The sequence below is a fragment of the Lactuca saligna genome, chromosome 3, assembly GCF_052625555.1.
Source record: "Lactuca saligna cultivar CGN05327 chromosome 3, ASM5262555v1, whole genome shotgun sequence".
Taxonomy (NCBI): Eukaryota; Viridiplantae; Streptophyta; class Magnoliopsida; order Asterales; family Asteraceae; genus Lactuca; species Lactuca saligna.
Window position 1 is genome coordinate 21,839,824 of NC_136419.1, and position 72,089 is coordinate 21,911,912.

Genomic DNA, 72,089 nt, shown 5'->3' on the forward strand with positions numbered 1-72,089 from the left:
GGAGGAGGACAAAGCTAGCTATGTATCTGGTGGTTCGATCAGGTGGATCTCGGGTAGAAATCACACATCTGGATGACGACGACAGTGCAAACTTGGATTCCGGCGAGGTGGACATCGGCAACAGCGGCGATGGCGGCTAAAGGTTCCTGCCACCGGTGGAATAAGAGAGAGAATTGATGGGTTGATTTTTTGAGAACTGTGAAAGAAAGAATCAGATCTAGCTTTTAGATCTAGTTTGCAAGATCTGATAAATTATTTGTGAAACTAAACTGATATGTGTTGTTATTTACAATAATGCCAGTATTTTATTTTAAAAAGCTACAATTAGAAGTTTTTAGGGTTTTTATTCTTTTGTGATTCTCATTTAAACATTTACCTATATATATATATATATATATATATATATATATATATATATATATATATATATATATATATATATATATATATATATATATATATATATATATATATATAACATCATATTATATATTTCTTCCGACCATATTGATATCTATGTTTTCTTTTTGTTTGTCTAAAAAAATAGTAGTCTATTTCTAAATAAACATATATTTCTATTTCTCAAAATAATAGTGTATTTAATATATTTTATTAAAATACCCTTCATTATTAGTTAAACTATAATATAATTAAATGCAACTACAATGGAATTAAAACAAGCAAATGGTATTACTGTGATTTGATTTAATAAAGTTAGTGGTAACTAATGTTTTCTTAATCAATTGTTTATTAAGTACAAGAATTTGTCTAGGTGATTATTTTCAATGCTACTTTAGTGTTAAATAAGTATCTAAGAGATGTATCTTGAGTTTTATAAGAAAACTCTTATGATTTAAGTGGGAATATTGGGGAATTGAAGGAGAACTCCACATTAAGAGCCAATAGTTGTTTGTTTTTTTTAGAAAAACGTCTTTAAAAGAACTAACCATCTTGGTTTACAACAACAAAACAACTTGCATCTATTTTAATTCCCAAATAAAGTCTTCCAATTTTTTGTTTTTTGTTTTTTTGGGTAATGATCTAATTCTTTTTAATTCAAATAATTAAATTTCTAAACATTACAATGATCATTTGGAAAACACATATTCAAAGGTAACTTTGAGATTGAAATTAGTGATTAGCGAGTTGATTTACGTTTCTTATGTTATATAAGGGATATAAATCCTAAAGGAATGAGATAAAAGTGGACAAGTGATAAATTTTAATGGATGTTGAAAGTATGTTATAAACTTATAATAAAAAATTAGAGTAACGACTAAGCAGGAGTTAAGATGTTGCGATGTAAGGATGTCATGTTAAAGAAGATGAGTTTTGAAAAACCATGCGTATATGATGGCTTATTAGTAGTATATTGTTAATTGAAGTTGTCATTTGTAAAAACTATTGCATTGGGGTCTTTATGTAGGGGTGAACGTGATGCAGTTTGGTGCGGTTTATGGTTGATTCAGTTTTGTGTTTTTGTGCGATTTGTTGTTTTAACTGCGATTCGGTTTATATAAACCTCAATAGCTAGGGTGAAGTTTTTACATTGGAGCGGTTTTAAAACCGCAACGCCGGTGAATTCTATCCATATTTCTTTGGGATTAAAATAAGACGAACACAAATGTAAAGCGACTTTGTGGCTAGTTAGTGACTAAAATGGTAGAAAATATCAAAATTGTAGATAAAACATATTTAAGAAGACTTAAAATAATATTTCTTTGGAAAAATATGCATATCGTAAGTCTTGGAACTAAATCGTCATCTATGTTTGGAACTTAGGTTGAAAGTGAAATCTCGTTTCTTGACTTATGTTAGTTAACTGTATTTGAAAAAAAAAACATGAAAATAATAATATATTTTATAAATATTAAATAGGTAATATACATTATATAGATATTTAAAAGATCACACAGTGCGGTTTTTACGAATGGTGCGGTGCGGTTTTTTTCAATGCTTCATCTAACGGAAAACTACACCACACTGCAAATACTTGGTTTTTACAAAATAAAAACCACACCATTGGTTATTTGTTTGGTTTGGTTTTTTAATGTCGATTTTTCATCTTGCAATTCGGTTTTTTCTCACCCTAGCCTTATGTGCCATATGGTGGAATATGATGACTTGAAATGTAAAATGATTGATTAAATTAAACATATTGATTAGTTAACTCTACGCTAACCACATCTTCTGGTTTCTTTTCTCTAAAAAATGTCTAACAATAAGAACAACTATAATAGATTTAGATACGTTATATCTTATTACAATCACTTGTTGTAAAACTGAAAATTACATAGCCGAAAGGACCACTCATCTCCAATAGTATCAACATTCAAACAAAGTCACCACCAATAGTTAAGGTCTAGCTTCTACATGATGTCTAGGGTTTTGATCTCACTAAAGAAAAAACTTCTATTAGAACCCTAGAATCCTAGATACACATAGTGACAACTAACCTCATAAGGGCTAAATAAATTGTGCATCTTTTGAAGATGATGATGTTATGGTTTCATTTTATATGATACTTCTAATCAATGTCATATTTCCAATTGTTAGCCACTTCTATAGTTTTGTTCATTTTATACGACACTTCTAAGCAATGTCATACTTCCATATCTCTTATACTAACATGGTTTTTACATTCATTTTTCTTTAATGGAATCAATTTAATAGATAATTCAATATATAAATCCAAGATTGACTTTTCTAGTTAAACACCCAATTCTCATCAATGGTTAAGATATAACAACTACAGTTGCAATGACATATTCTTGGTTAATACTAGTTCTAATATTTATAGTGTATTATAACTGTCATATAATTTAACACTTGCTCACTTTCAACATCATCAAGTGTTTGTAGTTATATTATCACAAAAGACAACAATTTACGCTCTAATCATCTTGTTTTAGCATAATAAGTTGTTAATCTTACTCATCCTTCATATTCTAACTCCAATTTCATCATGCAAGCTTAATTACACCAACTGATAGTTATGAACAAACCTTAATTCACACAATTTCAGAAATTTAAGGGTATAAGATGATGATTACCTTGATTTTTCAACCTTGGATGTTGTTAATCTTCAAAAAAAAAAAAACATTTAAAATCATTAATTTGGAGTTAACACAAACATATTAATCACAAATTTACAAGACTTGTGTCTTGGGAATGATCTGGGATTAAATTGACACTAATCTTGGTTAAAACATCATTATATGCCAATTAATGACACATCAACGTTTCTACACGATCCAAGAATCATATTATGCACCTTTATGTTGTCCTCATAAATAACACAAGACAAAGTTCAAAAAATTTCTTATACTAGGTCAGAGTGGGAATTGGTATGGGATTTACTTGGTCTATGTATTAGTGTTGAGAACCCTATTTCAAGCAATTTTTCATACCTATAGGTCTCATATTACTTAGGTAGTGTTTGTTTTTTGTTTGCAGATCAGCGAGACGTCTTCTGTCTGCGCCGCACAGACCACGCGCAGACATTAGTCTTCGCAGACTGTTTGTTTTTTTGAAGACTGAAGACCTAAAAATGTCTGCGCGCCCTCTTCTTGGCGCAGATGTGGACCAGAGTCTTCTAACATCTTCAAACATCTTCTAGCTTAAAAAAACATATATATCTTTATTTTTTTTAAGTTTTTTTTTAATTTATATTTTTTCCAACTTTATTAATGATAAACAATATGAAAAAAAAAATTACAAAACTTAAAAAAAAACATTTGACGATACAAACATGATATTTTTAACAAATTTATAAATAAAAATTTATTATAATAATAGTCGTTGAATTTGTTTATATAAATATGAAAAAAAAAATCATAATATATTCTTATATTTTTTTGCCAAAATTTTGTAAAACTTTATTTAATAGAGTATCATCAATTTCTCGAGAAAATATTTATCGTACGTTTTTAATAGATTTATTTGAAAAAATCGAAGTTTATTTCCATCTATTTATGTATCAAATTCTTTGATCACTAATTATAATGTTTAGTTATAACTTTGCAATCAAAGTTGTTGGTTTTTATCAAATATGTATATGAATTAATACCATTTTTATTTTTATTTTTTATATAATAATACATAAAAGTTGATCTAGATTCGTTATATATTTATAATAAAGTCGTAAAAATATATAAAAAAATTCGCCTTGAAGTTTTAAAAAACCAGTTTATTTAGATTTCAGTTTATTTTAATAGCCCGCAAATGTTAAAAAAACAAACAGTCTTCTTTTTTCAGACTGCAGACGTTTGGTCCACCTCTTCTACTGCAGAGGTCTACAGATGTGGTCCGCAGACTGCAGACATTTTGCCTCAGAAAAAACAAACAGCACCTTATTGTACTTCCATTATAATTCTACGGCATAAAATGCATGTAAAAGTCTTTAGAACAACATTCAAGATGTTTTTCCATAAAGTATACATTATGTTAAACACAACAACAACCTAGTTTTGGATTTCATCTCATCTTTGTTCAAACATATATCATTTTGTACCATTGTGTTTCTAATATATATTAAAATGTGTTCAAATATAGTTTTTACAATAATTTGACATATAGACATGCTTAATACCATTTGCCACTTTTTCCATGTTCTTATTTTCCGATAGAATTTCAAATGATCAGATATCTTCAAAAGATAACTTTCATTTTTCTAAAACAAATGGAACGTTGAATATTTATGAAAAATTCAACTAGAACATAATGCACATACTTTAATAACCAAACCAAATGCAAAATATAAAATACAAATTGAGGAAAAAACTATTAGCTGAGATCAAATTCAAAACTAAAAACATTTCAGCCACAAATTTTAGTTGCAGGAGGACATGTAGGATCCATCAAATCATCTTATTAAGAATGTCCGAAAATGAATGCATCTTACTGTAATACAAATTAAGGAAAAAAAAACTAACCAGAATCAAAGTAAAAGCTAAAAGTATTTCAACTGCTTTCGATATTCACATTTCGCAGTGTCACAAGACATGTGACATCTATCAAATCACATGACAAATGGCATCAATCAACGCACCTTATTAGGATGTCCAATGACCCTACGTCACATTTATTCAGCATAACGTTATCATCTTCAATGTCATCTATGTGTTTTACTACTACCTCCTCGCTCATAAAATACATGTCACTTACCACCGTCTGGGCAACCATCTTTAACTGGCGAACCGTGGCGTCATGTGGAACGTAGACAATCTTGCCTTCGGAATTATTCTTCATAGACCACATACCCTCTCTATTCTTTTTCGATGGAATTGTTGGAAAATTAACTTTATTAATTTCCAAAAATGGATTTTCTCCATTTTTGAGCACAAATTTAATACTCTAAATATAATCAAAACGAGTTATTGATTATATATTTGTGTTCTCCTCTGTGATATCTAGGTTTCGATATATCACACGTACAAAACGGATTAAAATGAATGAGAAATTACTTGTCAAAGTAAGGCAAATGAAGAGAAGATAAAGGGGTCAAGTGGGTTTTTAAAACTCATCCCATATTGGTGGAAGAAGGAAAAGAAAATTGGTTTACAACTACAAAGACTAGCTATCTTTGTAAGACTAATTAGAACCAAGTCTCTCTCTTGTGCGCGCACGCCCCTGGGGGGTGCAAATGCGAGCCAAATTGGCTTCGGGCCACTGAACTTGTGTGCGAGCGCGCGTCCTGCGGACACGAATGCACCACGGGTCGACCAGAAAAGTTCAAGGACTTTTTTTCTTTTGGTTAACTGTTACAAAAACGAATTAAGAGATATTACTTTTTTTCTTTTGGTTAACTGTTACAAAAACGAATTAAGAGATATTAATTATAGATTTTGGTTTTGATTCTTTGATTAATTTTTTTTCTTTTGGTTAACTGTTACAAAAACGAATTAAGAGATATTAATTATAGATTTTGGTTTTGATTCTTTGATTAATTTTCTTATTTAATTGCGACAGTTACGATTCCGCTTTAATAACATCGGTTACATTTGGTAGTATATACAATCCCTATGTGACTAGTTAAACACACCGAATGAAACAAAATCAGTCTCTTCATCTCTTACGCTTCTGCTTCATCTTTTCTCTCTTGCTGCAACCAAGGTATAATCCGGGCCAAGTGAAGGTTTGGGCAATCTAGAAGAATTGCTTTCCACTATTGTATCTTGGGAAACAAACACCCATATAGGGCGAATTTGTTTTAAGGAAACTGTGTTAAACATAGGCCTCAGTCAAAAATTTTATGCTTTTGTTCTTTCGTACAATTTTGGGTTATATTTTCCTAACAGTATTAAAACAAGTTGTTTTTGCGAAACGAACTAGAAAAAAAATTAATTTCTTTCTAATTCGTCTGTAAGTGTTTATAAAAACGAATTTTTTTCCTCTACATAACAATTGCAGAATCTGTTTTCAAAAATCGTTATCTAAGACATTTTTTGCTTCTCCTGTTTTCTGTTTAACTTGATTGCATCCATAATTTGTTACTGTTTTCATAAATTGTTGTCTAAAACAATTTTCAGATTCTTTCTTTTGTTTCATAGTTTTCAGAACCTACTTTCTGGAAACAAACAATATTTAACAGCTTTGTGGTTACTGAATTTTATATTTGCTTCCTTTTGTAGCATGACTACTGGTGAAGGCTCCCAACCACCACAGCCTAATGGAACTCCTAATGTTCAAGGAGTTCCACTGATGACCATGTCGGTCAATCATGCTGAGAAACCTGAGAAGTTCTCTGGACTGAACTTTAAGAGGTGACAGCAAAAGATGCTCTTCTATCTTACCACATTGAATCTTGCTAGATTCTTAACTGGAGAGGCTCCTCGGATGCCCAAAGGAGAAGGAGATGTACAAGCTTTAACTGATATTGATGTTTGGAAACATTCTGATTTCTTGTGTAGGAATTATGTTCTTAATGGTCTTGTTGATTCACTTTATAATGTGTATTGTGTAACAAAGACAACCAAAGAACTATGGGACTCATTGGACAAAAATTATAAAACTGAAGATGCCAGGACAAAGAAATTTGTGGTTGCCCGATTTCTTGACTATAAAATGGTGGATGGCAAAACTATTATGTCCCAAGTCCAAGAACTACAAGTCCTCCTACATGACATACATGCTGAGGGTATGGGGTTGAATGAGCCATTTTCTGTTGCTTCCATGATTAAGAAGCTACCTCCTAGTTGGGTTGATTTCAAGAATTACTTGAAACATAAGAGAAAGGAAATGTCCATTGAGGACCTTATTGTTCACCTTCTAATAGAGCATGGTCAAACTTCTGGGAAGAATAAATCTGGAAAGGGAAAATTCCAAAAGAAAGGCAAGGGTTCAAACTTGGGAGCCAAAGGTGGAACTTTTAAGAAAAAGTTTCAAGGAAACTGCCATAACTGTGACCAACGTGGTCATCGGGCTGCAAATTGCAAGCTTCCTAAGAAGGCTAAGGAGGCAAATGTTGTGGAGAAGATAACCAAAGATGTGTCTGACATCGATCTTGCAGTGGTTATTTCTGAAGTTAATCTTGTGGAGTCCAATCCAAGGGAGTAGTGGATTGATACGGGAGATACCCATCATGTTTGCTCAAATAGAGAATGGCTCAGAAACTTCAAGGTTGTGGATAATGGTGACAAGATGTTCATGGGAAACTCGGCCACTTCTGATATCCAAGGTGTTGGAAAGATTGTGTTGAAGATGACATCGGAAAGAGAGCTGACGTTGAATGATGTGTTGTATGAACCCGAAATTCGTAAGAATCTTGTGTCGGGTTGGTTGTTGAACAAGCATGGTTTTCGCTTGGTGTTTGAGTCAGATAAATTTGTGTTAAGCAAAAATGGTGTGTATGTGGGTAAGGGGTATGCTGATACGGGTATGTTCAAACTTTGTGTAATGGCTCTTAAGCCAAGTGACAATGATAATGAAATGAATAACTCTTCTACTTACTTGCTTGAGTCTTCAAATATATGGCATGCTAGATTAGGACATGTTAATTTTGATACTCTTTGTCGTTTAATTAAACTCAATCACATACCACACTTTCACATTGACTCAAAATACAAATGCAACACTTGTGTTGAATCGAAATTAACACGACAATCTTTCAAGTCCATTCAAAGGACAACCGAACCACTTGGATTAATTCACACCGATGTGTGTGACATGAAATCAATTCCATCTAAAGGTGGAAATAAGTACTTTATTACTTTTATTGATGATTGCACTAAATTATGCTATGTCTATTTACTTAAAAGTAAAGATGAGGCTATAGAGAAGTTTAAAGTGTATAAAAGTGAAGTTGAGAATCAACTTAATAAGAAAATTAAAGTACTAAGAAGTGACCGTGGAGGTGAATATGTATCACCGTTGCAGGAATTCTGTGCAACTCATGGTATCATACATGAGCTTACTGCACCTTATTCACCACAACAAAATGGTATGGCAGACAGGAAAAATCGGATCTTAAAGGAAATGATGAATGCCATTTGTTAAGTTCTGGGCTGCCACCCTCAATGTGTGGGAAGCTATACTTTCAGCTAACTACCTTTTAAAAAAGGTCCCACGAAAGAAATCGGATAAAACACCATACGATTTATGGTCAGGTATAAAACCATCCTACAAATACCTTCAAGTGTGGGGGTGCCTTGCAAAGGTCGTGGTACCTGCACCCAAGGTGGTTACGATAGGACCCAAGACTGTTGATTGCATATTTATTGGATATGCACAAAACAGTAGTGCGTATCGATTTCTTGTACATGACTCAAAAATTGCAGAAATTCCCAAAGGCACAATAATGGAGCCAAGAAATGCATTGTTCTTTGAGAATGTGTTTCCATGTCTTCATAAGGTTGAGACAAATGCTTCAAAGTTAGTTGAGCAAAATGAATCCTCTTATGAAGAAGAAATAGAGGAAGAAACAGAGCCCCGTAGAAGTAAAAGGGCACGAGTGGAGAAGTCATTTGGAGATGATTTCTACACTTACATGGTTGAAAGAGAGCCTCAAACTTTCAAAGAGTCATTCACCTCCTCAGAAGGACCTCAATGGAAAGAGACAATTAAAAGCGAAATGGATTGAATCTTGCAAAACCAAACATGGGAGCTAGTGGATTTACCTTAAGGTTGCAAACCACTAGGCTATAAATGGATTTTCAAGAAGAAAATGAAAGAGGATGGAACCATTGACAAGTACAAGGCAAGACTAGTAATTAAAGGCTATAGACAGAAAAATGGCCTTGATTATTTTGATACGTACTCTCCTGTCACACGTATTACATCCATTAGACTGGTACTTGCAATCGCTTCTATAAGAAATCTTGAAGTACATCAAATGGATGTTAAAACAGCTTTTTTAAATGGGGATTTAGAAGAAGAAATCTACATGGAACAACCAGAAGGGTATGTTGCACCAGGAAAAGAATCAAAGGTTTGCAAACTAGTGAAGTCATTATATGGGTTGAAACAAACCCCAAAACAATGGCATCAAAAGTTTGACCATGTGATGTTGGAAAATGGATACAAGATTAATGAATGTGACAAGTGTGTTTATGTTAAAAACACAAGTGAGGGTTATGTTATCTTGTGCCTTTATGTTGTTGACATGCTTATTGTTGGTAGCAACGATAAAATGGTTCAATCAACAAAGAACATGCTAAAGGCAAGATTCGACATGAAAGATATGGGTCTGGCAGATGTCATCCTTGGTGTGAAAATCACAAGGACTGAAAATGGACTTACTTTGAATCAAACCCATTATGTGGATAAAATTCTTGAGAAGTTCAACTCTGGTGATACTACTGCAGCTACGACACCAATTGATACAAGTCATCATCTAAGTAAAAATAGAGGTGAAGGGCTTGCACAAGTCGAATATGCAAGAATCATTGGTAGTTTGATGTACCTTATGAGTTGTACCAGACCCGACTTAGCTTTTGCAATAAGTAGACTAAGTAGATATACCAGTAATCCAAGTGTTGAACACTAGAAGAGTATTAAAAGAGTATTACAATACTTAAGGTACACTCGCAATTATGGGCTGCACTATACAAGATATCCCGAGGTCATAGAAGGGTATAGTGATGCAAATTGGATATCTGACATTAAAGACTCCAAGTCAACCAACGGGTTTTTGTTCACACTTGGAGGTAGAGCTATATCATGGAAATCTTCAAAACAAACAGTTATAGCTAGATCCACCATGGAATCTGAATTTATAGCACTTGATAAAAGTGGTGAAGAAGATAAATGGCTACGACAATTTTTGGAAGATATACCAGGTTGGCCTAAACCAGTTTCTGCAATCAATCCATTGCGATAGTCAATCGGCAATTGGACGAGCGCAAAGTGCTATGTATAATGGTAAGTCTCGACACATTCGTCGAAGACACAACACCATTCGACAACTACTCTCAATAGGAGTTATCTCAATTGACTACATAAGGTCCAAGGATAACATTGTAGATCCACTAACTAAAGGGTTAAACAGGGAGTTAGTTGCAAAATCGTCAAAAGGAATGGGATTAAAACCCATGAACGAATAAGTTATTGCGAAGGAAAACCCAACCTAGTTGACTGGACATCCCAAGATCTATGTTCAATGGGACAACCTACTTGCATATAACATATGTGGAGATCCCAAGATCTCATTCACTTGTTCAATTCACCACCAAAGCCAAACTCAAACTCAAGTGTCTGGTCTGACATAGAATTGGAACCTCTCGTCTCAATAAAGCACTCAATTCATGACCCATGACTCGCAACCCACGCGTACACCACTTCTCCGATTCCCTTTGGTTGCGATAACCACAACTCAACTCAGAACATAACCATTCCCGAAAATATGGAGACCCCAATCTCGCCCCTGGTTCGACCACCAGGATCCTATAGACTTGAATGATGAGGCTACTCAAGCCTAGGAACTCCCTTGAGTCATGCCATGACTAGTGAATACTATGGCTTCCTGTAGATTCGCAACGCTTCTCGCTCGCTGTTTGGTGAATACTAGGGCTCCCGAAAGTATATTGTATTTAGGGGCCTATTTTTATTTTTCGTACAGAGCCTTCAAAATCGACAGACCGGCACTGGATTCTTCATCTATCGGGATGTTGGTTTGTCGTCGCGACGAAAAGTTTTATCGGTCCACCTTTATATCCAGTCATTTTGCCCAAAAAAGTAGCCAACCAAATGGCATGGCAAGCCATCGGTTTAGCTGCCATTCTCCATACATTCCTAAATAAAATGGAATATCTTTTTGTTGTGTTTGCTTCAACCTTTTCATTGTCTGATGAAGTGTCGATCCTCAACTTCGCTATTTTCTTTTTTAGCCAACATAACCTTTGACCCCATATTTTATCTCTTCAAAACGTCTTTTGTATTTTGCCTCATAGGAGTTTTCTTTTTTATTAGTATTATTTGCTTTGTAGTCCGGCCTTAGCAAAGTGTCAAGTTTCTCCACAGTTAAAGAATTAAAGTACTTATCTGTTGAAACTGATTATTGTTTGTCATCTCGAAGAGGTGAGTCACTTTAAACTTTCTTGGTCCATATATCAATTGGAGTTTTTAAAGCTAGTATATTTGTAACAACTTGATTTCACGAATAAGGTATGTTGAAGTTTAGTAGGATTTTTTGGTGTGTGTAAAGGACCATTTCATTGCTACTTTAGTATTAAATAAGTATCTAAGGGATGTATGTTAAGGTTTTATAGGAAAACTCATGAAAAATACATAGAAAGTTGAAGCATTTTGTATTGCACATGGCTCTACAATAAAATTGAACCTTACCTTACATCAAATAAAGAAAAATACGATCGATTAGACCCCGATCGGTGAATGATCAACTTACCATCCTTCCTTTCGGATGAATTCAAAAATACTATGATGGCTCCATAGCTTTATATATTTAATTTATTATATTTTTTTTGTTTGTGATTCAACAATCCCAAAATTGTTTTTTTATTTAAATGTCTAGTGCGAGGTTCGGTAAAATAAAAACTACAATTTTTAAGGAAAATTTGTGTCAGATATTTTTATTGGAGATTTTTTAATTTCATTAAGAACATGTAGGCGAAAACTTTACTGAAAACGAAGGTTCGAGTCAAAAGATATGGATTTTTAGGTGACATGGGATCCAAAGTGTATGCTGAACCGGATTTGGATCGCTAAACTAAGTTTTGGGCCGGTCCAGGCATGAATTTTAGCCGGCTTTGATGTAAGTTAGCATTTTTGGCTTGATATTTTCACCGTTTTCAACCTTAAAACTCCATAACTTTGTCTCTAACTTTCCTCTATAAATCCTAATCGTTTGTTGTAAGAAAACCTCGCATTTGGGAAGTATTAATTGAAGATTTTGAGGTAAAAAAAAACCTTAAATTTTGGGTGTTTAGTGTTTTTTAATGTTACGCTTGATTTTGGTGGTGTCTAGCTCCGGATCCTAATATAAGAAAGTTATTGGAATGTTTGTTTAACCTATTTTGAAGGTCTCTTAACATGATTATGTCTTCATATATGGAAGTATTTTGATTAGTATGGTCTAAACTACATGTGTTCTTGAAGATGAAACTGTAGCCCATATTTGTGCAGGACTTGCTACAAATTTATGGAAGTATATCTAACATATTAAAATGTATTTCTTAAGGAATACATGATTAAGTGTTTTTTTTTTTCCAAAATATTTATTTTCTCACAATTTTGGAAAGTTAAACATGTTCAAAAATAGCTTGGGAAGCTAATTCATGTCAGATGATAGTCTTTGATTGTTTATACTATAAAAATATGAATTAAAACTGTTATTTGATGAAAAATATGGTTTTTTGAGAATGACTTCTAAAAAAAAGTCAATAAGGTCAATACCATAATTCTTTAACAACATATCGCCATAAGATTCAAACGATAACAACTCATATTTATGTCTATATGATGTAATTTTTTTGTTTATTATATATTTAAATTAAATAAGGTTCCTAACTTAAAATGATTAGAATAATTTTGTTTTAAAAGGAAGAGCCGAAGAGGTATATGATATGAGATAATAAAACTAATGGTACTATGTTTATGATGGGCCGGTTTTTAAAATCCGTGATAGACCACGTCGGAACACAAAATGCTCGGCACATATGGATGAGACTTTGTCCATTCGCCCATTTGGTGGCACCGTGAGCCCGCTGCGAAAAAACATCCAGTGGAGTTGCCATAAAGGATGCTTTAGAATATTTCAGATCGATCTTAAAATTTTATTATTTTTCTTATTCTTTTCCGATCTTATTCATTTTAATATTTATCTTTGAAGATATGAATAGTATTTTTTTATATTTGGGGAATACTATTCATATTCATAAAAATATAGTTGAATTTTCGTTGCAAATTTTAGTCTTTTTCTTTTTTATTTTATATATTTATAGTTTATTTTAATCTATTAATTATAATTTAAATATAATATTTAATATTTTTAATATCATGTTATGTAGTAATTTATATTAGTTAATCAAAAATATAAAGTTTAATATTTATTTATCGAATTCTATAAAAAATTAAATATATTCGAAACACTTGAAATACGGTAACATAATTTATACAATATAGTAATTGAATATGATCGTGATCTTGATATATTTATTATAAATACAATCTTATTTATTTAATAATTATTTATAATAAATTAATAATTAATTTAAATTTATTATATATAAATATTTTATTTATGATAATATAATTTGTAATAATATTGTAATGAAAAAAATATAATATATATTCGTTAAAATCTAATTAGTAGGGAGTTGTATTTGGTAATATATATAAATTATAAAAATAGAATATTTTATAAATATATTTTTTTAAGGTAAAAAAATATGATAGAAAATGAAGTATGTTTAAATGAAACACTATTTACACTGTTTACTCTATTTTCTACTAGAGAAAAAAATAAAAATGGAATTGGAGATGATCTTAAATGGCATTAATGTAAACCAACACTTTCAAATTATAAATCTTAAAATGTATATTAAAAGTATCATCTTCCAAAATCCAAACGAACCCTTTCCAATTTCCATTCCTGTTTCATTTGTCTTTTTTTTAAAATACCCCACATTACAGTGTACGGTTTTCTTATTTTTCCAATATCTCACAAATGAGATGAGACAAACTTTAAATTAAATTAATTTAGGTGTAACAAAGGTTTAGCGACCGAATTAAACATGTATGAATGTCTGTTACTGCTTGGTGGTATTTGTCTTGATACATACTATGCTACATCATTGTGCTAATGTAATTACCATATTGTCCTTGGATCTACTGCAGCGTTGCTTTCCAAAAGCTGCCGGCCACATAATATTCTTGGTGTTTCTATTCGTCTTTTGTAGGTGTGCGATATATTATTCATCTTATAAAAAGTGAATCACATGTATGTCTCATGATCCACAACATAGCATTCACAGAAGAAATTAAGAACGAGATGGAGGGGATAGTGCACAAGACGATAAGTGTGAATGGGCTCGACATGCACATAGCAGAGAAGGGTAAAGGTCCAATAGTCTTGTTCGTCCATGGCTTTCCTGAGCTTTGGTACTCCTGGCGTCACCAGATTGTGTATTTGGCTGATCATGGTTACCGAGCTGTGGCACCAGACCTTCGTGGCTATGGCGACACAACAGGTGCACCAGTGAATGACCCCACCAAGTTCACCATCTATCATCTGGTAGGTGACTTGGTTGGGCTTATTGATGCCATCGCCATTGAAGGTGAAAAGGTGTTTGTTGTTGGTCATGATTGGGGTGCCGTTGTTACTTGGCACTTATGCATGTTTAGGCCTGATAAAGTCAAAGCATTGGTGAACCTTAGCGTGCCCTTTCTTCCCTGGAACCCAATGGGAGACATGGTCAAGATGATGATAGCCGCATATGGGGAGGATCATTACATGGTCAGGTTTCAGGTACTTCAATTCCTACACCCCATCTTAATTTTGTCTACCAGTTTCTTATATATGACTTTACTTCCTTACATATATGCTGTGTGTATAACTGTATATATATATATAGGTACCTGGAGAAATTGAAGCTGAGTTAGCTGTAATGGATACTAAAACTGTTGTGAAAAAGTTGTTGACATTTCGAGAACCAGGACCACTTTATATTCCTAAAGGTAAAGGATTTAAACATTCCCCTATCGATGCCCCAGTTACCTTGCCACCTTGGTTGTCAGAAGAAGATGTTGAATACTTTGCTAGCAAACTCGAGAAGACGGGTTTTACTGGTGGAGTTAACTACTATCGAGTCCTTCGTTTGTAAGTTCCCCTTCACTACATGCCCTCGTATTTGCATATATATATATATATATATATATATATATATATATATATATATATATATATATATATATATATATATATATATATATATATATATATATATATATATGTATATATATATATATATATATATATATATATATATATATATATATATATATATATATATATATATATATATATATATATACCATTACAGGAACTGGGAACTCAGTGCATCATGGAGTGGTGCCAAAGTGACAGTCCCCTCAAAATTCATCACCGGAGACCAAGACTTGGTGTATCACATGCCTGGGGTTAAGGACTATATACATAATGGTGGGTTTCAGAACGATGTTCCTTTGTTGGAGGAGGTGGTGATGATGGAAGGTGCAGCCCATTTTATCAACCAAGAGAAGCCTGATGAGATTAACAAGCACATAATTGAGTTTTTGCAGAAATTCTGATTTGCTAGATCATCTCAACCCAATACCCGATATGGGCGCTAAACCAAGATCCATGGCTCTTATATGTCCGGTTTTAATAATTTGGGAAATACTATCTTGAGACCCATCTTTTACTTTTCATGTTTTAGAAGATGTTGACAATGTATTGAACTTTATTGGGATACATCATCATTTTATTTTTTTTACAAACTTTATATTAATTTTTCTATAATACATCGAACTCGTCAAGGATGAAATATATTTTTACTAATAAAAATGTTTCTTTTTCCCATTGAAGAAGAGGCCATTGAATTTCATATTCACTAAATCCCAACATGATATTCCTCAAACATGCAATGGAAGTAGTCATGGTAAATAGTCATGTCATTTCGTTCAACTTTGCTATGAAACTATACAATGTGAATGCTCTTACTTCATAATCTCATTTTTGCATTGATGGTGAACTTTTTATAGTTGATTCATATCTAAATATTCCTCTATTAATTCAGCTTACCAAAATTTTAAAAGTTTTAAACTGGTTGTAGTCTTCACCACTACTAAAAGATAAAAATGGTAGGAAGAGAATCCTCAAAACTTTGAGAATGAAAGCTTGTTTTTATAAGAAAAGACCACGTCAATGTGATTAGAAAGCCAAAGTTGTAGAACAAGTGGAGCATCTGCAATATTATATAAGAGTATCCATAATAGATTGGATTTCAAAGAGTTCAATAAATGGTCATATCAATTTTTTATTCCATAAAATTCTATCATGTTTGTTTTACAATGCATTGAATTATATAAAATCCAATAGAAAATTACAAAAGTTAATTTATATTATATATTTAAGAATTTAAAAAACTTCTTTTTCCATTGAAGAATTCATTGGTCATTGAACTTTAAATCAATTGAATGTCAACGTAACATCTTACTATGGTATACTTTAATCCATTGAAAGACAAACAAACTTGTCATATTTTTCAACTCTCCTATTAAACTTGTCACTATAAATGCCCTAAGAGTCGGTGGAAAAGTTACACATTTAAAAGGGTGAAGCAAAAAAGAATCAAATGTTGTGAAAACTAAAAATTTAGAAGAGGAAGAGCTGCTACATTGCTTGCTAGGAAATTAAAAGTAGAAATGACATTCATGAAAGTAAAGAAAAAGTCAAAAGTTACCATTAAGGTTTTGCTTTCACTTTTGTATATATTTAATATTATCAAAAGTTTAAATAAGGGCCTATATGAGCATTTGTCGTATATGAAATACAATAAAATAATAGATAATGACTTAAATGAATGATATACTTTTTGATGTGAATACATTTACCCCATTAATTTATTTAAACTGTGAATATTCAGTCTTTATAACCGATTAATCCAAGTAAATAAAAAAAAATAACTTAGGGTAATATATTTATCACTTTGTACACATTTAGTTCTTATATTTTTTGTTGCAAAATAAGTTATTGTTGTTTTTGTACACATTTAGTATTTATAACCTTTTTTTTAGGTTTTCCTCACGACATCTTACGTGAGACAATCATTAATGATGTGTTCAAGATTGTTGATGTTTCTTACCACAACGGCCTCAGCTGCTTGGTTGCTTAGCTCTTGTGATTTAACTTAGGTCTTGTATTTTGAACACCGTAACTTCTTCATATGATCTCAAATTGTAATGATCTTTATATCCATGTGTTCGTATTTGAATCTACTAGAACTTTCGTTTAAATTACTCTCATTAAAAAGTAAAAAGTTGTGATGGTGGAAGATGTGACCCACTTCATCAATCAAGAGAAGCCTCATGAGCTCAACAAGCTCATAATTGACTTTTTGTGGCCAACTTCATCATTCAAGAGAAACCTCATGAGATCAACAAGCTCATAATTGACTTTCAGCAGGAATTATGATCAATTTCCAGTTTCGTTCCAACTTATGTATGTGCATCCCATATAAAATTTGTAGTGGTGTTTTGGGGAAGAAGTTCAAAGCTTTGTTGCTTCTACTTTAAATAATGTGAGGATACTAATGTTTGGCTAAACTAGAAAACAAGTTTTTTCTATGAGACAATCAAATAAAGAAAAAAAATGCATGTTGAAGATACTATTGAAAGCCTAATTATGCATGGCAATATGTTTCTGTCAAATACGCAACCTTAAAGTGTTGCACTAAATGTGTTACATTAGCATAATATTTGTCTTTTATGCAGCCTTTGACTCATTGGTGTTTAAATACAAGTATAAGCTTTTCAAGACAGTGCATACACTACAAGAAAAAGGGGCTTCTGTGACTAAAATGTTAGAAACTAATTAATCAGTCTTGGATACGATGTATCTGGGACTGATAAATTAGTCTCAAATACTATCTAGGGCTGATTTCATTGTGTGAATCATTAAAGATTGATGACACTTATTCGAGACTAAAATCTAGCCCTAATCTGTTTGATCTAGTTTATGTTTGGTTGGAACACATTGGGGGCTGAATTTCAATCTCAAATAGTTTAGTGCCAACTTTGACTTTGGATGGAAAGTTATATGGGACTGAATTTCAGTCCCTGATATACATGTGTCAATTTTGATAGTTCATTGAACTTATTAGGGACTGAATTTCGGTCATTGATACAACTGAACCAATTTGTCCTCTGGATGGGAAACTTTCCAAATATTGGATTTCAGTCCCTAATAAACAGACACTATTTGAAATTTGAATGAACACTTATAACTAACTGAATTTCAGTCATATTTACTTAAATTATTATTTTAACTAATTTTAATAAGTTAAAATACTTATTAAAAAAAAAACTTATTTCAAAGAAAAAAAACAATTCATCAAAATATTTAAAAACCCCAAATGTAAAACTTGAAAAGATTTTTGAGAAACGCCTCTCTTTCTTACCTAGCGGGAAAATAAAAAAGTGTATCATAAATACCCGCTTCACCAATTCATCAATTCAGAAGTTGAACGAGTCTTCTTCAAGGTTGCCTGTTCCATGCACACATGCTCCGCCGCTCAACGACTGTAACCTAGATCATCTGCCTTGCTCTGCCGCTCCATCTCTCTACCCAATTTGTATCTGTCTGTATGACCCTTTTCCCCTGCTTCACCCTCTTCCTCCATGTACAGCCCTAGATTGTATGCCCTCTTCCGTGTAACTGTAAGTTTCTCTTCATATATGTCATTTTGTATTATATTGTTTTTTGCCTGTATTAGACATATGACGAATTTTATGTTTTGGGTATTGTTTGTTTATAACGATATGATTTCTTAACTCACAGTAGTTTAACATCTACTATCAGATAATATTTGTTCGTCGCTTGTATTTTATGTTTTGTGGTCTGACTGTTTCTATAGAAAAAATTGATCCCTTACTTCATTATAGCTTAACATCTACCATCATCCAGTCATTCCCCTTATCCCGTCTATTTCCGTTTGAGGCCTTGAGCCCTAAATCACCAAATCCCGCTAAATCAACCTAATCGTCTACACATTTGAATTCGATTTGATGGAAAGAAATTAGGTATTCATTTGATTTCCTCTCGCCTGATTCTGATGTTTTCTTTTAATTTCTTCCATCAGACATCTTCATCTTTTTAATCTTCTCTGATTTAGGTTTTCAGTCTATATATATTTTTTTCTTTTTGTTAGTTTTCCGATAGGTTTTCAATCTAGATTTTTTTTTTCTTTTTTGAGTTTGTTTTCCAATCTGATTGTTTGATTGTGACCGTGAAAAATATTCAGGATTTTGTATATACGCTATGTGAGGCCAAACGGGATATGAATGACAATTTTCCTGGTTATTTGATACTATTCTCGAAGAACACATCAAAGAGTTTTCTGGTTATATGAAAATCAAGGTATGTACAAGTTAAAGATCGGTTACCGTTTTTGTTTTGATTTTTTGTTACAGGTTTCTTAGCTAATCATAAATATATATTTAGAAAAAATCATTTCTTACATAGCTAATTGCTTAATTTTTCATTTTTTTCTAAAATTGTCTTATAGGTTAAGATGGGCAAGCTAGTGAATGCTATATGAGGTTTGTTACAAACTAAAGCATCATTGGACCTTAACTTTGTCATTGTGGAAGATGTATTGGCAAGGAGATGATAAGATTTATGTTTTTTTTTTATTTTATATCACATGCAGTAGTAGGGTTGTATCTTCTTTCTTGCTTTGTTACACTAAATGAAATTAGTTTATTTACATCCTACATTTAAGTTACATTTCTTTTTTGTGTTTTAGCTATTCAACCTTTGACCCAAGAATAGGGCAGTTGATTGACCATGTTGTGAAAGGTGATATAGAAGATGTTAGTCGTGCATCGTCCACAATAAGGAAAACATTTGATGAGACTCTCTGGCCTAGAATGGCATGCTCATGTAACTTTCTAGGTTTATTATTTTTGGAGCATAGTAAGTTGGTAACTATGGATATTATATTACCAATAAAGATCTCATATATTGTTGTGTGTTACTGATTTCATGAAATAGTAGATTTAAACATAATTTTAATTATATATAACATTCAAAATCTAGAAAAAATTAACCAATTTTGGCGTTCTTTTATGTTTCACATGTTAGACATAAAAATCCATGGCCTCACAGTTCAAGATAACGCCCCTCACTGTTTTCTCAAATGTCCAAGATGCCATGCTAATAACAAAAGATGAGATTTTTGGATCCGTACAATCAGTTCTAAAACTCAAGTACGATAAGGTGCTTTTACTCAACATCATGACAACTGCAAAAACATTAAATCGTTAATGCGTGCATTGAAAGATGGAACTGTGTTGACTAACTATTTTGTAGCTTTTAGCGGTTGAACTTTTAGTAATATTGATATTTTTGTTGTATCATTTCTTTCTGGATTTGATCATTTAACTTTAGTTGAAGGTTTTGATGGAATATGTGGCAATGTGTTTATCGTGGTTAGTAAAGGTCTCATTCTGATTTTCTTATCTTTGGTATACGGTTTACCATAAAAGCTTCTAAATATATATTTTTGTTTGTACAGAGCAAAGAGATGAACTCAAAATTGCAAGATCAAAGCTATGGATGAGTTGGGAATTGGCAAGGCAGATGTTGGGGTACACGACTTTGTCCTTTTGATTGTGATGGTTGTTTTTGATGTATACTGGTATTGCATATTTATCCACTCATTATAGATTGAGAAACTTTATCTGTAACGCCTGTGTTTCTGGGCTTGCCATTTTTAGCAATGTGATAGTCTAGGTTAATCTTTGTAACCCGTTTTGAAATAATAGAAGTGTATTATTTGAGTATTATGTGTTTTGTGCTTAATTGCTTAATTATGTGGTTTGATTAATTAAGAATAAAAATAAGCGTCAAAATTTAAGTGTACAATAAACTTGATATCTTTAGATAATGTTGTAGTAGTTGAAACAAGGTTTCCAAAGATATAAAGAATGCCGAAATCCGAGTTATAACGAAGAAGTTATGACCTGTCGAAGTTTCGCGACAGAACCGGCACCGTTGAATAACGTAAAAAGTGAAATTTACGTTAAAGCGATATTTAGCCTTAGTGATCAAAACAAGAATCGAAGATCTCATTGTTAGTATCAAAGCGATAAAAAGTTAGGCAAGCACGGACGTCAAACGAAGAAGTTATGAATTTATAACGAAATTTTCTGTCCCGGCCTATTAAAAATAAATAATAAAAATAAATTAAAAATTAGCCGACGGAGTCTAAACAAAAGTTGTAGAGCGTAGTCTCACCTTCGCGTGGATATAAAGAACGTCGAAAACGGAGTTCGTATGAAGAAGATATGAATTTCCGAAGTTTATTAAATAATTAATAATTAAAATTAATTATTAAATCCGGCCTTATCCGAAGGCGAGTCACCGGGCTCATCCGGAGTACGCCCCGCGTATAGCGAAGAGTGTCGACAATTGCACTCGAGGACTTCGGATGACACATGCAGTGACGTTTCGTAGGCAGTACGCCCCACGTACTGCTGTACGCCCCACGTACTGCGAGGCATCAGCCTCCTATTAATAGGATGCGAGGGCAGCCGACTTCTTTGCTATTTTTCTCCATTCTCTCTCCCGTTTTGCATCGTTTTGCGTGCCAAAAATACCCCGAAGCCCCGGTAATATTCCCGAGTCCCGAAGCAAGTCCCAAGATCCCGAATATCCCGAGAAGTGCGGTTTCCGAGCCGAAGCTCTACCCGCGAGAAGTTCGATTTTTGTAGAGATCTTCCAGATCTGCTGAGGATTACTACTTTTACAAGTCGTAGTGTTGTCCGATCATCCTCTGATCAAGTGAGTGTATACTACCTTTCATAAACACAATAATAATACAAGTATGGTTTGAGTGTATTAAGTATATTGTTGTTTATATGTGTGAGTGCGTTGTTACTTTCTCCTAACGTATAATTATGAAGTATTTTATACGAGGTACGTGTTATGTGTATATTTTGTTGTTATGTGTGTGAATGTATATTCACTTTCTTCTATCTTACAGATCTGATTATTTCTATATGAAATACGTGTTATGTGTGTGTGCCTCATCTGTTATATGGAAAATGTATTGATCAAGCATGCTATACAGGTTTTGAAAATATGTATAAAAATGTATGTTTTTATCTACTAATATGTTGGGTAGAACATGGGTAGATAGTTGGTGTGTAATAAACAGATGAGGGGTCTCGTTGTTGTTTTGATCCAGTCATCTAGCGGAATTTAGATGACGACCACAGACTTTTCTAGACAGTCTAGTGGAACGCTAGCAGGCTCATAACCTGTAGGTGTTAATGAACTTGGGTGTTCATTCGTTGTATTCCATCCCCCTCATGGTTGCCTTATTTGACTTATATTGCTGAGGAACCCCCGCAGCATGTGTTGTCACCCCGATGAAAATATTCTTAGATTAGGTCCCTTATGTTAGTTATTTTAGGGACATAAAGTGAGAATAACGGGAATGGGTAACTGGGTTATTGTTGGTTGATAATAATTAATTTAATTATTTATTGTGGGTTGAAAACCCTATATGCTCACCAGGCTCCCAAGCCTGACCCACTCAGTTTTATTTGTATTACAGGAAGTGGCGCAAGGGTGTAAGATGGATGAACCATCAAGTTGTTTTGTTTACAAGTCTGTATATGTATATATTTGTTGAATGACTTGTAATGTTATCGTTTATGCTTATTGGTCTGTATCGGAACATGACACCCCGAGTTTTGATTATATAATGAAAATACATTTCTTTTATGAAATGCTTTGGTAAACATTGTTTTATCATGTTTTGTTTTTGGGAACAAATTCCGCAACTCTTTCAAATCAAAAGGATTTACTCTGAAATTATTTTGAAAGCATAAATGAAAATCGGTCTTTTCTGGCCGAGATTTTGGGGATGTCACAGTTGGTATTAGAGCATTAGTTTAAGCGAACTAGGAATTTTTAGGATTTCTAGACTTAAACTTAGAATGCTAAGTGAAATTTTGAGATGTGTGTCTTTTACATTTTAGACATGAGCACTAGTTTATTTTAGGAAAGTTGCCTAAAATGTTTTATGTGCTAAATGTTATATGTTGCCATATATGATATTATTTGTTCGGATCTATGGTCTGTTGCCGACCGGATCTAGAAACTTTATGTGCGTAGGATTCTAAGCGTACGTCTACGATATTAGAATTAGCATGTAAACGTTTCGGAGTGATAAGGATGATTTGAATATCTATCGTGAATAAGGATCTAATTTCACCTTATTCGGTGTGTAGATCAAAAATGGCAAGAACAAGAAGCGGAGTTGGAAATCCTGATGAAAACAGGAATCAACCACCAGTGATTGAGCAAAGACCTGTTGTAGCAGCAACACCTGAGCCAATAACCATGGCTGGTGTGCAAATGATGATTCAAACGATGTTGGATCGTCAGATTGATGAAACTAGACGGTTGCTTCAACAGAATCGTGAAGAACTGTCAATTCGTGTGAAAGAGCCTGAATTAAATGAAGGGCACTCAGAAGGTGGAAACTTCAGTGGATCAGTTGGTTAAGTCAACCCTTCGATAGTTAGGCGAGACAACCATGATGGAAGGAATGATGGAATGGGATGCAAGTACAAGGACTTTCTAACTTGCAAACCATCGACCTTCAATGGAAAGGAGGATCCGATAGGAGTGATGGATTGGATCTCTGAAATGGAGTTAGCCTTCATGACTTGTGGCTGCAGAGGCAAGTTGCAGACTATCTATGCAGTACGTCAGTTCCGAGGAGGAGCCGTTCGTTGGTTGAACACTCTAGGGAAGACTTTAAGCCCAAATGAGCCACTGCAATTGTCATGGGCAGAGTTCTTGATGCAGTTCAAGCGCAAGTTCTGCTCGACTCAAAATCTATTGGAACTAGAGAACAAGTTTCTGACATTGACGAAAGGCAGCATGTCAGTCGATGAATACACCAATAACTTCATCGATAAGATGGAGTTTGCCTTACGTATCGTTCCAGATGAGCTGACAAAGGTGGATCGGTATGTGAAGAAACTCCCATGGGAGTACGAGGTGCCAATACGTTAGACACATACTCTAGAGGCAGCTATCTGGGCTGCCAAGTCTGTTGAGAACATGATAAAGAGGAGAACCACCAACAAGGTTGAGGTTGGTGAGAAGAGAAAGTTTGAGGAAACATCTGGTTCCAGTAAGAAAAGCAAATTTTCGAAATCTGATTCGAAAAATTTTGGTGGGGGAAAAGGAGGCGAAGCGAAGTGGTGTGAAAAGTCTAAGAAAAAGCACTTTGGGAAATGTAGCGAGGATGTGACCTGCTACAAGTGTGGGAAGGTTGGACATTTTGCCAATGAATGTCCGAACAACAAAAGGATGTGTTTTGGTTGTAATGAAGAGGGGCATATTTTGAAGGACTATCCGAAGAAGAAGGAGGCAGCTAAGCCCAACATTCCACCAAAGCCGAAGGCGATAGCATTCCAGATGACACTGGAAGCTGCTAAGGATGAAGCTGATGTCGCTTCAGGTACCTTTCTCGTTAACAATTTGCCTGCCCAAATTTTATTTGATTCTGGAGCCAACTACTCCTTTATATCGCATGAATTTGGTAGAAAACTAGCTTTGCATGTTGATAGACTAGATAATGCTTTATTAGTCGAAGTTGCTAGTGGCAAGTTTGTACCTGTTAGCCATTGTATGAAAAACATCTTAATCGACCTTAATGGGAATAAGTTTCACGAAGAATTATTGCCCATCGAACTTAATGGTTTCGACACCGTGTTGGGAATGGATTGGCTTAGTGCCAATGATGCCGAGATATTGTGCAAGAAGAAGATAGTTAAAGTAAACCCGCCTGGAAAAGATTTTTTTATGGTGTATGGGGACAAACGCCGAGTGAATTCTGGAATCATTTCCTTAATGAAAGCCAGAAAGTGTTTGACCAATGGATGTACATCATATTTAGCATTCATGATTGATGCTAAGAAGGAAAAGAAGGTGATGCAGAGTATTCCAGTGGCGTGTGATTATCCGGAAGTATTTCCCGAAGATCTTCCTGGATTACCGCCTGATCGACAAGTGGAATTCCGTATTGACTTGTTACCAGGAACAACGCCAATTGCAAAAGCACCTTATCGATTAGCACCGACGGAGATGAAGGAGCTGATGATGCAACTTTAGGAGTTATTGGACAAAGGTTTCATTAGACCTAGTTCATCACCCTGGGGAGCTCCGGTGTTATTCGTGAAGAAGAAAGATGGAAGCATGAGGATGTGCATTGATTACCGAGAGATGAATAAGGCAACAATAAAGAATAGATATCCGTTGCCGAGGATTGATGACCTATTCGATCAACTATAAGGTTCAAGCTATTTCTCGAAGATCGACCTAAGGTCAGGATATCATCAGCTGAAAGTGAGAGAGCAGGATATAGAGAAGACTGCATTCAGAACTAGATATGGACACTACGAGTTCTTGGTTATGTCGTTTAGACTAACCAATGCTCCGACAGCATTCATGGATTTAATGAATAGAGTTTGTAATCCGTTCCTTGATAAATTTGTGATAGTGTTCATAGATGACATTCTGATTTATTCAAAAATCCAAGAGGAGCATGGCAGACACTTGCGAGAAGTGTTAGAAGTCTTGAAGAAGGAGAAGTTGTATGCTAAGTTCTCCAAATGTGATTTTTGGATTCGTGAAGTCCAATTCTTGGGTCACGTGGTCAACCAAGAAGGGATGATGGTTGATCCAGCAAAGATTGAAGCTGTAATGAAGTGGGAACAACCGAAAAGTCCCACGGAGATCCGAAGCTTTTTGGGATTAGTCGGATATTACCGAAGGTTTATCCAAGGCTTTTCTTCGATCGCTACTCCGTTGACAGCTTTGACCCACAAAGGAGCTACTTATGCTTGGAGTGAGAAGCATAAAGAAGCATTCGAGAAGCTAAAGAAGAAACTATGTGAGGCACCGATACTTTCTCTACCCGATGGAGTTGAAGACTTTGCTGTTTATAGTGATGCGTCTGGTGTTGGATTGGGTTGTGTTTTAACCCAAAGAGAAAAGGTGATAGCATATGCGTCTCGACAGCTGAAGGAGCATGAAAAGAACTACCCGACTCATGATTTGGAGTTGGCAGCGGTAGTTGTCGCTCTGAAGATATGGAGGCATTACCTCTATGGCACTATGACAACCCGATATTTCAACTCTTTGTAATGACCTAATAGGTCAAGTATTGTAACCGTTTATGAGTAATAAAATGTATAAATAAGTTCTACTTAATTTCTTTCTATGATTTAATGTCTTTGAACCATGATCGTGCGTAAAAAGATCGCCCAAATCCGACTTCAGATAGCGAAGTTATGAGTTTTCAAAGAAATTCCTTAAACGCGATGGATTGATATTAAATAATAAAAACAATAATAAAAATAATTTCGGAATTTGCCAACGGAATCTAAACGAAAGTTGTAGATCGTAGTCTCACCTTCGCGGGGATATAAAGAACGTCGAAAACGGAGTTCGTATGAAAGAGATATGAATTTTTGAAGTTTGATAAATAATTTAAATATAAATTTTATTAAAAGTTCGGTATTATCCGAGGGAGGAGTCAGCCTAGGGCCGAGGTACGCGCCGCGTACGCTCGAACGCCCCGCGTACCCGAATGGAGGGTCTCGGATCGACCACGTCGCCCTATGCGAAGCTACCAACCCGTCCCATCCGACCCGCAAACCCAGGAACCCGTCCCGTCCGAAGTGCGTAAGCGATGACGCATAGGTACGCGCTGCGTACGCCCGTACGCCCCGCGTTCGGAGGCGGTTCAGCAACCCTATAAAAGGGATGCGAGCCTTTCCGAAAATGTTGTTCATTTCCTCTCTTTCTCTCCCGATCTTGCCTCGATTTTCGTGCCCGTTCAAACCCGAAGCTCTGGTCTTTTTGCTCAAGTCCCGAGGGTCGATTTTACTCCCGAGATTCCCGAGAATCCCGAGAAAAATCCGTTTCGCGAGACGAAACTCTGCCCGGTTTTCGAGCTCGCTATCTCCGAATTTCCAAGTGAGTTTCATACCCCCTTAATCAACTGTTTTAATTTTTCTAAATACTTTTAAATGCTTTATGGGGGGGGGATACAAGTTAAACACTTATAGTTATTGTTTCGGTCACATGTGACGGCGTTAATCATATGTGATTAATAACTAAGAAAACAATGATTTTATCACTGTTCAAACTGTTTTACTTCAAAATGTTTTACAAACTCTTTTACTTACCAAATGCTTTATTGTAAACTTTGTTATACTACTTATAAATTTGCATGCTTATATACGTATAGCTGTATAAATAATGTTTAAAGGGCTTAGGAAAGCCACCTATCCTATTTCCTTTTCCTCGATTTGGATGTGGTCTGGTGGAATTTCGGGTGACTATCCGAGGGTCGTTTCAATATTAGTTATATGTCATATATACGTGTATAGACATAAAGGTACTTCCAATTTTCATGCTTATCAAAACATCATTTGTAAATTACCATCGGGGTAACACGAGATCATACTACTACGATTTCTAGATCAACGAGTCAGTTCATTCATGAGTCAATATTCATTACTAAGAGAACATATACAACGATACTAGAACAAGTAATATTTTATTACAAAAACACGAATATTTTAACAATTGTGATCCACTGTATGGGTTCATGTCTTAATTGTCATGACCCGGGTTGTAGCCAGAGTCTCTTGGAGGGAGAGCGTTGAGTTTGCGTATAGATCTATACTGGATTGACTATCCTACACCTTTCTGTTAGCTACAGTGGGACCGGCAGGTCTACGGGTGCCAAACATCATAACCTATTTTTCGACTATACGTTGTCGATGTTACCAGTCAATAGTATGGTGCAACTTATCACACGATACCTTAATAAAAACCCGGTTTAAGGTAGTTAGTACCACAGTAGTTCATATAAAACGAAACTACCGTACTACAAGAATTTACCCATTGTATTTTTGGTGATAGCCTCACCTAAACTTAAATGTACAAACTATATTTGGTTAAATGATAGTTACACTTGGGAAATTTCACACTTTTACATCAAACGAGCATACAAACTATTAAGCCTTGGTAAAAGGGGCTACTTTTATACTTTAAACAGAAAATATAGGTTTTTCTGAGAGATTCAAACATTTACAAACACTTACATACATTTACAACTCATACTTGCAACAGGTTCAAAACGTTTTGATAAACGAACCACGACACTAAAATACTTATGAACTCACCAGCTTAATGCTGATCAAACTCTTTCAAAATAACTTGTATTCTCAGTTCATCAGTAGACAGGTACCGATGCTAGCTTTTGAGAAGATGGAGCGCATTCAAGTCTCATCATACTATTTTGATATACATTATATTTTTGGTGTCTAAAACTGTACGGAACACACTTGTATTAAAATGTTTATATTTAATGCAATTGATGATGTTGTTTGCTTATTTACAATTACTGTGTTGTGATACTACACATGACGTCCTCCGCCCCAGAATGTTTCCGCCATTCATGGTTCTGGGGTGTGACAGGCACGAAGTGCAAACTTTTCACTGATCATAAGAGTCTCCAATATCTCTTCAATTAGAAATAGTTAAATATGAGGCAACGACGCTGGCTGGAATTACTCAAGGACTACGACTGTGAGATACTTTACCATCCCGGTAAAGCTAATGTTGTTGCTGATGCTCTCAGTTGGAAAGTCAATCTTGAAAGGAAAAGGCCAAGAGCGTTGAGAATTGAAGTTGTCTCGACCATTGTGGAAAGTATAAAGAAAGCTCAAGAGGAAGCTTCTGAGAAGAATGACCGAAAGGAGGAACGTTTGGGCAAAACATTGGTGTTCAGTGTAAACAGTCATGGACTGAAGGTGTTCCAAGATCGGATTTGGATACCTAAGACAGGAGGAATCAGAGATCTTCTGATGGAAGAAGCTCACAAAACCATGTACTCGATTCATCTCGGTAGCACTAAAATGTATAGGGACCTGAAACCCTACTACTGGTGGCCGACGATGAAGCTTGATGTTGCAAAGTATGTGGCAGAGTGTGTGACTTGTGCGAGAGTCAAGGCACAACATCAGAAATCGTACGGGAGTTTAGAACCATTGCATGTGCCTATGGGTAAGTGGGAAGACATGCCTATGGATTTTGTCACTAGACTGTCGAGAACAAAGAATGCTCACGACATGATTTGGGTGGTCGTTCGATTCACTAAGAGTGCGCATTTCATAGCAGCCAGGGAGAAATGCTCTATGGAAAAGCTTGAGAATTCTTATGTGAAGGAAATTGTGAGACTTCACGGTGTTCCGCTAACGATTGTATCGGATCGTGATAGCCGTTTCACCTCAAGGTTTTGGAAAAGTCTACAAGAGGAAATGGGTACCAAGTTATATTTAAGTACAGCTTACCATCCACAGACTGATGGTCAGAGTGAAAGAATGATACAAACACTTGAAGATATGCTGAGAGCATGTACCTTGGAATTCCTAGGTAATTGGGATGAACATTTACCATTGGTAGAATTTTCCTATAGCAATAGTTTTCACTCGAGCATTAAGATGGCACCTTACCAAGCTTTGTATGGACAAAAGTTTCGTACGCCGTCTTGTTGGCTTGAGGTTGGGGAAAAGCAGTTTATGGGACCGGAGATGGTTCATCAAACTGCTGAAAAGTTGAAAGTAATTAGGGAAAGAATGTTAGCAATTCAGGATCGTCAAAAGAGCTATGCTGACAAAAAGCGAAGACCGATGACTTTTGAAGTTGGGGATTCGGTTTTGCTTAAAGTCTCGCCGTGGAAGGGACTTATAAGATTTGGTAAAAGGGGAAAGTTGAGTCCAATGTTTATTGGACCGTTTAAAGTTCTTCATAGGATTGGGAACCAAGCTTACAAGCTCGAACTACCAGAAGAACTGAATGGAATTCATAACACTTTTCATGTGTGTTATTTATGGAAGTTCACGGGGGAAGTTCCCGACATGATTTCACTTTCGGAGTTGAGAATCGATGAGAACAAAAGGTTGATTGAAGAACCAGAGGAAATTGTTGATCGAAAGACTAAGAAGTTGTGACGCAAGATGGTCGAGTTAGTGCTTGTCCGATGGAAACACACGAATGGGCCGAATCTCACATGGGAGACGGAGAGCGACATGATGGGTCGCTATCCGCATTTGTTTGTTGAGGTGTGATTCCGGGGACGGAATCATCCTAAGGTGGGGAGAATTGTAACGCCTGTGTTTCTAGGCTTTCCATTTTTAGCAATGTTATAGTCTAGGTTAACCTTTGTAACCCGTTTTGAAATAATAGAAGTGTATTATTTGAGTATTATGTGTTTTGTGCTTAATTGCTTAATTATGTGGTTTGATTAATTAAGAATAAAAATAAGCATCAAAATTTAAGTGTACAATAAACTTGATATCTTTAGATAATGTTGTAGTAGTTGAAACAAGGTTTCCAAAGATATAAAGAATGCCGAAATCCGAGTTATCATGAAGAAGTTATGACCTGTCGAAGTTTCGCGACAGAACCGGCACCGCTGAATAACGTAAAAAGTGAAATTTACGTTAAAGCGATATTTAGCCTTAGTGATCTAAACGAGAATCGAAGATCTCGTTGTTAGTATCAAAGCGATAAAAAGTTAGGCAAGAACAGACGTCAAACGAAGAAGTTATGAATTTATAACGAAATTTTCTGTCCCGGCCTATTAAAAATAAATAATAAAAATAAATTCAAAATTAGCCGACGGAGTCTAAACAAAAGTTGTAGAGCGTAGTCTCACCTTCGCGTGGATATAAAGAACGTCGAAAACGGAGTTCGTATGAAGAAGATATGAATTTCCGAAGTTTATTAAATAATTAATAATTAAAATTAATTATTAAATCCGGCCTTATCCGAAGGCGAGTCACCGGGCTCATCCGGAGTACGCCCCGCGTATAGCGAAGAGTGTCGACACTCGCACTCGAGGACTTCGGATGACGCATGCAGTGACGTTTCGTAGGCAGTACGCCCCGCGTACTGCTGTACGCCCCACGTACTGCGAGGCATCAGCCTCCTATTAATAGGATGCGAGGGCAGCCGACTTCTTTGCTATTTTTCTCCATTCTCTCTCCCGTTTTGCATCGTTTTGCGTGCCAGAAATACCCCGAAGCCCCGGTAATATTCCCGAGTCCCGAAGCAAGTCCCAAGATCCCGAAGATCCCGAGAAGTGCGGTTTCCGAGCCGAAGCTCTACCCGCGAGAAGTTCGATTTTTGTAGAGATCTTCCAGATCTGCTGAGGATTACTACTTTTACAAGTCGTAGTGTTGTCCGATCATCCTCTGATCAAGTGAGTGTATACTACCTTTCATAAACACAATAATAATACAAGTATGGTTTGAGTGTATTAAGTATATTGTTGTTTATATGTGTGAGTGCGTTGTTACTTTCTCCTAACGTATAATTATGAAGTATTTTATACGAGGTACGTGTTATGTGTATATTTTGTTGTTATGTGTGTGAATGTATATTCACTTTCTTCTATCTTACAGATCTGATTATTTCTATATGAAATACGTGTTATGTGTGTGTGCCTCATCTGTTATATGGAAAATGTATTGATCAAGCATGCTATACAGGTTTTGAAAATATGTATAAAAATTTATGTTTTTATCTACTAATATGTTGGGTAGAACATGGGTAGATAGTTGGTGTGTAATAAACAGATGAGGGGTCTCGTTGTTGTTTTGATCCAGTCATCTAGCGGAATTTAGATGACGACCACAGACTTTTCTAGACAGTCTAGTGGAACGCTAGCAGGCTCATAACCTGTAGGTGTTAATGAACTTGGGTGTTCATTCGCTGTATTCCATCCCCCTCATGGTTGCCTTATTTGACTTATATTGCTGAGGAACCCCCGCAGCATGTGTTGTCACCCCGATGAAAATATTCTTAGATTAGGTCCTTGTGTTAGTTATTTTAGGGACATAAAGTGAGAATAACGGGAATGGGTAACTGGGTTATTGTTGGTTGATAATAATTAATTTAATTATTTATTGTGGGTTGAAAACCCTATATACTCACCAGGCTCCCAAGCCTGACCCACTCAGTTTTATTTGTATTACAGGAAGTGGCGCAAGGGTGTAAGATGGATGAACCATCAAGTTGTTTTGTTTACAAGTCTGTATATGTATATATTTGTTGAATGACTTGTAATGTTATCGTTTATGCTTATTGGTCTGTATCGGAACATGACACCCCGAGTTTTGATTATATAATGAAAATACATTTCTTTTATGAAATGCTTTGGTAAACATTGTTGTATCATGTTTTGTTTTGGGGAACAAATTCCGCAAATCTTTCAAATCAAAAGGATTTACTCTGAAATTATTTTAAAAGCATAAATGAAAATCGGTCTTTTCTGACCGAGATTTTGGGGATATCACATTATCACTGAGGTCTTGTGCATTATTTTTCTTACTTTTAAGCCAATGATGTCAATTTAACATATTGAATGTATAATATTATAAATGACAATTTCCATAAAGTAGAATGTTGTGGTGTTTATGGATTGAGGTCTTGTGCATTATTTTTCTTTAACTGATTATTTTAATTGGCTTTTTATTCTTTTATAATCCTTTTAAGTTTATAAAAAAAATGGAGTTGATTTTGTAATTTAAGACTGAACTTGATAGCATCAAAGACTAATATTTAGTCCTTGAAAGATAGTATAAGAGATTGATACGACACAAAATACAGATTTTATTGAAAAATATTGGAGACTGAATAATAAATTATAGAAGGCTGATATTCAATCCCTAAAAGATAGTATTAAGGACTGATTTTCAGTCCTATATATATTAAAAAATGACTATCTAAGACTAGGTCTCGGGGACTAGTTGGGGATTAGCTAAATCAGTCCCTGATTATCATCAGAGACTGATTGTTGACCATCGGAGACTGATTATGTCAGCCTTTGATACCCCTTTTTCTTGTAGTGATAAACTATAAAGTAAATAACAACAATCAATGTTTCATTTCATTCTACACTTGTTCATGGAATCTCACCCAATCAAAACATTAAGGGATATGAGAACTTCTGGAGGAAGTCATAAATGTGTTTGTTGACCTTATCTGGTGTTTCTTGAGTGATGAAATGAGCTGCACCTTGGATCACCACAACTTTATCCAGCAAAGGCACATATTTCTTGAATCCACCACCATTTATGTACTCCTTCACATCTGGGATATGATACACCAAATCTAACTCCCCAACAATGAATTTCACTGGTACACTTACTTTAGCATGTGTCCATGGTGTTTCCAGTTCCCAGTTTCTGTATATAAGATAATAAAGATTTCAAATTTCAAAAAGTCCAAATAAGAGGAGGGAGTGGAAAAAAACTTACAGGTCCATAAATATGAAAATAAGACTAACTTTTGTTAAAATATGTATAATTATATTAAAATCTAGAAGGTTGTTATCTGTAAGAATGTATATTAATTTGTTTTTAAGTACAGATGTCTATATATATATATATATATATATATATATATATATATATATATATATATATATATATATATATATATATATATATATATATATAAGAATGCTGTTATTATTTAACTGAGAGTTCAAAAAAATAATATAATTTAAAAATAACATTCTGAAAAAATAAAATCAATTTATGTTTACAAATTAAGTTTGAAATTGAATTAATATAAAAAAAAAAAACATGATTATCCCATAAATCTCCAATTTTCCTTTTTTTTTTTTAAAGTTGTCTTGATTGACTAAAATATTCTTTAATAAATTTAGATGGTATTTTTGTATTATCTAATAATAGTTATAAATCACTTACTTTAAATAAATAAAATGATTGGTCCACAATTAACCATACATGCACATAATAGCTATCAAAAGCACAATAACCTAACTCTCTCTCTCTCTCTCTCTCTCTCTCTATATATATATATATATATATATATATATATATATATATATATATATATATATATATATATATATATATATATATATATAGGAGTAGGATCAAATGAGAACACCAAAAAGGTTGAGAATGCGAGAACAAAGTATATTTATTTATGATTCCATGTATTCATTTGTGGTGGAATTATAAATTTTTACGCCTTTAATTTCAAGCGAAGAGAAAAAGCATATTCATGTTGATTGTGCGTAAAAATTTATCATTTCTCCACAAATGAATACATGGAATCACAAATGCATATACTTGTTCTCGCGTTTTCAACCTTTTAGGTGTATCATTTGATCATTTCCCTATATATATATATATATATATATATATATATATATATATATATATATATATATATATATATATATGGAAAACAAAAAAAAAAAACCCTAAAACTCATAAAAATGCATAAAAAATAGTTAGAGATTACAAAAAAAATTTTGAGTTTATAGATGAAAAAATCGCAGGTTTTTATAAAAATCGCTGAAAAAAAAATTGATTTTTTTCAAAAAAAAAAAAAAAATCAGCGAATTTGAAGAAAAAGCTGCGATTTTTTCATTTATAAAGTAAAAAAAAAAAAAAAAAAAATTGTGATCTCTAAGTATTTTTTATGTATTTTTATGATTTTTTGGGTTTTTTGTTTTCCATAGAACCTATATATATATATATATATATATATATATATATATATATATATATATATATATATATATATATATATATATATATATATATATATATATATATATATATATATATATATATATATATATATATATATATATATATGATCTGTCACTTTTAAAATTTATAGAACTTTAATCTCTTACAATCATTTGTATATGTAATTGTCTATCAAATAACAATAATATTGTTATAAGTAGTATCAGAGTTCAACGTTCTTATATTTCTAAATTATTTAAATTATACCCTTCATAAGATTATTTATAATTACGCTATATATTACAAATGTGTTCTGTTTATTATATAAAGTCATTTAGATATCATGCTTTTCATTAATTACATCAACTCTCATGTCCCTTTTTCCTTTGGAGATTTTCAGCCACGTAACATTCTCATAATCTCATTTATAGTGGATTTTCATTTATATTCCATATGCATGTGGTTTTTTGGTTTTGATATCCATACAAATTCATGTGTTAGTTGTGTTGATTTATTGTGTTTGAAGTATTCATCTAATATAACAAATGTTTTAGGAAATTAGTAAATATGTTTAATGCTAATAAAACAAAATAAATATAACATGTGAATAAAATCAGAATTGTTAATAGGGAAAATGACTCTTGAGGGTAATTAACATTTGCGTTTGTACTTATTTGGTTCCTTTTTTTTTGTATTCAATATATCATCGAACTTGTTGTTTGTGTTCACCATAACCCTTTTGACCGGCTTTTGACCTGTGATAGTCGATCAAAAGGTTATGGTGAACACAAATAACAAGTTCGATGGTATATTGAATAAAAAAAAAAGGAAATGGACCAAATGAGAACAAATTCAATAGTTGGTTACCCTCCTGGGTCATTTTCCCCGAAAAGTTAAATGAAATTAAAGTTGTAAAATTATCAAAGACTACAACCTTCTTTGGCTATAACGTATATGAAGAGCATTTTAGAGGGGTAACTTCGTTAAAACATGATATATGTTATGCTTACTGTGGTTAGCTTTCAACACCTTTCTTCAAAAGAATTTGATTGTGTATGAAAGGTATATTTATCAGCATAAACATTACCTCAATGTATATTATGGTGATGTGTCTGCAAAACCAGCATGATATTGTACATTTTGATGTTATATCTCATTTCATGAATTCGATCCTAAAGCTAATTAAACTCAAAAATCACAGCATTTGTGATTCCACTCGTTTGTAGACTTGTCTAGAATCCAAGATACGATAAATCATAATGTAGTTATAAAATGTGTCAACTTAGTCAAGATTCCACTAATAAATATTCAAGTGCATTGCAAAGTTGTACATGTATGAATAGTGTTCTTTCGTGGGTTATGTTTTGAAGATAAGTAAAAATGAATCTCATAAAATCATCAATATCAGTAGAAGATGACGTGGGATTTGCGGTAATAAGTAAAGGGAAAATGACTCAGGAGAGTAACCAACTTTTGCGTTTGTTCTCATTTGGTCCCTTTCCTTTTTTTTTTTTTTTTTTTTGTACTCAATATATATCATCGAACTTGTTGTTTGTGTTCACCATAACCCTTTGACCAACTATCAGAGGTTAAAAGCCGGTCAAAAGGGTTATGGTGAACACAAACAACAAGTTCGATGGTATATTGAATACAAAAAAAAAAAAAAAAAAAAAAAAAAAAAAATACAAACGCAAAAGTTTATTACCTTCAAGAGTCATTTTCCCTTGCTAATATCATATAATGATTTTATCAATGAAAAAAAATTTCTAAAAGTTTATCAAATATATTTTTCCAAAAGTAGAATAGAAAAAGTTATTGACTTGTGGTGGACGGCTACAAAGGTTTAATATTCACTTACGGCAACAAAATACTTGATAGAAAAAGTGTGGACTTCAGCTGTTAGACAAGAGATAGATATATATATATATTATATAAAACCTAAAACACTTAGGCGTTGGCAGTTGACACTCCCAAAACTATACAAGATGGAGGGTATAGAACACAAGACAGTGATTGCCAATGGACTCAACATTCACATAGCAGAAAAGGGTAAAGGTCCATTAATCTTGTTCCTCCATGGCTTCCCTGAGCTCTGGTACTCCTGGCGCCACCAAATTCTGTATTTTGCAGATCATGGCTACCGAGCTGTGGCACCAGACCTCCGTGGCTATGGTGACACAACGGGTGCACCAGTGAATGACCACACCAAGTTCACCATCCACCATCTGGTAGGCGACTTGATTGGGCTTCTTGATGCCATAGCTAGCGAAGGTGAAAAGGCGTTTGTTGTGGGTCATGATTGGGGTGCATTCATTGCTTGGCATTTGTGTATGTTTAGACCTGAACGAGTCAAAGCCTTGGTGAACCTGAGTGTGCCGTTTCTTCCCAGAAACCCAAAAACAGATCTGGTCGAGATGTTGAGAGATGCATATGGGGAGGATCACTACATGACCAGATTTCAGGTACAATTGATTTACCCCCAAAAAAAAAAAAAAAAAAAAGTTACGAGTTACTTAGTTAATATAACTTTATATATGAGTGTAGGAACCCGGTGAAATTGAAGCCGAGTTAGCTAAATTGGGTACACAAACAGCAGTTAAAAAGTTCTTAACATTTAGAGACCCTGAACCATGGTATTTTCCTAAAGGTAAAGGATTTCATTATTCACCAGGTGATGCCCCAGTCACCTTGCCACCTTGGTTGTCTGAACAAGATGTTGACTACTTTGCTACTCAACTCCAAAAGACAAGCTTTTCTGGTGGAATCAACTACTATCGTGCTTTCCACTTGTAAGTTAATTTCACAAGCACAAAGTGGAACAGCAAATTAACAGTTGATTCATTTTTCCTTTTTGCTTGTGTTTGTTTGTAAAGGCACTGGGAGCTCACTGCAGCATGGCGGGGTGCAAAAGTGATGGTGCCTTCTAAGTTCATCATTGGTGACCTGGACTTGGTATATCATATGCCTGGCATCAGAGACTACATACACAATGGTGGGTTTCAGAAAGATGTTCCTTTTCTCGAACAAGTTGTTGTTATGGAAGGTGTCGCCCACTTCATCAATCAAGAGAAGCCCCATGAGATCAACCAGCTAATAATTGAATTTCTGCAGAAATTCTGACCAATTTCCAGCTTCCTTCCAACTTATAATAGGTATGCATTCCATATGAAGTTTATACTGGTGTTTTGGGGAAGAAGTTCAAAGCTTTGTTGCTTCTAGTTTAAATAATGTGAGGCAATCAAATAAGTTCAAAGCTTTGGTGACCTGGACTTGGTATATCATATGAAGTTTATACTAATGTTTGGCTTAGTGAACAAGTTTTTTCTATGAGACAATCAAATAAAGAAAAAAAAAGGCATGTTGAAGATGCTATTGAAAGCCTAATTATGCATGGAATATGTTTCTATCAAATATGCATCTTTCTGTAAGACTTTCTTACGTTACTGGTGTTTTATGTTTTTATTTTATATATTTTTCATCTTTAGCAACAAACATATATATACATCTTTTTCTCCGTTCCTTCATAGCTATGGTCAATGGATCAATGATATCCTTGGCGTTTTCCTTTCATTCTACACTTGTCCATGGAATCTCGCCCAAATCATAACATTAAGGGATGTTAGAACTTCTGGAGGAAGTCATAAATGTGTTTGTTGACCTTGTCTGGTGTTTCTTGAGTGATGAAATGAGCTGCACCTTGGATCACCACAACTTCATCCAACAAAGGCACATATTTCTTGAATCCACCACCATTTATGTACTCCTTCACGCCTGGGATATGATACACCAAATCTAATTCCCCAACAATGAATTTCACTGGTACACTTACTTTAGCATCTGTCCATGGCGCTTCCAGTTCCCAGTTTCTGTAAATAAGATAATCAAGATTTCAAATTTCAAAAACTCCAAATAAGAGGTGGGAGTGGAAAAAAAACTTACAGGTCCATAGAACGGTAGTAGTTTATTCCTCCAGTGAAACCAGTTTGCTCGAACTTTTTGGTGTAATAATCAATATCTTCTTCGGATAACCATGATGGCAACATGACAGGAGTATCGTGTGCATCTCCAAAGGGCTTACCTTTGGGGAAGTAAATTGGATTGATATCACGGTGTGTCAAGAATTTCTCCACAACTTTCTTGGTTCCAACACTCGCCAACACAGCTTCAATTTCCCCTGGTTTCTACAACAAAATTAAAACGAGAGTCAAAAAGATTGAGCCCAAAGATATGACTAAGTTTTGGTAATAAATCCGCATATGTATAGCTCAAACTAATGGGTTCGACAGCATTTTCTAATGAAATTAAATGAAAGGAAGTACAAGTCTGAAATCTCACCTGAAATCTGCAAATGTAGTGATCATCTCCGTATGCAGCACGCATATTCTCTACCGTTTTCCGTTTAGGGTTTCTCGGGCTAAAGTGAACGCTCAAATTGACTAAGGCTTTAACTTTGTCAGGTCTAAACAAACACAGGCGCCAAGCAATCATGGCGCCCCAGTCATGCCCAACAACAAACACCTTATCTGCACCAAGAGCGTCGATGAGTGCGACCATGTCGCCGACAACGTGAAGTGTAGTGAACTTGGTAGGATCGTCGATAGGTGCACCGGTGGTGTCTCCGTAGCCACGGAGGTCAGGGGCGACTGCACGGTACCCGTGGGCGGCGAGGTAGATGATCTGGTGGCGCCAAGAGTACCAGAGCTCAGGGAAACCGTGGATTAGAAGTACAATTGGACCTTGACCCATCTCTGCAACGTGCATATCGATGCCATTGACGCTTATCATCTTGTGCTCTATCCCTTCCATCTTCGCCTCTATCGATTTGGAGCACAATTCTGCAAAATTGTACAAAGGAGTATATTTCAAGAGAGTCGGTATCTTGAAGCATTATCCATTCACGAGTTTCACTTTTATGTAATCAAAATTTTAAAGTAATCTTAAATAGGGTAAATTTCGTTTATACTTTATACTATTTTTAAACATTAAATTTATTTGTACACTTTAATTTTTAAATATAATAAATACATTTTTTAAAATTTTAGAATATTATATATTTTTGTTTTTCCAAATATTAATTTTTTATTACGTTTAAAACAATTTTAATATTTTTAAAATTAATTACTACCATGTGCGATTGTGAAATCAGCAATAAATCTTACATTGTCCAAGAAACAATAATATCCTTTACTAATAATCTACACATGAAACATTATACTGCCTAGGTATTGTAATTTAACAATGTAATGACAAACAATGTAACATATACTAACAATAAAAGTCAAAGTAAGATATCACTAGGTATTGTAATTTAACTCCTTATGTATGCTGAATTATATATGTATGGAGGTGATTACTAATCTCCTTTACATATTACAATTGGTGTGATCAATCTTCCTTAATTTCATTCTACACTCCTCCATGGAAGCTCCCCCAAATCAGAACATTAGAACTTCTGCAAGAAGTCATAAATGTGTTTGTTGATCTTGTCTGGTATTTCTTGAGTGATGAAGTGAGCTGCGCCTTCAATCACCACAACTTCCTCCAACTGAGGTACATTTTTCTTAAATCCACCACCCTTTACGTATTCCTCATTATACACCAAATCTAACTCCCCAACAATATACTTTACTGGAACACTTGCTTTAGCATCTGTCCATGGTGCTTCCAGTTCCCAGTCTCTACAAGTAAGATAATCAAGAATCAAGATTTCAATTTCCAGAAACAAATGAAGGGTAGTGATTTGAATTTTCATAGAATTGTAAAGGAACTAACAGGTCAACACAACGGTAGTAATTTAGTGCTCCTGTAAAGCCAGTTTGCTCGAATCTTTTGGTGTAATAATCAACATCTTCTTCAGATAGCCATGATGGATAGATGACAGGGGTATCATACAAAGCTCCAAAGGGCTTATCTGTAGGGAAATAAAAAGGAGCACGATCCCTGTATGTCAAGAATTTCTCAATAGCTTTCTTGGTTCCATAACTAGCAAACACAGCTTCCATTTCCCCTGGTTCCTGCAACAAAGTTAAAAACGAGAGTTAAAAAGATTGAGACCAAAGAGATGAGAATAAGTTATGATTCTTGACATTAGGGTAAGAGTCTTTAATCTGTAACAGCAGAAGCGATAAATCGGCATAGATCAAATTAATAGGTTTGACAGCATTTTCCCATCAAAACCAAGTGAAACGAAGAACGAATGTCACCTGAAATCTGCAAATGTAATGATCATCTCCGTATGCAGCACGAACATTCTCTAAAATTTTCCGTTTAGGGTTTCTTGGGTTAAAGTGAACGCTCAAATTGACCAAGGCTATAACTTTGTCAGGCCTAAACAAACATAGGCGCCAAGCAATCAAGGCGCCCCAGTCATGCCCGACAACAAACACCATATCGGCACCAAGAGCATCGATGAGTGCTACCATGTCTCCGACAACGTGAAGCGTAGTGAACTTGGTAGGATCGTCGAGAGGTGCACCGGTGGTGTCTCCGTAACCACGGAGGTCCGGGGCGACTGCTCGGTACCCATGAGCGGCGAGGTAGATGATCTGGTGGCGCCAGGAGTACCAGAGCTCAGGGAAACCGTGGATTAGTAGTACAATTGGGCCTTGACCCATCTCTGCAACGTGCATATTGATACCATTGACGCTGATCATCTTGTGCTCTATCCCTTCCATCTTCGTCTCTGTTGATTTGGATCACAACTCTGCAAAATTGTGCACGGGAATCTGTTTCGAGATAGTTGAAGTATCTTGAAGCTTTTGATCCATCCTTGAATTTCACGAAATCTGAAATATTTAATAGGTGCCTGGCCTGCTGTCAACTATCGGTTGTTTAGTGCACATTATATTCCTCTTCCAATCCTAAAGCAGACAAGCTTCGTGGCGGGCGGAGATGATCCGGTGTTTGTTAAGGCCATCCCAATGGGATTCTATGCCGAGTTTAACGAGAAAAAGATTGCAGTTGAATAGATTTTTCGATTTATTATAAAAACTTTTTTTTTTTTTCTTTCTTTCTTTTTCTTAATTTATTATAAAAACTTATTCTTTTTTTTTTTTTCTCAATTTATATTTTCTTTCTTTCTTTTCTAAATTTATTATAAAAACATATTTCTTTCTTTTTCTTTTTTTGTTTGTTTTTCTTAATTTATATAGAAAGTAACATTTAATATATTTTTTTTCAATAAGCAAACTATATATATATATATATATATATATATATATATATATATATATATATATATATATATATACTTTGTTTTATTTTATATTCAATAATTTAATTTATTAAGTTACTTCATATTTTTTATTCTAAACAATACAAATATATATAAATCTTAAAAACATTTTAAAAAGATAACATCTCATTTATTATAATACAACATGGTGAAATTACATATTAATAAAACGTTCCCAAATATGCTCCATTAAATCATTTCGAAGAGCATGATATATTGCATTATCATGTAGTTCAGAGTTTCTTTGAATTTGGTATTGAACTTCTTCGATAGGTCCTCGATTCACATGTATAGGAGGATCAACATCATCTGACCACTTACTAATTGCATTTCCTTCATTTTCTGCGATCATATTATGTAATATAATACATTTATACATTGTATCATTTATGTTTTTAAGTTGCCAAGATCTTGTTGGACCTCGTACAATTGCCCAATAAGATTAAAGAACACCAATGTTGTATCAACATCCTTTCTGGTAGCCTCTTGCATTTCTTTAAACTTGATCATTTTTTGGTCAGCCGGATATGGAAAACTTTTAGCCATTGTAGCCCATTCAGGATATATATCATCTGCAAAATTATATCTTTTTGTGTATGTTCTTCCATTAATAGTAAAATTGCATTCAAGAGCATAACCTTCTAATACATCATTGAATAATGTTGACTGGTTAAGTACATTAATGTCATTGTTAGACCCGGCAACCCTGAAATATGCATGCCATATCCAAAGGTCTTGTGATACAATTGTTTCCAGTATAATTGTTGGACAACCTTGATCACCTCGAGTATATTGACCTTGTCATGCAACAGGGCAATTTTTCCAAGGCCAATGCATGCAATCAATACTTCCAAGCATACCAGGAAACATGTGATTTTCTAAATGTTTTTGTGCTAAATTTTGGATGTCATTATCATTAGGTTTTCTCAAATAATGGCTTGAATAAACCTTAATCACACATCGACAAAAGTTTTGTAGACATTCTATTGAAGTTGATTCACCAATTTGTATGTATTCATCAAAGAGGTTACCAGTTGTACCATATGCCAATTGGCGTATGGCAGCAATGCATTTTTGTAAAGGGGAAAGACCATTGTTTCCTAAAGCATCTTTTCTTTGTTGAAAATAAATAGAATGGTTAGAGATACCGTTAACTATTTGAACAAATAGTTTTCACCTTATTCGAAATCTTCGTCTAAACGTTTGAGGTGGGAAAATAGGATGCTCATCGAAATGGTCTTTACAAAGACGTTTATGTCCTTCTTCACGATTTCTATCTATATATCTTCGACTTTGTCCAGGAGGTCTTGAACTTCCAACATCTGACTATTCTGCTCCCAAGCATTTTAGCTCCTTATATAATTTAAATGTAGAATTACTTGTGAGATGGTTGATTATGAATTCAGAAGCAGAACCATATGAGGATGATGATGACGTCGTATAAGAAATAAATAAGAAATAGTTTGAATTTGTAGGTATGAAATAATAAAAAGGTTGTATTTTTTTATAGAAAAAATATAGAGTCAAATGAAATTCAAATTATACTCAAATAAAATCCAAATTAAAGTAAAATGAAATCATCCACAACAGCCATACCCAAATCCAAACAATCATCTACAATGTCCATATCCAAGTCCAAACAATTATCCACAATATCCATACCCAAATCCAAATATTCATTCACAAAATTCATACCAAAATGCATACCCAGATTCTACCAGCCCGGATCCTCCTTATATTCTAGAAAATGAGCCAACACCAACAAAAACTCCTACCAACAAACGACAAAAAAGGGAAAAAAAAAAAAACAAACAAACAAACCTACTGGAGTAAAGAAGAAGAAATGTTGTTGGCAAAATCTTGGCTACAAATTTCAAAAGATAGCATTACCGGAAGTCAACAACGTGATAAAGAGTTCTGGTGACGAATTAGTGCGTACTATGAAAAAAGCAACACGTCGAACGTTGCAAGAACTCAAGCCAACCTCAAAATGCATTTGCCTTACTTGAACCCATTTGCAGTTGCATTTAATCAAATGTATATATTGTTGAAAAGTCAACACCTCAATGGATAGTTTGAGAATGATCTCAAAAGTGCAGCTTTTGAGCATTATCATGCTAGATATGGTGCCGATTTTAGGCATAAACATATTTGGAATATCGTTAAAATGAACAGAAATGGAAAGGTTCAAGCATTGCATCTGGGGCATCTATGTCTTCATCAAATACATAATCTTTCTTTAACCTGGATAATGATGAAGTTACAACTCGTCCAATTGGTAGGAATACAGCAAAAGGGAAAGCTACCAATTCAACTTCATCATTTGGTAATAAGCTTGATGAAATACTTGAAAAACATATAGAAGAAAATAAAAAGACTTTTGAACACTACCAAAACTCTTTGGATATGAAGAATACATTGAAAGAAAGAAAGATGAAAATTAAAGAAGAAAAGGTAAAGAACAAGGAAATTTCAATCATTTTCATGGATCCCAGTACCATGTCGAAAGATGGACGTGAAATTTGGAGAAATCGCTATGTGAATAGATTAAAATAAAATACAATATGAAGTAAAATTTGTATTTTATATATTGTACTTTTATGTAGTATATTATTTGTAACTTTTAATTTCAAAATTGTAATCTTTAATTAATATTTAGTAATTGTAACTTTGAATTTCTAATTAATGTAATATTCTAGTTTTATTTATTAATATTATTTATAAAAAAAATTAAAATGATGATGTGAAAATCCATTGAACTCTTAAGGGTTTAATGGAGTATAGAGTTTAATAAGTTAAATGGTATAGTTAGTGGAATATTGATGTGGCAATCCACTGAACATTTAAGAGTTCAATGCATTGGAGATGGCCTAACAACTATCAAAATTAAAATGCTAAACGATTATATATATATATATATATATATATATATATATATATATATATATCAAAGATTCACAAATCAGAATACATACTTGAATGTTGACAACAGAAAATAGAAACTTGAAATAGTAAATTGAGGCTTGCAATTGTAGTGTCCTAAGATAAAAATTGCCCCGAAACGGATCTATCTTAAGGATACAACAACCAATTCAAGAACAGATCTTGAATCTGTCGAAACTCACAATGATCCATTTGATATGAAGAATGATTTTTGAGAGAAAGTGTTTGTGTTTTTTTCCCTTAAATTATGTCTGAATTCCTCCATTCATAGGCTTCCAATAGTGGTTGTAAAACACCGGCCGAAATTAACTGCTAAAAACTATCTACAAGTAATCATATATTTAACAGAATTTGGTTTTTTTACTAAATAAATAAAAATTAATTAATTACTAGTTAATTTCATATTATATAAAAAAATATTATTTAGTCAAGAAGAGCCCAAGAGCACCAAAGCCCAAGGCCCTATCTTTGACCATTAATATTTAATATTTTACACCACAACCCAAACCCAAGATGCTTAACCCATTACTTGATCCTTTTGATTAAATGAGTTGGGACAAGACTTATAAGGTAGGAAAAGGTTTTCTCTTCCTCCTATGTGGGACAAGTCCCATATTGTAATTTTGTAGAAGAAAATTCCAACAATACCCCACATTTTCTATTCAAACTCCAAGAATACTCCACATTTTAATAGAAAATAAGTGAAATTTGATATTCAAGTAGGGGAACTAAGATATTACATGCATCTGAATAGGTGTTGTAAAACTTGAACCTTTCATAGCGAGTACTACTTGGATCTACGTTGTAGGTAGTGAACTAGAGTCTTGAACTGACCACTTTATGTAGTAGAATCAAAACAAGAGGTATCCTACATATCATGTCTAAGCATGGTTCATTTCTTACCATGTGTTCATTTCGGTCATGAATGATCCTTTCTTTATTAGACTTTTAGAGAGCTTAGCCATATCAGCTCCCAAAGATGCAACCTCACATCCATCTCATATAGGTAATGTTGATTTGGAATAATTCGTGCTATTCCACTATAAAACCCATCAACATTATTAAGAATAAAGAATTTATCCCTATATCATCAACGGAAAACACAAAATAAATATCATAGGAGTGAGCATACCTTTGTGTTAGTGATTCTTTGAGTCTTCCCCAACTAGTTGTCCTATTAAACCTAGACCATGGAATCTCTAATGTAGCTAGGTTAGGTTTCCGCCAGGTGATGACTCATTATGTTGGCTTTAAGCCCATTACCCTCGATGTGAAGAGAACTTGCTCTCTACTAAGGCCTTTTGTTAAAGGATCAACTATATTTTCCTTTGAATTTATGTAACTACCGGAAATTATTCCATTCTTCAACAAGTCTTTTATTGTAATGTGTTTGTGCCTAATGTGTCTTGAATTGCCATTATATATCTTGCTTTGTACTCTAGTGAGAGCATCCACGCTATCACAATGAATACCAACGGTAGTAACATGTTTAGGCTACACATGAATACCTTCTAAGAAGCTTTTAAGTCATTCAGCTTCTTCAGTAGCTTTATCTAAAGCAACAAACTCTGCTTCCACCATAGAACGAGTATTCACAATTTCCTTAGATGATTTCCAAGAGATAGCGGCTCCACCAAGAGTGGACACATATCCATTTGTGGATTGTGCCTCAGAAGTATTAGAAATCCAGTTTGCATCATAATATCCTTCTAGTACAGGAAGATACCTCGTGTAATGCAATTCATAATTCATTGTATGCTTTAAATATCTAAGCACTCTCACGAATGCATACCAATGATCTTTCCCAATATTGTGGGAGTAACGACTCAAACTACTTACACTATAAGCCAAGTCTGGTCTAGTACAATTCATAATATACATTAAGCTACCAAGAACTTGAGTATATTCTAAGTAAGCTACACTATCACCTTTATTCTTCTTAAGATGACTAGAAGCATCAAATGGGGGACTACTGGCTTGTCATCATAGTGTCCAAACTTATTAAGTACACTCTCAATATAATGGGATTGAGTAAGAGTATATCCATTTGGTCTTCTTTGAACTCTTACAACGAGGATCACATCTACTACTCCCAAGTCCTTCCTGGAAAAGGAGGAGTCTAGCGTTTTCTAGGTTTGATTGGTCACATCTAAAGTAGTATCCATTATAAGCATATCATCTACATACAAGCATATATTGACACAAACATTCTTGTATTGTTTGACATAAACACATTTATCACATTCATTGATTCTAAATCCATTAGAGAGTAATGTGTTGTCGAACTTCTCATGTCATTGCTTTGGAGCCTGTTTTAGTCCATAAAGTGATCTAGCTAACTTACAGACTTTGTTTTCTTGACCTTTAACCATAAACCCTTCATGCTTATTTATATAAATCTATTCATCTAGTTCACCATACAAGAAAGAAGTTTTCACATCGATTTGGTGTATTTCCAAATTATGAATGGTTGTTGAATCCGGAAAAGCTTGGGGTAGTGCTCTCTCATGTCATCCTATGGCTCCCAGATCCATTTTGAACCCTTGCGGTGCTGCCATTGTACCTTCACTAGTTCCACCCTCTTGTTTCTCAGATCCTTCGACTTCTTGTCGAGGATAGCTACTGGCCGCTTGATGTAGTTCAGGTTGTCATCCACCTGAATATCCTCTAAAGGCACCACTACCAAGTCGTCCACCATGCACTTCCACAGCTGGGAGACGTGAAAAGTACTATGAATCTAGCTGAGTTCGGCTGGCAGGTCCAGCCCATACGCCACCTTGCCTACCCGGGATGCAACCCTGAAAGGTCCAATGTATCTGGGTTCCAACTTGTCCCGCTTCCTCAACCGGATGACACCTTTCCAAGGTGACACTTTCAGGAGCACCATATCCCCGACCTGGAATTCCAGGTCCAAATGACGTTTATCGGCATAACTTTTCTGCCGACTCTGAGCAGTCTGAAGCCTGCTCTATACCTGTTGGATCCTCTCTGTAGTCTTGAGTACCACTTCGGTACTCCCCATGACCCTCTGGCCAACCTCACCCCAGCATATCGGGGTCCTGCACTTCCTCCCATACAACATCTCAAAGGGAGGACGATCAATACTCGCATGATAGCTGTTATTATAGGAAAAATCAGCCAAAGGAAGGTAAGTATCCCAACTACCTCCAAAGTATAAAATACACGCCCACAACATATCCTCCAGAGTCTGGATGTCCTGCTCACTCTGACCATCCATCTGCGGGTGAAATGCGGTGCTGAAGTGCAGACGAGTACCCACTAGAATCTGGAAATAAACCGCATGTCTCAGTCCGAAATAAGTGAGACTGACACCTACCTCTCGGATGTAGATATCGGCCAACTTCTCGGCCGAGATGCTCTCCTGGATCAGTATGAAATGGGCACTCTTGATCAACCGATCCACGATGACCCAAATCAAATCCACTTCTCTTGCAGCCCTAGGAAGCTTTTTGATGAAACCCATAGTGATATATTCCCATTTCCACATGGGGATGTCCAAAGGTTGTGTCTTGTCGTGAGGCCTCTGGTGCTTGACCTTGACATTTATGCAGGTCAATCACCTCTCAACGTAGTAGGCGACGTCCCGCTTCATGTTTGACAACCCGAAATTCCGCATTGTAAAGTCAATCAATTTAATCCAAAGTCTAACTTGTTTCTGCTACCTTTTAGCCATATTAAAGGACCGTTTGAGAGTTTCTAACCTTAGTGTAATGTATGAATGGGTTTTTAAACGTGTTTACTTGAGGTTAGAGAGATTGAATCGGTCCGAAAAACCATTCACAAGGTGTGTACGACCGTACACAGGGTTTACGGTCGTACACCACCCTATATATATATATATATATATATATATATATATATATATATATATATATATATATATATATATATGGTGCTCATTTTCTTCTCATTTCTCTTCCTCCCAACTGTGATCACTCCCATTCTCTCCTAACTATCATCGGCCGTGAACACCCCAAGGCTCCAAAAACATAAGTATTTCAACCTTAAACTTGTTATACTTGAAAGACCACTAGATCCAAGCCTTGATTCTTCATATTTCGGCATCACCTTCATGATCTTGAAGGGTGTACGTGTTGGATAAGGTGTCTAAGTCCATAACTATTTCTGGTATGTACTTGACCCGACCCGGCATGGTCCATTTGGGTTGCATGGCACCATGCAATTGGATAAACTAAATGAGAGAAATAACGCTTGGAGATTATTAATATATTATAAGTTCTAATATATTAATAATATTATTTGATTAGTTTGATCAAGAATTAATTTAGAATTAATTAAGTGAACAAAATATAACTAATTAAATATATGGGTTGATTAAGTAAATCATCCATATCTTGTATAGTGGGCTAAAAGGCTCCATGGATCATCAAGTTGGGTTCCACCCATAGGATGCTCCATGGGAGTTACAAACCCATGGGTCATGGAAATGAAGAGTCATGACACATTAGGGTTTAACCCTAGATGTGTCAACACTATATAAGTAATATAATCTCCACCAAAATCGGTTGCAAAAAAGAAAGAGAGGGCTTGGCCGATTTGAAGAAGTGAGTATACTCTCATAAGTTCTTCCAAGAGCATTTGGTGTTGTGTGAAGCATTTGAGGCATCACACTTGGGGTGCTAGGCTCACAAGGTTTCAAGGAACACAAGCAACAACAAGGTAAGTTATTCTATCTATACTTTATGTTAAAATTGTTCCCCATGTATGCTAGATAGGAATATAACCTTGGAAATCAACTTTGCATGACAAATTATACAAACATAGATCCAAGGTTATTAGGGTTTCATGTACACTTAGGAAGTGTTAGAATGCTCAAAACCCATCAGTGGTATCAGAGCCTAGGCTTGTTTGTTCTTATTTGTGCTTAAAAGTTGAAAACAGAATCGAAAATTTGCTGTCTGCGATCGGACTTGTCGAGTCTATTGGGGGGACTCGTCGAGTCCATGTGTATCTTCAACCAACTCGGCGAGTCATGTTCATGCACTCGGCGAGTAGGGTCGAATGAGTGCAGAATTTCGATTCAGTTGCTGGAAAATGAATTAGAAACATTACCCTAAACTATTTTGGTAAATGAAAATTTTTTTTGGTGGTGTAATGTCTTTGCTAATTCATTTACAACAACTAGTTATCAAAATTACAAAGTTTTATGTAATTTTTTGATTGTGTTCATATTCATGTTCTTGTTCTTATGATGTTTTAGATGATCATAGGAATTATTTGTAACCTATTTGGTAGTTTAATTCTTGATCATAATGTGTTTTAATGGAGTTCATAACTTATCCTTAAGTTATGGAAAACCAAGAGTCACACTTGAGTTAAAACCATTAAGAAAACACAAGAGTTATAAAAATGAAGAGTCTTCATTTTATGACTCTATTAAACTCATAAGTTACAAGAAATGAAAAGTTTTGAAAGTTACAAAACTTGCCCTCAAGTTTTGGAACAAGTAAAGTTAAGTTAAAACTTTAGTTCCAACCCCTAGAATTTTAAAAGTTAAAATTCAAACCTTATACTTATATTATGATGATTTAATAATTATATATATATATATATATATATATATATATATATATATATATATATATATATATATATATATATATGTATAAGAACAAGTCGTCTTACTGCTAGTACGCCTCATTCACGAAGCCGGTCTATAAGGTGGGTATAAGGTTGTTGCCTATAAAATGGTGACTTAATGGGTGAATATTCTCACCCACCGCTTGCTTGACTGGTGGAGGGTCGTTAGCCGAACGGGTAAGACAAGGACTTATAAATTCTCATTCAAAGTATGATGAATATAATAAAGTAACTAAATGTTTATTAAATTCCCAATCTTAGTTACTTTAGGAAAAATGTGAATAAGGTGCTAATCCATGAAATTACACTTTACACTTTGTCTGAGTCGTTGGTGGAGCGTGTGTGGTTAACCGGCACACTAACTTGGACTTAACAAGGTAGGTAAAGGGTGACTTAAGGTTTATTATAGTATCGGTGGAGCGTGTGTGGTTTACCGGCACATCGATTGAGTGATAAACTTTAGGGGTACCAAGTGATTTGCATGGTTACTTCACACCTCGTTTTGTGATCCTCGGCATCCCAGTCACAAAACCTGGAGGGCACTCCCGAGATTGAAACATGCCTTTGAAAAGTTCATTGGATCTCAAAGAATCTAGGAATTTCTAAAACCAATCAAAACTAAATATCTAATATTTCGGTTTTCGTGGTGGAAATTGGTGAATCGTCATTCACCTACCTTTCAAATATGGTATAGCTTAGATTACGGCATACCTCTTCTAAGTTATATTATATTGTGATTGGATCCTAGCCTTAATATTACATTTGGGTGTTTTATTAAGGACTCTCTTAAATCTAAACTAAACTTGTTCTTCTTTTTCAGATGTCTTCAACTAATGCTTCTGGCTCGAATCCTAATGGCTCCTTTACTCTTATGAGTCTATGTGGGAAAGTCACCTTTGATGGATCCAACTTCAATAAGTGGATCAGAAACATCAGGATGATTACCCGCTACGAGGACAAAGAATATTTCCTTGACAAGGAGCTTAAGGAAATTGACGAGTCCACTGCAACTCCCCAAGAGATCGCTGACTTTCATACTCATGAAAGAGATGCAACCAAGGTGGCTTGCATCATGTTAGCCACCATGACAGCTGAACTCCAAAAGTCTTACGAAGACTTCTACCCTTATGAAATGCACCAAGATTTGATGGAAAGATACCATCAAAGTGCACGACAAGAGAGGTACGAAGTCATCTGCTCCATGATAACAACCATGATGAAGGACGGAGAGTCCGTCACGAGCCATATGCAGAAAATGCAAAGGTATGTGGATCGGTTGCTGAAGCTCAATGTGAACTTCCCTGAGGAGCTTGCAATAGATATCATTTTGCACTCCTTACCATCGTGCTATGATCAATTCCGCATGACATATCACATGAACAAGGAAGAGGTCACCCTCAGCAAACTTCAGGTACTTCTCAAGACCGCAGAAACAGGTCTTAAGGGGAAGTCGGTTGCTATCACTCCTACTCCAGAAACAACTCCGGTCTTGGCAATCGGGCAAAGTCGAGGGAGGAAGAGAAAGAGATCTTCAAAGGGTACCAAGGCTCGGACCCTTGATGGCTCTTCTTCAAGTGGAACCAAGAAAGGTTTCATTACTCCTTCTTCTGACCCAAAAGAGGCTGAATGCTTCTATTGCCACGAAAAAGCTCATTGGAAGCGGAACTGCCCAAAGTACCAGCAAGATGTAAAGGATGGGAAAGTCAAACCCAACCATGCAGGTATTTACACTATCATTTCTAATAACTCACCCCATTTGAAATCTTGGGTCCTTGATACAGGTTGCGGTATTCATATTTGTTGTGACTTGCAGGGACTAGGAAGAAGTGAGAATGTGGAGCAAGGAAGAATAAACTTAATCATGGGGAATAGGAAAGTTACACCTGTCACCAAGATTGGAGTTTATACTTTATCGCTAAGTAGTGGGTTAAATTTAGATTTGAATAAATGTTGTTACTCGCCAGAAATGGCAAGAAATATTATTTCCTTTCATGCATTGTACAAACAAGGTTTCACCTTTTCGTTTGATAATGAAGTTGGTTCGATTGATGCTTTCTTTAATAATGTTCTTTATTTTAAAGCATTACCTTGTGATGGTGTGTATGAAGCTGTATCTATTGTAGATAACTTAGGAAATAATGTTTTGTGTATTGATTCTGCTAATAATAATAACTTGGATAAAGCATCACTATGGCATTGTCGTCTTGGACATATAAGCAAGAAACGCATAGGCCAACTCCAAAAGGATGGAGTCTTGGAGTCGTTTGACCTAAAGTCAAATGATAGTTGCGAATCATGCTTACTTGGAAAAATGACAAAGTCACCCTTCACAGGCTCATGTGAAAGGGGTGAAGGTTTGTTGGACCTTATACACACGGATGTGTGTGGACCATTCAAACATGCCACAAGGGATGCTAATCGTTATTATTTGACTTTTACCGATGATAACAGTAGATATGGATATGTCTACTTAATCAAGCATAAGTCAGAGACTTTCGAGAAGTTTAAGGAATTTAAACAGGAAGTCGAGAATCAATTGGGCAGGAACATTAAGATGCTTCGATCCGATCGGGGTGGTGAGTATCTTAGTTCAGAGTTCCTCGACTATCTAAAGGAATGTGGGATTGTCTCACAATTGACACCTCCCAGGACACCGCAGTTGAATGGTGTGGCTGAGAGGCGTAATCGAACCTTGTTGGACATGGTTCGTTCCATGATGAGTCGAGCTTCGCTACCAATCTCATTCTGGGGGTATGCCTTAGAGACTGCCGCCCATATCCTTAATCTAGTCCCTACAAAGAAAGTTGCCAAAACTCCTCACGAGATGTGGACTGGTAAAGTACCTAAACTAGACCACATCAAGATTTGGGGCTGCGAGGCTTTCGTGAGACGCGAGACTCATGATAAGCTCGAACCCCGAAGCGAGAGGTGTATTTTCATCGGCTACCCACAGCAATCCTTTGGTTACCTCTTCTACAGACCTAGTGACAATGTGGTCTTTGTAGCAAGAAGAGGAGTCTTTCGAGAAAGAGAGTTTATAAGCCAAGGAGACAGTGGGAGGCAAGTTGATCTTGAAGAAATTCAAGAGTCAAGCGGTGAAGGAACTTCAAACTCTAGCCCTCAACTTGAGGAGGAAACTCCTGTTGAGCCAATTGACGAATCTGTACCTCTGAGGCGTTCCACGAGAGTTAGGAGTGCACCTGAGCATTACTATGGATTCCATATTACTGCAGAAGGTGAGACACTTATTAGTGATGAGACACTAGTAAGTCAAGATGACCCTAACAGCTACGAGGAAGCCATGGCGGGCCCCGAGTCTGCCAAATGGAAAGAGGCTATGGATAGCGAGATACAATCCATGTATGACAATCAAGTTTGGAACTTGGTTGAGAATGTACCAGGTCGAAAGACTGTAGGGTGCAAATGGGTCTTCAAGAAGAAGACCGACATGGATGGTAAAGTACACACTTATAAGGCTAGACTGGTTGCAAAGGGCTTCTCTCAAATTCCTGGAGTGGACTATGATGAGACCTTTTCTCCGGTAGCCAAGATTAAGTCTATTCGGGTTCTGTTAGCCATAGCCGCATTTCATGACTATGAAATTTGGCAAATGGATGTAAAAACCGCTTTCCTTAATGGAAAGTTGGCTGAAGATGTTTACATGAGTCAGCCAGAGGGTTTTGTCAGTAACGAGTACCCTAATAGAGTGTGTAAGCTTGAGAAATCCATTTATGGATTAAAGCAAGCACCTCGCAGATGGAATCTTTGCTTTGATGAAAAGGTCAAGGAATTTGGCTTTTCTAGGAGTGAAGATGAATCTTGTGTATATGTCAAGGCTAGTGGGAGTATAGTTAGCTTTTTGGTATTGTATGTGGATGACATACTACTCATAGGAAACGACATTCCAACCTTGCAGGAAGTAAAGTCCTGGCTTGGAAAGTGTTTCGCTATGAAGGACCTTGGTGAAGCTGCCTATATTTTGGGGATAAGAATCTTGAGAGATCGGAGTAAAAGACTAATTGGACTTAGTCAAAGTACCTACTTGGAGAAGATTCTGAAGAGATTCAGAATGCAAGACTCCAAGAAAGGAGAGTTGCCCATCCAGAGTAGCGCCAAGCTGAGTAAGACACAAAGCCCTAGCACTGAGGCTGAGATAGCAGAAATGAATCGAATACCTTATGCTTCGGCTGTAGGTTCGATCATGTATGCTATGACGTGTACTCGACCTGATGTAGCCTTTGCCTTGAGCATGGTTAGCAGTTTTCAGGGGAACCCTGGCAAGGCACACTGGATTGCGGTAAAGAATATTCTCAAGTACCTACGAAGGACTAAGGACTGGGTCCTTATCCTTGGTGGGAGTGATGACTTGAGAGTTGTAGGATATAGTGATGCTAGCTTCCAAACTGACAGGGATAACTTCCGCTCTCAGTCGGGCTGGGTCTTTACCCTAAATGGAGGAGCAATTTCTTGGAAGAGTTCCAAGCAAGAGACAGTGGCAGATTCTACTTGTGAATCAGAGTATATTGCAGCTAGCGAAGCGGCAAAGGAGGCGTTATGGCTGAGGAACTTCATTGGAGACCTTGGAGTTGTACCAGCTATTAAAGAGCCGATGGAAATTTTCTGTGATAGTGAAAGTGCTGTTGCCTTAGCCAAGGAACCAAGGGATCACGGGAGATCCAGACACATCGACAGAAAATACCATTTCATCAGACATCGGATTGAAGAAGGACTCCTCGTGGCAAAGAGGGTATCATCAGATGAGAATCCGGCAGATCCCCTCACGAAGGGACTGACTCGGGTTAAGCATCTCCAGCATGCTCGGAGCATAGGGCTGAAGGATGATATTAAATTTAGTAGTTAGATAATCTCGAAATTTGTAAAGTGTAATTGACATTTGATGATGAATAAAAGTGTTTTATTTATGAGTAAAGTGTTGCTATCTCTTGTCGATCGTTTACTATATTTCTTTTGCATGTTTTGACTTCCAGAATAATTTTGTTTGGTATAACATATTATTCAAACCTCCACAGTCGGTCATATGTCGGAAGTAGGTATGAATCAAGACTGTCATGTTTGGTTGTAGAGGTCTGGGACAAGGCTACAAGAATCATGAGTGCTCATAAGTTCTGAGCATTGGACTCAACCCACGCTCACTGGAATCACTTCATGGAATTCTATCTCGAGTGATCGTGAGACGGTAATATCATATAAGTCTTTAAACCTAGAGATATGATTTGTTACTTACAAGTTGGTTAGGCATTGATTGTACGAAAAACGCATTGGTAACTCGATGTTATAAAATCGTGCTCTTATGTGTAATTCAATGAGTAGTAGAACAAACATATGAGTCGAAGTTTATCTGTTCCTTCTTGGATTAGAAGCTGATATCTGGGCCCCTCGATGATTTTGTTTTGACCTGTGTACCGGGCCCGGTCAGAACTAAATTGATGTGTTCAATAAAGTTCTTTGTCAAACAAATCGGAAATCGGGAAACAAATGTTGGACAATAAGTAAGACATTGTTCCATGTATTTGTCCGACTGATATCTAGAACAGAGGATTATATGATCACTTATCTTAAATGGCGTACCATCATCTTCTCAAGTTTCGAGAAACCTTGTAAAGAGCTACGATTTCCGATCGGTTCCTGAAGTCATACTTGCAGTAATAGTTACTAGACTTATCCAAGTGGGAGACTGTTGGATAAGGTGTCTAAGTCCATAACTATTTCTGGTATGTACTTGACCCGACCCGGCATGGTCCATTTGGGTTGCATGGCACCATGCAATTGGATAAACTAAATGAGAGAAATAACGCTTGGAGATTATTAATATATTATAAGTTCTAATATATTAATAATATTATTTGATTAGTTTGATCAAGAATTAATTAAGTGATCAAAAGATAACTAATTAAATATATGGGTTGATTAAGTAAATCATCCATATCTTGTATAGTGGGCTAAAAGGCTCCATGGATCATCAAGTTGGGTTCCACCCATAGGATGCTCCATGGATGCTCCATGGGAGTTACAAACCCATGGGTCATGGAAATGAAGAGTCATGACACATTAGGGTTTAACCCTAGATGTGTCAACACTATATAAGTAATATAATCTCCACCAAAATCGGTTGCAAAAAAGAAAGAGAGGGCTTGGCCGATTTGAAGAAGTGAGTATACTCTCATAAGTTCTTCCAAGAGCATTTGGTGTTGTGTGAAGCATTTGAGGCATCACACTTGGGGTGCTAGGCTCACAAGGTTTCAAGGAACACAAGCAACAACAAGGTAAGTTATTCTATCTATACTTTATGTTAAAATTGTTCCCCATGTATGCTAGATAGGAATATAACCTTGGAAATCAACTTTGCATGACAAATTAGACAAACATAGATCCAAGGTTATTAGGGTTGCATGTACACTTAGGAAGTGTTAGAATGCTCAAAACCCATCAGTACGGCCGTGAACCCTTCATAGGTTCATTGGCCGTACACACCCAAAAAGGGGTCCAAATCGAGTGTTTTGTCCATCTTCTTGTTGAACATTAGACACACTAGTTTTCCCCATGGATCAAATACCCTTTTTTCATGTTTCTTCCATAAGTGTACGACCGTACACACTTATTGTTCGTACACATACATTGGTCGTGAACCCTTGGGTCGTACACACCTTTCACACAATCACATGTGATTGTAACACTTAGTTTCAAGTGTTCCTTAGTCCCTTAGGTTGTTTCCCTTCATGATTAGTTATTACATACACTAGTTATATACATATATGTGTCATTATATGCTTAATAGGATCTGTTTGTGCTCGAGGCTTCACTTGACACTTAGCATCCTATACCGATCTTACTTTCGAATCACTCACTACATGTGAATTCATACCCCTGCAATCAACCTTTTAACTGTTTTAAATGCTTTTGGGGGGGGGGGGGGGGATACAAGTTGAACACAATTGAAATTGTGTTAGTATAAACATTTATATACTTGCTAAAAATCTTGTTTGAAACCATTTTCAAACACATTTTCAAACTGCTTTTAAACATTATTAGACTTCATTACAAAACCCTTTTTTAAACTGCTTTTAAACTCTTGTTAAAATCTTTTACTTTCAAAACCATATTCATTTATGTATTAATGTATAAGTATGCTTTAATGGACTTAGGACTATTGTTGATAACCTTGACTCCTGTTCCTTGTTTGGTTGTAGACTTAGGGTAGGATTAACTAGTCCGACTGTTGATTAACTCATAGTTTTACATGCTAAATATGTATAAGAATATAAAATTTTATCTTTAAAATTTACACTTAACTCAATTGTTCAAGCTGAGCAATTGAGTATTTTCTACAAGTCAAGAACAAAACAAACACCCACTAAACTACAATAGGTATAGTTTAGAGAACATATACAAGAACAGAAGAGAACATATACATATATAAGAATAAAAGAGAACATATACATATACATATACAAAACCGAAAAGAACATATACATATACATATACATATACATATACAAGTACAGAAAGAACCTGATAATTAGATTGTGAGATACTAATTCATTATACAACAATACATTGATGTATCACATTTGTAACCAGAGTCTCCTGGAAGGAGAGCGGGCATTATGTGTATAGATCTATACCAGACATACCATCCCACACCCTGACTGCTAACTACATTCCCAGCCGGTAAGGCCAAGGGGTGACAAAATGTCACATCGTTTCGATGCCAGAAGGTCGTCGTGTTTACATCCGTCAATCAACATGGTTACAACCACATCACCCTTTAATTCTTAATTAACCAATTTCGGTTTTAAGGGAAAAAAGACTCTCCAGAACGTATGGTACATTTAATACGGCTATGCGTCTTCATTTTTCCATTTCATTATTCAGTGGTGGTACTGCTAGGTTGAAGCATACTATTTTCCTAATATAAGATAGTAACAAATAGGAAAACATACTTTTATATAGATATAAAGTGCTACTATATTTTTCCATACTATTTCAAGTGTATATACAAATATTACTTTTTACACGAGAACAAACGTTCAAACAGTCGGGCCTCGGGTAGAAGGCCACATTTCATTATAAGCAGGAAATATAGGATTTTTCTGAGAAAACTTTACAAATATTTCAAGGTTTTAAATACAAACATTTCGAGGTGTTAATTACAAACAAATGAAACTAAAACACTTATGAACTCACCAGCATTTATGCTGATACTTTCTTTCAAAATAACTTGTATTCTCAGGGAACCAGTAGACAGGTACACCCACACAACTTTTGAAGGACGAAGTGGACTCAAGACTCGTCATTATTTTGATTATACAATCTTTGGTGTCATTTAAACTTTACCAAAGAACACACATGTATTTAACTATTCAATTAATGCAATGGATGTTGTTTCTTGTTTTACTATTATGCATTGTTATGATACTGTACATGATGTCCTCCAACCCCGAATGTTTCCGCCAATTTGGTTTGGGGGTGTGACATCATGCAGGGCCACCAGTAGTTAGGTCGAAGATCTATATACATCTTCGTCGCCCATGGATTGATGGAGAACCTTGACTTTGTGGGCCTCCTCCATCAAGATTTGTCGTACCCTGCCCCAGTTGGTACCCAGACCCTCCCATGCAGGGTCAAAAATCTGCGACTATCATAGTTAAACGAGGCCACCTGGCCTATGATCCGCTCACACTTCCAGCGCTCCTCCTTCAGTCCCTCGATCTGCGCCTCGTGGATCTGCTCCAACATTGGATTCACTACCGCCATCCTTAGGCAAGCATCTATAATCAAGGCTGCCTTGCGACTAAGCGTGTCGGCCACAACATTAGCCTTCCCCAGGTGGTAAAGGATCTCACAATCATAATCTTTCACCACATCTAGCCATCGACGTTGTCTCATGTTCAGATTTAGTTGATCCATAAGATACCTCAAACCCTTATGGTCTGTATAAATGGTACAACAGACCCCACAAAGATAATGACGCCAAATCTTGAGGGTGAAAACAACTACCCCTAACTCCAAATCATGCGTCGGATAGTTCGCCTCATGAGGCTTCAACTGCCTCGAAGCATAGGCGATAACATGCCCCATTTGCATCAATACCGCACCCAAACCCGAGATGGACGCATTGCAATATGCCACAAAATTATTCATGCCCTTTGGCAGGCCTAAGATTGGCGCCTCGTACAATCTCTGTGTCAGAGTCTCGAATGCAGCCTATTCTTTTAACCCCCAGCGAAAGACCGTCAATCGGGTCAAAGGCACGACTATCTTGGAGAAGTCCTGAATGAATCTACGATAGTACCCTGCCAATCCCATGAAGCTCCAAATCTTAGATGGAGACTTCGGGACCTCCCACCTCATCACGGCCTCCACTTTGGCTGGATCGACTGAAATCCTGTCCTGGTTGACAAGGTGCCCAATAGACTGCACCTTGCGCAACCAGAACTCACACTTGGAGAACTTGGCATACAAGGTCTCCCTCATAAGAGTATCTAATACCTCCCGCAAGTGCTCATCATACTGCTCCCGATTCTTGGAATAAACCAAGATGTTATCAATGAAAACTATCACAGACCAATCCAACATCGATCTACACATGCGATTCATGAGATCTATGAACGCGGAAGGAGCATTGGTGAGCCCAAAAGGCATCACCACAAACTTATAATGACCATATCGCGTCCAAAAAGCAGTCTTTTGCACATCCTCCTCTCGGACCCTCATCTGATGGTAACCCAAACGCAGATCGATCTTGGAGAACCAAGATGCTCCTTGAAGCTGGTCAAAGAGGTTGTCAATCCTTGGAACTGGGTAACGGTTCTTCACAGTTACCTTATTCAGCTCCCGATAGTTTTATACACATCCGATATGACCCATCCTTCTTTTTCACAAATAGTATCGGGGCTTCTCTGGGCGAACTACTCGGTCTGATGAATCCCATGTCTAACAGCTCCTGCATCTTAATAGACAAATCCTGCATCTCAGGAGGAGCCAATCGATACGGTGCCTTGGCTATCGAAGCTGCACCAGGGACTAGGTCGATCCTGAACTCCACCTGCCTCTTCGGAGGTATCCCAGGAAGCCCTTCTAAAAATACATCCACATACTCTCGTACCACTGGCACATCACTCACCGTCTCCTGACCCACCTCTCGGGTATCCAAAACATAAAGCTGGTCCACGCCGTGGCCTCTCACCCTAAATCACCAGCTCTCCCCCACTTGGGATCTTGATCCGAACCAACTGTTGTGCACAGTCGATCACTGCCCAATTGGGGCTCAACCAATCCATCCCTATGATAACCTTGTCCCCCCGCAATGATATGGAAACCAAACCTACCAAGTGGAGCTCCTCATACAACCTCAGAACACAATCTCTGGAAACCTCTGACGCATGCACTGACTGGTCGTCCATACTCTCGACCTCTAGAGGGAAATCTAACATGCCCGAAGACTCATGAAACCTCTTGCTAAGCGCAAGAGAGACAAATGATCAAGTAGCACCCAAATCAAACAACACCTAGACCAGGATACCGTTCACATGGAATGATCCTAAACAAAACATATAGCATAATACATCAATATCACAAGCGACATATAATAAAATTTAGAGAAAATAGCCATACCCGTCACCACATCGGGTGCGGCGTGTGCCTCCTCGGCTGTCAACTAGAAAGCTCGGCTCCTCACCAATGGAGCCTCTGACTTGACCTTCCGGCCATCCGTAACCCGTGTAGTCACTGGAGTTGGCGCCACCACTGGTACTGTTGCTGCTGCTGTCAACCTGGGGTAGTTGGCCTTTTTATGGCCCCTCTGATTGCAATGAAAGCAAATCAGATCCAAAGTCTGAACAGTGGGGGCAGGAGCAGTACAATCCCTGCCAAAATGCCTCGTCTCTCCGCACTTGTATCAGCCTGATGATCCTGCTCTACTAGCTCCCTCATGCGACCTGTCGCATTTCCTGCAGTGGCTCTGGCCTGGCTGGCCCTTCGACCTAGCATCGGATCCCTTGGGTTTCTTCCCTGAAACCCCAATACTCTGCTCTATCTCTGCCTTCCTCTTCCTTAAGTGCTCTAAGCCAACCTCTCTCTCCCTCTCCCTGACGATCATGGACTCCAGAGTCGGACCGGCTGAGAAGCTGACATGCTCTCAGATATCAGCCTTCAACATGTCATGATAGCGGGTCCTCCGCATGTCCTCATCTCCTTCATACTAAGGTACCAACAAGGCCCTCTCTCGAAACTTGGCGGTGATCTCCGCCACTGACTCTGTAGTCTGTCTCATATCAAGGAACTCCCTGGCCAACTGCTGAAGCTCCATAGCTGGCACAAACTCAACCCTGAACATGATCACAAAGTTTGACCAAGTCATAGCCTCAATTGTTGGGGCTCCCAGCGAGTCACTGACTGACTCCCACCAATCCCTAGCTCTGTCCCTCAAACAACCTGCAGCAAAGCGAACCTTCAACCCCTCCGGGCAGAAGCTCGTCAACTGCGCAGATTCGATGTTTGTGATCCATCTCCTGGCAGCAATGGGGTCCTTCGTGATGGTTTTTATCCAAAAGAACATCCTATGTGCTCATGCAAACCCTAATGCTTGGATCTAGGTTTCTCTATTATACATGCAATTCATCCAAGACTCAAGAACCCTAATCTAGCATATGCATTTCGAAATTATCACATAAGAGCAGATCTAGATGATTACCTCTTGTGGAATGGCTTGAATCTTCTTATCCTTGGAGCTTAGATTCACAAGTGTCACTCCTCTAATGGCTTACAAACACCACAAGCAAGAGAATGACTTATGAGAAAGAGTAGGAGCACTAGAAATGACCTAGGGTTCTTCTAAGGGAGTTCCACACGTTTTTGGGGCTATATAGGTCCTTATATAGTGAGGTAATTAGGGTTATCAGCTAGGAAACCCTAATTTGACTGCTTAGGCCCTAAGCAGCCCATGGACTCCCTTTATAATAGCCCTTAGACGAATTCCTTATGGGCTTCCCATAGAAGTTTTCCAACATATGTTCTAAGGTGATCCATAGCCAAATTGCAACTATCTTATAATTACAATTCCAGTCCCCTAAGTTTAATTAATGTCTTTTAGTCTCAAAACTAATTCTTAATTAATTCTTGACTAATATTAATTAAACAATATGATTTCTCCTTTAATATATTATTCATATAATATATTAATAAATCATAATTAATCCCATTTCTCCATAAATCATCCTATCAAGTTGCTTTGGTGAAGACAACCCAAAAGACCATGCACAATCGAGTCAATTACATACCAAATATAGTTACGGGCTTAGACACTAATCCAACACTTCGCCCAGTGAAGGTCTGGTGCACCACTCCCCCGGAAGTCCTTGAAGGACAGTGTGTGCGTACCTGACTAGATGGACGCCAAGTCACTCCTAAATGTTTGGAGGCGATCCTCCATCAGCTCAATAATCCCCTCCTTGATTGACCCGAAAATAACTGGGGTCGCCTCAAGGATACCTCTCGTGATCTCAGACGCGTTGAACTCGCGTAGCCCGTCATCAACCTGCTCGGATCCTGCACCTGAGCCTGATCCTGATCCAGACCCTGAACCTCCTGCTCCATGTTGCGTAATCGACATACTGAAAATAAACACAATGATGTTAGGGTGATATATACTCTCAAGAGATTTCACACACTCTCCAAGTTTCTTGGTTCTATCTCATCCCTCCTTGATTCAAGTATGGATCCTCTGCTTCCAGTAGTACGGGCGTATACTACCTTCCACATCTATCTGTACATTCCTCAAGAATTTTCTTGACTTCACCAAGTCCCTTTTTACTTTCCCCTGCCATCACTGCTATTTCTTCATCTAAATCTTATGGACCGATCACTCCATTTCAACCCACTCTCATCTTCTTTTTCCCCAACCATCTTTAGATCTCTTAGAAAGAAAGAGAGATTGAGAGACGATGGATTGATGTGGGAAAAAACATTGGTGGGAAGAGAAGCACATGTTGGTTCGTTGGTAACAGGGAGATTTTGTCGGATGAAGAGGGGTTCGTTGATGCCTTAGTATGTCTCTTAGTGGATCTTTAACCATGTCGTTTTTTCACTTACATTAGCGATTCAACAATGGGGAAAACCCTCTGGTTTTTTTTTCCACTTACATCGAGCTTAATTTGAATTGATGTTGATAATGTTTTTATTGACCCTGTTCATCCAACTACAACAATTGGGAAAAACCCTTGTTCGTATTTAGGGTTCTATGATCTAACCATTTCCAGATTGCATTTTTTTGGTCCAATAAATGAGTACACTCAAACAGGTTAGGGCGTTATAGGTGTGGAGAGAGACGGCTATAGATAAAGAAGATGGTGTTGGTAGTTGATATGTTTTTTTGTTGGTGAAGAGGTTACACGAGTACAATATTACACGTTTTGAAAAATAAGTGACGATTCATGGAGTTAGGTAACTGATAACGACTTCAGTAGTGCATCAATGTACTCCTTCAACTTTGCTTTTGTAGTTGCACCTTCCATTATGATTAATTATCTATTTTTGACCCATGAATATGACTTTGAGTTATTGGTGAGGTGGAAGAAGAAGATCGGAGAGGGTGGATTTTTTTCTTAAGCGGGGAGAGAGGCAAAGAGAGAGAGAGAGAGAGAGAGAGAGAGAGAGAGATCCCATATTTTTAATTAATAAAAATTTAAACTAAATAGAAAAAAACATAAAAAATATATTAGAAGAGCATTTTAATCTTTTTATTTTTTCGAATGATCAAAATCACAAACAAACATGGTTAAAAGAACCTCCGGTCCAAAAAAGTTGGGGTTTAGACCAACACCCAGAAAAAAATGCATAAGATAGGAACCATTTTTACAGTTTCGTCTTTTATATTAGTCATCTAGGTTATCAGTATATTCACTAAACAATATTGGTTTATTAGTTAATAACTAACTTATCAAAACGAGTTTTTAAGAACTTTTAGTAGCTTTTAACATTTTTTTTAAATGAATTAAGAAAATATTTCAATTGGAAGTATGGGTTTGAAACTTTATATTTAAACAAAAAATTCATAATTTAAAAGTTGTAACTTTTAGATTTATAAGTAATGTTGCATTTTTCAAATGTTTAGATTTACTTTTTAGATTTACTTTTGCCGAACAATTTTACACAAATAAAATATATATATATAATTTCCAGCATCCAAATCACTAGCTTACAACTTGTAGTTTTTAAGTACCAACTAGTTATGCTAAACATAGTCGATGTATTTCAGTACTTGTAAGGTTTAATACTAATTTGGTCAACTGACTAACTACCTACTAGTGATTTTTAAAACCTTTGGAAAAAAACAAATTTGAAAAAAAAAAAAAAACTAATTAATAAATATATGTAAAACAAAATGGTAAACTAAGTTTGGACAAATTTGTTATAATAATAATAATAATAATAATAATATATGAAAATATTTATGACAAAATTAGAACTTGGTCCTAATTATAATTAGGGTTATGAACGAACCGGACGAATATGAACGAACAGAGATAAACAGACATAATTAAATATATAATATAGTAATGTAATTAAACACAATTGAACATAAATGAATATAAAAAGAACTTAAATAAACGACTATAAACAAATGTTTACGAACATAATTGAACGAACGAGACAAATGTTCATATTCGTTCATATAACAAAACGAACGAGAACTTATGTTCATGTTCGTTTACTTGTTAAAATAAATAAACATAAACTAACTTCTTAGCCGATATCATTCGGTATTGTAGTTTAAGACCTTACATGTGCATAGGTTGAATTACATATGTATGGATGTCATTCCCCTTAAATGATTTTAGAACTTCTGAATGAAATCATAAATGTGTTTGTTGATCTTGTCTGGTACTTCTTGAGTGATGAAATGAGCTGCACCTTGGATCACCACAACTTCATCCAACAAAGGCACATATTTCTTGAATCCACCACCATTTATGTACTCCTTCACGCCTGGGATATGATACACCAAATCTAACTCCCCAACAATGAATTTCACTGGAACACTTACTTTAGCATCTGTCCATGGTGCTTCCAGTTCCCAGTTTCTGTATATAATATAATCAACATTTCAAATTTAACATCTAAACAAGGAGGCTAATATTTCAAATTCCACCAAACAATTGTCAAACCAATTTACAGGTCAAAACATCGGTAGTAGTTTAGTCCTCCTGTGAACCCAGTTTGCTCGAATTTTTTGGTGTAATAATCAACATCTTCTTGAGATAGCCACGATGGCAAGATGACGGGAGTATCATGCAAAGCTCCAAAGGGCTTGCCTTTAGGGAAATAAAACGGATCAGTATCACGGTGTGTCAAGAATTTCTCGACAGCTTTTTTGGTTCCAAGACTCGCAAACACAGCTTCTATTTCCCCAGGTTCCTACAACAAAATCAAGCGAGGAAGAAAAATATCAACCCTTTTGTGTCAATTTATCTATATAATACCAAAGATACGGAAAATACAAGAAATGTCACCTGAAATCTGCAAATGTAGTGATCATCTCCGTATGCGCTACGGAATATCTCTACCGTTTTCTGGTGAGGGTTTCTTGGGACAAAGTGAACGCTTAAATTGACCAAGGCTTTAACTTTGTCGGGTCTAAACAGACACAGACGCCAAGCAATTATGGCGCCCCAGTCATGCCCAACAACAAACACCTTATCTGCACCAAGAGCGTCGACGAGTGCGACCATGTCGCCGACAACGTGAAGTGTAGTGAACTTGGTAAGATCGTCGGTAGGTGCACCGGTGGTGTCTCCGTAGCCACGGAGGTCAGGGGCGACCGCTCGGTACCCGTGGGCGGCGAGGTAGAGGATCTGGTGGCGCCAGGAGTACCAGAGCTCAGGGAAACCGTGGAGTAGTAGTACAATTGTACCTTGACCCATCTCTGCAACGTGCATATCGATGCCATTGACGCTTATCATCTTGTGATCTATCCCTTCCATCTTCGTCTCTATCGATTTGGAGCACAAAGTAACTCTGGAAAATTGTAAACAGGAGTCTGTTTGGGTCATTATGGTGCTGCACGTACCCCATAATGATACTATAATTAACTACCAACTACCCTCCATTAGATAATGCACCTACCACTCAAATATAAAGTGAATGCAACTGTTACTATTATTGGGGTGTTTGGGGTTGCTTTATTCAAATTTATAAAAGTGATCGATGTTGATGTTGGTAGATCTTTGACATGACTTAAAATTATTGCAATATAATCAATCATGACTAAATATTTTCTTTAATGGTAATTTGCTTCATTAATTTTTTATAAATTAAACTCCTATAGAAGGGACGTGTTCATTTAGCTACCATTCATTGTTGGGGAATTCCATCCAAATCAACTTCCTTTTGTTGCGTTAATGTGACCATAGAGTGTGCAATGATTGCAAGGTGTTTATTGTAGAAGCTTGAAGGTAACAACATAACTTCTCGTATTAAATTAATGCCTTATGTATTAAAAAAAATTATATATCGTGAAATAAAATTTATAGCCAAACAAAACCATACAAGATGCTTTCATGCATTTTTTGAAGAAAAAAAAAAATAAAAAAAATCTTATTTTCTTTTTATAATTAAAACTTTGTAGACATTGATTGTGAATACTCAAACTTGCTAATCCATTTAATCTTTATACTTTAAAGATTTCCAAAAAACAATTGTAACTAGTATGGTCAATGAAATCTTAAATGTTACTAATACATTAAGCAACATGCCAAATTCCTTTGCAAAACTCCATAAGAATAGAGCCTGAAGTTAGCTAACTAAAACAACAAAGAGAACAAAAACATAAATTGGTATCTGAATTAAATTTCAGATTTTCAGAAAAATTAAAAGAATATCAAATTTTCAGAAATTTGATAGATTAGTTTTTCAAAAATAAAATAACCTATCAGCTTTTAAAAACATCATCTTTTCAGAAATCTGATACATTAGATTCTTCAGAAATTAAATTAACCTCAGATTTTCATATACATCAGATTATTCAGAAATTTAAAATCACGAATCAGATTTTCCAATCAAAAATCACATATCAGAATTCACATATCCAATACAACCTGAAATTAGCTATCCATAACCAAAACATGAACAAAAACATAAACTGGTATGATAATAAACATTTCAGATTTTCATAAATTAAATTAACATCAGATTTTCGGAAATTAAAATAACTTATCAGATTTTTCACGTCAGATTATTCAGAAATTAAAACAAACTATCAGATTTTCATATACATAAAATATTCAGAAAATACAATGTCATGTTATTCAGAAACCAAAAACATATCAGATTTTCCAATCAGAAATCACATATCAAAATTTCAAAATCAGAATTCATATATCCTATGATCAAAATCAGAATCACATCAGACCTTCTACATCAGATTTCCAAAATCAGAATCAACAACTTCACTGAGATTTAAGAAATTTTGATCACTATCAGATTTTTGCAACTTGATTTATTCAATTTAAGCAAGAAATTACAATGGTTCAATCTCTAAGAAAAACATACTGAGATCGATTCGAAGGACGTATTCATTCAACAACCCCTTTGAAACTTCACTTAGCAGGACCAATTAGACCAGTAGAGAACCGTTTGAAACTTCCAAGTTCACAGAGCTCTTAAATTTTAGAATAATGTAATAGGAGATTAGAAGAAATGATTCAGAAACAAGACATTAAGGAGGAAGCCTCCTCGTTTTCTTCATATTTAATTATTAGGCGTTACTTAGATCGAGATATGAGAGCGTGAAATCAAATTTTCATTGGCGCCTAGTGAGAGCTTCCTGCCTATTGTCGGTGGACTTGTCCTGTTAAATCTGGCCCAAATAACATAATACTTATAACAGAATTTAGAATACTTCTGCCTCTTTAATAAGTGATGCCCTCATATAGGCATGCACAAACCGGTTTTTTTTTTATGAACCGGACCGGTTCAGAAAACCGGTTCGGTTCTGGTCAACGTAGGTAAAACTAGTTCACCTGAAAACCGGTTCAGTTCCAAAAAAATCTTAACAGATGTAAACCGGTTCGGTTCTGATCAACGTAGTCAAAATCAGTTTACCTGGAAACCGGTAACCGGTCCAATCCCAAAAAACTCTGAACATATGTAAACCAGTTCGGTTTTACCGGTTCAAAAAAAAAAAAAAAAAAAAAAAAAAAAACGGTTCGGCGCATATAAAGTTTTCTATTTTTTTTTTGTTTTTGGGCTAGTAAGTGTAAAATAGGAATGGATTTTTTTTTGTTTAGATTATATTGTTTTTTATTGTGTTTAGCCATAAAAATAATTAGGCTTCACAGTAGGTTTTGGGGGGTTGAATGAATTGGGAAGGCATAAAGCCTGATGGTGATACACACACATATTACATATACACGTCCATATATATGCGAAAAGGTTTTTTTTTCATTTTTTTTCTTTTGTTTCTTGTTTAATAATATACAATGTTGTAAAACTCACCGACTTTGCCTATTACTCCTCCGAGTACTCGCTACTCGGCCCCTAACCAAGGTGAGTTACAGAAATCCGGAGTACTCCCCAATCGGCCACTTACTGAACTGAGCAGTATTGCAAACTCAGCCAACTCGGTGGCTAATATGTATAATATACTTAATGATTTATTATTTAACAAACACATATGTGATTATTACTACATATATATCTTAATTTTCTAATAATTATTCACGAAGTGAGACCATTATATGTTTTTCAGTTTTTGTGTATTCACATATATCTAATTTTATTATATATTTCAATCAACTTATGATTTTGACATATATAAATTTCCTAAAAATATTTCTACATGAATTATCGGATGCCCCCGTATTTTGCATCATTGTGGATGATGGGAGCTAAGGAAGTTACACATATAATTCTTCGGAACAACTAGAAGGGGCAACAAACAATGCTTTCGCTTTTAGGGATAAATCTCTCTTAGATTCGGTTGATTGTACGAATCATGAAAGGAATGCAAATGAGTTATGGAACAATGTGGCTCGTTTAGGAAGTAGCCAAAGACACTCGAGGGGTGTCGTTTGGGAGGCCATGGTGTAACACCGTAAATTTCAAAACAATTTTTTTTATTTTATAAAAACATAATTCATTTAGTATTCGTAAAAACACCCATGTTTGAAATTCAATTCATGTCATACAAAAATCCTAAGATCTCATAATATAAAATCTCGTATGTGTGTACTGATCAAGCCGGCGCCTTCCCACGGTCGTCACTAGACCCTGAAACAAATAACACCAAACACTGTAAGCACAAACCTTAGTGAGTTCCCCAATATACCACATATAACACATATTAGCCACTCGAGGCTATAACTTTGTGGGTTCGTGCACCCAACTCTGTGAACCCTCAGGTTCTAACTCTGTAAACATGCACAACATAAATCACATAGAATAATGCAGTGCAACGCATAACACATATATAGCATACAAGCACTGTATCACATAACTCTAGTTACCTACTCAAGGTAAAGTATAGTGAGAAGACTCACCTCGTGTATCTCGATAACTCGCAAATCCCTGGAATCACTCGTGCTCGATCCCCCGAACTATAATCTTCCTATAATACAATATATCTCTAATTAGCACTTTTACAACTAAGGTTAACTAACCCTAACAAGTCAACACTGGTCAACTCTGGTCAACGGTCAACTTTGATCGGACTCGGCGAGTTTATACGCGTTCACTGACTCCCTCGGATCCTTTCTTGGCACGTCGAGCACTCCCCTAACTCGACGAGTTCCACCTGGCATGAATCGCAGGGCAACCACGACTCAACTCGCCGAGTCTCAAGAACAACTCGGCGAGTTCCGGCTTGACTCAACCCCATATTGACTCTCCCTGACTCACTGGGTTATCCCCCAACCCGGCGAGTCCACTCGCTGAACACTTTACGTAAAACCCCAACCCTACTCGCCGAGTCCCAAGAACAACTCGGCGAGTTCATGCCATGCACACACTTTTATTGACCTTCTGAGGTCAGATCTGCTTTCCCAAACCATAGATCTGGCCTTGCCAAGCATGAATGTCACGTAAAGTTCGAAACTTGACGCTTGTATAACCCCCACAAGGCATCAAAAGGTGATTTGGTCCCAAAAATAACCACCTAGGTCCAATGACTCCATAATAACCCAAAAAGCTCCAATGGTTAAGGTCTCTGGACCTCTTTGAGTCCAGATCCAAGGCACAAACTCGAAGAGGGACCATTTGCTTCACATAATCACTCTCCAAAGGGGTTATAAAACCCTAACTCTAAAGATCAACCCTATAACTGAAGGAGATTCGAACCATTACCTCAAAATGAAGCCTCTGGACTCTGGATCTGCCGGAATCTCACCTCCTCCTTGCTCTTGCCACCTTCCTCTTGCTAAACAAAGAATACAAAGGCCCAAAAGTGACTTCCTCTCTCCCAAAACGAATTAGCTCTCTTAGGGTTCTCTCAAGGGACTGGTAGCCGCAATGGGAGGTTATAAGTGCCCTTAAATAGGCTCCAAACCTGGAGAATTAGGGTTTCACTAAACAGCGTGGACTCACCGAGTCCACTCCTTGTACTCGCCGAGTCCAGACGCGAACCCTCGTCCAAATCGCGATCCTACTCGGCGAGTTTGAGCTCCAACTCTCCGAGTAATAAAAATATAAGAATGAATAATACCTGGGAATTCGGGCTGTTACACATGGTTTTCGAAGAACCATGGTGGTGGAGCTAGGTGGTCCATTAAGATTAAGCAAACTCAGAAAAGACCGATTTTGTTTATGCTTTATAAAAATCAGAGTACTTCTTTTAATAAAAATGATGTGGAATTTGTTCCCAGTAAAACGTGATAAATACGTTATCAAAGCATTTCCAAAGAAAAATATTTTTATGCATTTTAAAACATTTGGGATGTCATCGTTAATATTGAAACATAACCATAAACAGAACTTACATTCATTATCACTAGTGATTTATATCTCATTAATCTCTCACTGTAATGTGACTTCATATCAAAACCTGTTATATAAATAAACTGAGTGGGTCAGGTTGGAAAACCTGATGAGTACATAGGGTTTTCAACCCACAATAAATAAGTTTATTAATTTCATCAACCAACAATAACCCGATTATCCGTTTCCGTTATCCTCACATTACGTCCCTAAAACACCTATCATAAGGGACCTAGACTAAGGATCAACATTGGTATGGACACTAATGCTAAGGGGATTCATCAGCAATAAATGTCCTTAATGCAACCATGAGGGGGATGGAGTACACCCGGTGAACAAACAGTTCAAATAAACACCTATAGGTTGCGAGCCTGCTAGCGTTCATCAGCAATAAATGTCCTTAATGCAACCATGAGGGGATGGAGTACACCCAGTGAGCACACAGTTCAAATAAACACATAGTTCA

The 72,089-nt window shown here is 35.9% G+C and overlaps 5 protein-coding genes across 8 annotated transcripts; 2 read left to right on the forward strand and 3 right to left on the reverse strand.

Moving 5' to 3' along the window:
* Nucleotides 1–14,346: 14,346 nt before the first annotated feature.
* Nucleotides 14,347–15,907, forward strand: LOC145034720 (epoxide hydrolase 2-like). Its single transcript, XM_078983219.1, has 3 exons — nucleotides 14,347–14,923; nucleotides 15,030–15,274; nucleotides 15,498–15,907. The coding sequence occupies exons 1-3, from the start codon at nucleotides 14,405–14,407 to the stop codon at nucleotides 15,742–15,744; spliced, it is 1,011 nt and encodes a 336-aa protein (XP_078839345.1). The 5' UTR covers nucleotides 14,347–14,404; the 3' UTR covers nucleotides 15,745–15,907.
* A 20,853-nt stretch (nucleotides 15,908–36,760) lies between these two features.
* LOC145034722 (epoxide hydrolase 1-like) lies at nucleotides 36,761–38,105 on the forward strand. The gene is made up of 3 exons (XM_078983220.1): nucleotides 36,761–37,298; nucleotides 37,381–37,625; nucleotides 37,710–38,105. The coding sequence occupies exons 1-3, from the start codon at nucleotides 36,822–36,824 to the stop codon at nucleotides 37,954–37,956; spliced, it is 969 nt and encodes a 322-aa protein (XP_078839346.1). The 5' UTR covers nucleotides 36,761–36,821; the 3' UTR covers nucleotides 37,957–38,105.
* A 129-nt stretch (nucleotides 38,106–38,234) lies between these two features.
* Nucleotides 38,235–39,754, reverse strand: LOC145034723 (epoxide hydrolase 1-like). Its single transcript, XM_078983221.1, has 3 exons — nucleotides 39,172–39,754; nucleotides 38,776–39,017; nucleotides 38,235–38,702 (listed from the first exon to the last, which is right to left on the reverse strand). Exons 1-3 carry the CDS (start codon nucleotides 39,640–39,642, stop codon nucleotides 38,456–38,458), a joined length of 960 nt encoding a protein of 319 aa, XP_078839347.1. The 5' UTR covers nucleotides 39,643–39,754; the 3' UTR covers nucleotides 38,235–38,455.
* A 360-nt stretch (nucleotides 39,755–40,114) lies between these two features.
* LOC145034724 (epoxide hydrolase 1-like) lies at nucleotides 40,115–41,643 on the reverse strand. The gene is made up of 3 exons (XM_078983222.1): nucleotides 41,040–41,643; nucleotides 40,609–40,850; nucleotides 40,115–40,514 (listed from the first exon to the last, which is right to left on the reverse strand). The coding sequence occupies exons 1-3, from the start codon at nucleotides 41,508–41,510 to the stop codon at nucleotides 40,280–40,282; spliced, it is 948 nt and encodes a 315-aa protein (XP_078839348.1). The 5' UTR covers nucleotides 41,511–41,643; the 3' UTR covers nucleotides 40,115–40,279.
* Nucleotides 41,644–65,292: 23,649 nt separating this feature from the next.
* Nucleotides 65,293–68,388, reverse strand: LOC145034725 (epoxide hydrolase 2-like). 4 transcript variants are annotated; one of them, XM_078983226.1, is made up of 4 exons: nucleotides 68,204–68,388; nucleotides 66,166–66,670; nucleotides 65,829–66,070; nucleotides 65,293–65,736 (listed from the first exon to the last, which is right to left on the reverse strand). In XM_078983226.1, exons 2-4 carry the CDS (start codon nucleotides 66,634–66,636, stop codon nucleotides 65,490–65,492), a joined length of 960 nt encoding a protein of 319 aa, XP_078839352.1. In that variant the 5' UTR covers nucleotides 66,637–66,670; nucleotides 68,204–68,388; the 3' UTR covers nucleotides 65,293–65,489. The 4 variants fall into 4 exon arrangements, with proteins under 4 accessions (XP_078839352.1, XP_078839351.1, XP_078839350.1 ...); XM_078983225.1 differs by having other exon boundaries at nucleotides 66,166–66,692; XM_078983224.1 differs by lacking the exon at nucleotides 68,204–68,388 and having other exon boundaries at nucleotides 66,166–66,739.
* Between the last annotated feature and the right edge of the window lie 3,701 nt (nucleotides 68,389–72,089).

What these genes read in the sequence shown, in the direction of transcription:
- LOC145034724 (XM_078983222.1), bottom strand. Translation starts at nt 41,510, where the DNA reads ATGGAAGGGATAGAGCACAAGATGATCAGCGTCAATGGTATCAATATG. An exon ending in ATTACATTTGCAGATTTCAG is followed by an intron (nt 40,851 to 41,039) that starts GTGACATTCGTT and finishes ACTTTGTTGCAG; the next exon opens with GAACCAGGGGAAATGGAAGC. An exon ending in TACTACCGTTGTGTTGACCT is followed by an intron (nt 40,515 to 40,608) that starts GTTAGTTCCTTT and finishes TCTTACTTGTAG; the next exon opens with AGACTGGGAACTGGAAGCAC.
- LOC145034723 (XM_078983221.1), bottom strand. Translation starts at nt 39,642, where the DNA reads ATGGAAGGGATAGAGCACAAGATGATAAGCGTCAATGGCATCGATATG. An exon ending in ACTACATTTGCAGATTTCAG is followed by an intron (nt 39,018 to 39,171) that starts GTGAGATTTCAG and finishes ATTTTGTTGTAG; the next exon opens with AAACCAGGGGAAATTGAAGC. An exon ending in TACTACCGTTCTATGGACCT is followed by an intron (nt 38,703 to 38,775) that starts GTAAGTTTTTTT and finishes TCTTATTTACAG; the next exon opens with AAACTGGGAACTGGAAGCGC.
- LOC145034720 (XM_078983219.1), top strand. Translation starts at nt 14,405, where the DNA reads ATGATCCACAACATAGCATTCACAGAAGAAATTAAGAACGAGATGGAG. An exon ending in ATTACATGGTCAGGTTTCAG is followed by an intron (nt 14,924 to 15,029) that starts GTACTTCAATTC and finishes ATATATATATAG; the next exon opens with GTACCTGGAGAAATTGAAGC. An exon ending in TACTATCGAGTCCTTCGTTT is followed by an intron (nt 15,275 to 15,497) that starts GTAAGTTCCCCT and finishes ATACCATTACAG; the next exon opens with GAACTGGGAACTCAGTGCAT.
- LOC145034725 (XM_078983224.1), bottom strand. Translation starts at nt 66,705, where the DNA reads ATGACCCAAACAGACTCCTGTTTACAATTTTCCAGAGTTACTTTGTGC. An exon ending in ACTACATTTGCAGATTTCAG is followed by an intron (nt 66,071 to 66,165) that starts GTGACATTTCTT and finishes ATTTTGTTGTAG; the next exon opens with GAACCTGGGGAAATAGAAGC. An exon ending in TACTACCGATGTTTTGACCT is followed by an intron (nt 65,737 to 65,828) that starts GTAAATTGGTTT and finishes TATTATATACAG; the next exon opens with AAACTGGGAACTGGAAGCAC.
- LOC145034722 (XM_078983220.1), top strand. Translation starts at nt 36,822, where the DNA reads ATGGAGGGTATAGAACACAAGACAGTGATTGCCAATGGACTCAACATT. An exon ending in ACTACATGACCAGATTTCAG is followed by an intron (nt 37,299 to 37,380) that starts GTACAATTGATT and finishes ATATGAGTGTAG; the next exon opens with GAACCCGGTGAAATTGAAGC. An exon ending in TACTATCGTGCTTTCCACTT is followed by an intron (nt 37,626 to 37,709) that starts GTAAGTTAATTT and finishes TTGTTTGTAAAG; the next exon opens with GCACTGGGAGCTCACTGCAG.